The sequence below is a fragment of the Pristiophorus japonicus genome, chromosome 2 (genome assembly GCF_044704955.1).
Source record: "Pristiophorus japonicus isolate sPriJap1 chromosome 2, sPriJap1.hap1, whole genome shotgun sequence".
In the NCBI taxonomy this organism is placed as follows: Eukaryota; Metazoa; Chordata; class Chondrichthyes; family Pristiophoridae; genus Pristiophorus; species Pristiophorus japonicus.
Genome location: NC_091978.1, coordinates 107,223,339 through 107,295,427, shown reverse-complemented (window position 1 = coordinate 107,295,427; position 72,089 = coordinate 107,223,339).

Sequence of the window (72,089 nt, the reverse complement as noted above, 5' to 3'; positions counted from 1 at the left end):
GGCCTTGCACAAGCGTTCAAGTGCTAGGGGTACAGGACAACCCGAGAGGTCTGTACCTGTCACAGTGTGCTCCCACATTGTGACATAAGGTGGGACCTCTTGGAATCGAACATGCACCCCTCCACGAATGACTTCCACATTCTCCACTTGGTACAGGGGTGCTGGTCGTGGGGACGCCCCATCATGGGCATCCTGACCACCACCTATAGAAAGCAATGGAGACCCCTCTGAACACACGCGAGTGGATCCCCACATACACAAATAAATTCCTTGGTCGTACGCCCACCATTTCTCCCAGCACACCGTTACCCCGCCAGATGACCCCATGATGGTTCGGTAGGTATCATTATCCAGACGTTCCCAATCCGAGTGTCGGTCTCTCACGTCCCTCTTGAGCTTTCTGAGCCACCACCACCGTCCCAGAGGTATGTCCCCTTGGCAAGTTAGGCATACCTTCCTGCCTTCTGTCACTCTCACTCTGGAAGTGGCCACAGTGATCTCCGGGCAGGGGATGGAGGCCTCTCCGTAGGTAAAGTCCTTATGGTTGGAGTACTTGGTGGAGTTCGATCCCAACCACCCAGGCCATCTCCCCTCGTGGGAGTAGGTGACCCGGCCATCCGCCGCCGGAGTCCCTTCTCCTGTGGTCACTGTCGGCGCTCTGCCCCCGGAGCATCCGAAAACCAGGAAGTCCTCGGTGTCCCCTCGGTGCCCGGTGCAGATCTTAGCGATAACAGCATCACTAACGCCCAGTAGGGAGGTGTTGACATCTGAAAGGCAAGAACATGGCCTTGCCTTGAGAGACCTCTCCAGGCTCGGCCCACTTAACATGTTCCAAACATAAAGTGCTGTACCCAACCGTCACTGCCTTACCTAAACACATGTACTCACAACACAAAGTAACAAAACAGGAAGGGAAAATATATACACCGCCACCCGTCCCCGGGTGGCCAGGCTATATCCTGTCACTGTACAGGCGTCGTCGACCACTTGGCTGACCGTACCCTGGGGACCAGTATGTCCTCCGCTGAGGGGCTCGTATAGTCCCCTTTAATGAGTCTTGTGCTGCCCTCCAAGGCCGACCCGAGCCCCGGATAATCGGTGGGAGACCCTTGCTAGCGCAACAGAACACCCTCCCTGTTGTCTTTCGCCTTCTCGGTCTGGGGCGGGAAGCTAAGTAAACAGGGGACCACGGCGCCCTGGTCTGTGGCACTCTGTTACTCCTCCTTACTGTCGGTGCAGAGTCCCACATTATGGGCTGCAATGCTATCTCCTCCACCTCTTGGGCTAGCCCCAGCTGATCCACCATGGGAGGTTCAGCTTCCCCTTGGACCTAGTTAATGGTAGAGCCTTTCTCCCTACTTCTGTTAGTGGGCTGGGAACCTCTACCCAGTGGTGGGATAGCCTTACAGGAGCAGTGAACCATCCCCGGCTGTAGAGCTTCGGGGTCCGCTGCCTCCTCCGGAGCCTCCAAATCCACCGGGGCCTGTTCTTCCCCCAGTGCCTGATTCCCTTCCCTTGCTCGTCCCCTCTGTTTTTTTACCTCTTTTGGGGTCAAACAATTTACACTGATTAATGTGACACCACTTCACCCGGCGAGGCAATCGAACCGCATAGACCATAGGGCTAGCCTTGTCGACTATGCTGTATGGTCCCATATACAGTGGTTCAAATACCCCGACCCGGGCGAAGCTTCTCACCATCACCTGGTCGCCCACCTCCCAATTATGGTGTCTGCGGGGTTCCAGCAGCAGCTGATTGGCACGGTGCTGTTTACCCATGTTGTTGGCCGCCTGCCAGTGAATCTGTTGAAGCTGTTCAAACAGATTCCTGACGAAGCGGTCCCGGTTCACCTCTCGAAGCTGCCCTTCGGTGAGAACCGGCGGCAACACATGCACTGGGGTTCTCATGATCCGGCCAGTCATCAGCTCATGGGGTGAGTACCCTGTGCTCTTTGACTGACTGGCCCGGATTCCTATGAGGACCAACGGTAAGACCTCCACCCACTTGTTCGGTGAGTCTCCCGTCTCCTTGCGCAGCCTTTCCTTTAGGGTCCGGTTCAGGCGTTCTACGGGGCCTGAGGACTGAGGGTTGTAGGCGACATGCCATTTGGCTCTTATCCCCAGCACCTTTAGGGTGGCCTGCATCACCTGGCCGGTGAAGTGGCTTCCCCGGTCGGACTCCACGATTTGAGGTAGACCCCACCGAGAAAACACCTCCCTCTCCAGGATTTTTGCAGTCCCCACCGCGGTAGCTGTTTGGCAAGGGAAGGCTTCCACCCACTTGGTAAACACATCCACCAGGACGAGGCAGTATTTATAACCTCACTGGGCGGCTGGTAGGGGTCCGATGTAGTCGATCTGGATTGACTGCCATGGTCCCTCTACCCGCCTGACGTGTCCCACAGACACCTTCCTTTTCTGAGGGTCTGGGTTGTTTGCAGCGCAAACCAGGCAGCCTGCACAGAAGTCGCGGACGTCTTCCCGGAGGCCTGGCCACCACCCTGCCTTTACTACCCGTTGCCAGGTAGATTCCGGCCCAGGGTGTCCCGCACCTGGACCCTCATGGACCAGCTGAAGGAATTCCCTCCGGTGGTGTGGCGGCACTACCCATTTGTCCCCTTTAAACAACATGCCTTTCCGCACAGCAATATCTACAGCACTGTATGGGCCCTCCGCCTTTTCCCCCTTTTTGATAGCAGCCAAGGCAGCCTTCAGGATCGGATCCTGCATTTGGACTACTTTAAGGTCTGGAGCCGCAGCCGCCCCTATGCTCCCTTGTGTCCCTGGCTTGCTTCCTGCTGCTGCTATCCTGCCTGCCTCGTATGGGTCCCATGGACGACCTGCACGAGCGCCTTCCCTTGCCAGCAGGTCTGCCTGCTGGTTACCTTCCCCCCGTGGCTCAGTTTTGGAATGGGTCTTTACCTTATGGATATATACATCCCCGGTTTCTCCCACTGCAGCCACGATCTTTTCTAGCAGGGGTTTGGTCACAAGGGGCTTCCCACCAGCAGAGGTGTACCCCCGGCGTGACCAAATCGCCAGATACTCTGTACACGAATTGCAAGTGAACATGCTGTCCGAGCAAATCGTGTATGGGATAGGGAATTCCTTGGGGTGTGTGACCACATACATCACCGCCGGGAGTTCCGGCTGCTGGGCGCTCAGGATGCATGGGAGTTTAAGAGCCAAGGCAATCCCTGCCTTGGGATCCCAAACTCCGCAGCCCGTGAGTCTTGTACCCGCGAACACTGAACTGGAGCCATCAACGTAGATCTCGCGGCCTGTGGGATGTATCCCTGCCCGAAATCCAAAGTTGATGTCCCATACTCCCTCCACAGAGCATCGATGCGGCTGCCCTGGATAGATTAAATTTGCTGCAAGCCTGGACTCGCAGAGACCCTTGACCTTTAAAGTCATTTGGGAGAGGAGGAGGGTCCAGCGAGTGATTCTAGCACTGCTCACTGTCCCGTCCTTAATCCTCCCGTCCAACAGCATCTGTGTCGGGGTATGATGGGTGAGGAGTGTAATGGGGGATATTCCGTTAAAGATCTGAGCTCTCTTTACTGCCCAGTGGGTGGCAAGCAAGTGCCTCTCACAATTGGAGTATCCCTTTTCTACCTCCGTGAGGACCCTGGAGGAGTACACCACTGGTCTCAGCTGACCGTTTCACCCCTGGAGCAACACTGCACTTAAGCTGTCGCCACTGGCTGCCACCTCCAGGAAGAATTCCTCCCCCACCCCCATCAATTGCCCCTCGGGCTGGTGCTACCTGCAGGTCTCTCTTAGGACGGACAAATGCTGCCTCACAGCCCTCGTCCCATTCCCACTCGACCCCCTTATGTAGGAGTCTGAGCAGAGGGGCGGCAGTGGCTGCATAGTCCTCGATGAAGTCCCTACAGTAGCCAGTGATTCCCAGGAAAGACCTTACCCCCGACACATCCCTAGGGACAGGGAGTTCCTGCACTTCTTCTAGCCTCATCAATAGCTCTTTCTCCTGCCCTTATCGTCAGGCCCAGGAATTTCACCTCTCCTAGATCTATCTGGGCTTTCTTGGGGTTAACTTTAAAACCCCCTTCCTTCAGTAAGACCAGCAGTTCGGCCAGCAGTGGACCGTGTTCCTCACTGCTGTCTGTGAACAACAGCAGGTCGTCCACATACTGGACCAGCTGGTGTGGTTGGCTGAAGCCTTTTAAGCAGTTCGCCATGCATTGGTGAAAGATGCTGGGACTATTATGAAAGCCCTGTGGGAGGCAGCTCCATGTATACTGCTGTTCCCGGAAGGTGAAGGCAAACTTGTACTGCTCTTCCCTCCGTACAGGGATAGACCAGAAACCGTTGGATATGTCCAACACTGTGAACGTGGTTGCGGATGCAGGGATTTCCCCTATCAGATCCGCAACCGCCGTTACTGTGGGAGCACGAGCTGGGATGTTTTTATTGAGCACCCTATAATCCACCGTAGCCCTCCAAGAATTGTCCGGTTTCCTAACCGGCCAAAGCGGGGAGTTAACATGGGTGGCTATGAGTCTCAAAACACCCTGCTCGACAAGCGAGCTTATAGCTGTCTCCAAGTCTGCTTCTGCCTCTCGGGGAAAGCCATACTGCTTTTGCGGGCGGGACATGGGATCCCCATCTATTCTAACTTCCACTCCTGTGACTCTCCCACAATCGTGTTTATGGGTGGCAAATGCTGCAAGATTTGCTTGCACATCGGCCCGGTACTCGGCCGGGGTGTTACAGACCAGAACCTCCAGGTCGTAACCCACTTTTGGCTTCATTATACACAGAGTCCCTTTTCCCTGTTTCTTATCAATAACCATGACTTCTCCCTCTGCTCCTGTGCCCACTGTGCCCCATAGACAGTGATTCCTCAAGTCTACTAGGATCTGGCGAGCGATGATGAAATCAGCCCCCAAGATCCCTTTTCCCACCTGCTCCCAGTTCATCAGGACGCACTTCCATTGTGTTTGGAGTGCTCCTAAACTGCGAGTGGGACTGAGAAAAACCCAGCCTTCTCATTTCCTGTGAACCCAACTAGTTGATACGGCACCCCGTTTGATAGAGGTGAGGTTGCGGGGTCCTCCGAATGGACTATCGTGCTGGAAGCACCAGTGTCCAAAAGGTAAGTACCCAATACACCCTCAACCTCCATCTTGACCCAGGGTCATCCCCAGGGGTCGTATTCAAGTGGGCACAGGTATGCAGGCTGGGTCTGGGCTAGTCACGGCCTCTGTACTGGCAGGGTTGCTGATGCTTCCCTGCTAGTTGCCATAGCTACCTTCCCAGTCCCCTCCAGCGCTGTCCTCACTGCAACTACTATCTCATCAAGGGATGGTGAGGAGCTCCCTCCACTTCCCCCACTCTGGGCGGCTCCTAAAGAACTTCTCCCCCCATATCTCTTTGCTGGGCTCCTGCAATCCCTTTTAAAATGCCCAGCTTTCCCGCACCCGTAGCACACTCCCTCCTTATCAGACGAGCGGCCACCCTCCTGGTGCCATTCCCTTTTGCGAATCGAGTTGGGTTTTACTTCATTTACCCGACCTTTGGACGTTTTCTCCTCCTCCCCTCCTCCATTCCGTTGGACCAGTGCCAGTTGCCTGACCACTGTTTCCTCGGTGAGGTTGGGGTCCCGGGAATCGAACCACAGTTCTGCCCTGGCCTTGAGCCAGGGCAAGCAGTTTGCCACCAGCATCCTCAGCCAGCGGCCAGTCTGTACCGCGGAAAGATTCGCCCGGTCGAGGAGCTCCCCACAGGCTGCGTGGTATACCACCCACAGCCTGTCCGCAAACGCCTGCGGGGTTTCCCCTGTGAGCTGCCTAGTCCTTTCGACCCTTTCAAAAGGACTGCCGTCATCGAAGCCCATAGCCTCAAGGACGGCCCTCTGGACCTCAGTAAATGTGCGCTGCCCCCTCTGGCATTCTGCCGGTAGGGCCTGGTACAATTTGCTGTCCAGAGAGAAGAGCAGCAGCTTGGCTGTCTCTTCCTCGTCGCATCCATTAATTTCCCCTGCCTGCATCACCTCCATGAAGTGGATAGATGGGTCCCCACTGCGAGTGAGTTTGGCCAAATGGGCCACCATGGCCCTGAGTGATTGAACTCCATGGGGAATAATAAAGTCGCTCTCCAGCGCTCCCCGACCTTGGCCACCTGCCTGTGGAGGACCGTACTTGCGCTGCCTGACCGGGCACATCCGCCCTTGTTCAGGATCTTTCTGCACTGGTCCCTCTACCTCCGGCTGTCCAACCAAACCCGGTGCAGCAGACAGTGCCTGGTCGCCTGATCCAGCCTTTAACTGACCATCGGCTGGAGCCTCACATCCCTGCTGCCGAGCGGGACACATTGGTCCTGCTCCCAGCCCTGGGTATGCTACTACCTGCGCGTCCCGGTCATCCTGGTACCCCACTGGACAAACCACCGGTGCCTCAGGAGGTGGTCGGGCGTCTCTTGCCTTTGGATTCTCCTCTACCCCCCAATACTCTCCTTTGTCCCCTGTGGACCCTCCGGGTCCTATCAGGGCGACCATCCCCTTTGCCTGGGATAGAGCGTGGGTGAGAGTTTTAATCCTCTCCTGGCAGGGACCGTGATCTGCAAACTCACTGCTACTGGCCACTTTATAGGCTGCCTCACGTCTTTTAATTTATTCTCCAGTTCCCAAATTTTCTGGGTGTGCCGAGAATTCTGTTCCCGGAGGGACCCCTCACTACCCTTGGCCTCAGTGACCTGACACTGAAGATAGTCCCGGCTATTTCGGAAGGTCTCCTCCAACTGCCGGTTCCTTTGCTGCTCCTCAGCTAATTCGGCCAGCAGGTTGTCCCCAACCGCAGACCGGATAGCAGAGAGCTCCTCTGATTTCTGAAGACTCTGTTCCAAATCCTTCACCCGCTGGTTGAGCTTTCGGACTTGGCGGGTGAGGCAGATAAGCCAGATGGCCTTTTCCACCCTGTGGTTGTGGTCCTTCCCTGCTGTCCACTGAGCAGCAGCATCCACTGGGCGCTCTGCCCGTGTGAGGGCTTGCACCCAAGGTTTGGTGAGGTTCACCTTGCCAAAAATGTATGAGGAAATTCTCTCCTCCATTTTAGTTTCCTCTCTTATCACCTCATCTGTTACATTAACATCTCCTGTTTGCTTATGTCCTGCCACAGTCACCATGTTCTGTAAGGGGTTCTCAGGGAGTGTTGTTGTGCCTTGGGTGTCTCTCTCTGGGCTTCTGCCCTCACAGCTTATGCCTGGCCTGTGAGGTACTCTGAGTGCTGCAAGGGCACCCCTGGAGAGACTGTGTCCACAGCTTATGGCGGGGGTTTTGAGACTCGTGCGTCCCCATAGCTTATGCCTAGCCTGTGAGGCACCTGTGAGTGTCAAACACTCCTAACCCCTTCTTCCCTAGCCTGTGACACACAGTTGAGCGTTTTCGAGGCGCTCCTAGCTTCCCTTACACTGTTCTGACAGAAGACTCACGATCAGGAGATGTAATACAATAGAACTGAGACAAGGTGATTCCAAGAGGAACTTTAGGCTTCCAATTTATTTGATTAGGTTTATCTCAACAAACAGCAATACACCAACAAAACAATCCCCCTAAATCCCACTAAACGGACACAACGAAAATCTTTGCACAAGTTTAGCAGTACAATGCCCAACCTCCCACCTTTCCTGGCCTAACTGAGTTGGGAGTTCTGGGGACCAGAGGTTATACTCACTACTGTGCCTTCTGCAGTCTAGTGGTTTGTTTCTTCTATCTTCGGTGTCTTCGGACATTGGTTTTCCTTCAGTGTTGAGAGTCTTGCTGGTTGTGGTTGTTGGATGACGAGGGCAGGGAACCACCCACACTACGTCAGAAACCCCTTTTTATAGCCAGACTATCCAGTCCGCCTCTCCTGCTATAATCGATTCTTCCCATTGGTGGGCTTTGTGATTTTGAAAAATGCAGCAGTTTTAGATTATTGCGGGATTTTTCCACTGATGTTAACCTACTCAAGGTTTGAATGGGTGTTGATTGTGTTGGCCTCCTGCAGCCATTGTGTAGGCCCTTGGGTTGTTTTGGGTTCCCTGGTTTATAAAGGTCTGCATAATTTTCCTTCAATTCAGTTTTTCTAACCTACTCAAGGTTTGAGTGGGTGTTAATTGGGTTGGCCTCCTGTAGCCATTGTGTCGGTCCTTGGTTTGTTTTGGGTTCCCTAGTTTTCTGAAGATCTGCATAATTTCCTTCCATAGTGTAAACATGGAAAAGACAATAGTCCGATAATGGCTGTGAGTCAGTCCCACAGTTTTCGAGCAAGTGCTCTCCCATTGGCCCTCCGGTGTCCTCCCCCGTCCAATCACTGCTCTGCCAAGGTCAAACTGTTATCGGTTTCAATTCACAGCACAGACTGATCCCACAGCCCTTTTCCTTCTGGGTAAAATGAGGGTTTTTTCGTCCTCCCCTACAAAACGAACAGAACTTCGTGTGTGTTGATGCATGTCAATTTTTTCGAAGATTCTGCCAGCTCCTGTGTCATTTAAGCAGAGGTTAGATCTAGCTTGGTGAATGACTTCCCCCTTGATAACGTTGCGAACAGGTCCTCTACTTTGGGTAGTGTGTACTGGTCCTGTAACGAGACTCGGTTGATACACCGCTTTGGGTACTGTTGAGGGGGATGACTCATCAGGGGAGGGCAGCAGCAACCAAGTTCATGGCACCGTGGCTGGCTCTGCTGCACAGGAGGGCAGGAAAAAGAGTGGGGGAGCGATAGTAATAGGGGATTCAATCGTAAGGGGAATCGATAGGCGTTTCTGCGGCCGCAACCGAGACTCCAGGATGGTATGTTGCCTCCCTGCTGCAAGGGTCAAGGATGTCTCGGAGCGGGTGCAGGACATTCTGAAAAGGGAGGGTGAACAGCCAGTTGTCGTGGTGCACATTGGTGCCAACGATATAGGTAAAAAAAGGGATGAGGCCCTACGAGACGAATTTAAGGAGCAAGGAGCTAAATTAAAACGTCGGACCTCAAAAGTAGTAATCTCAGGATTGCTACCAGTGCCACGAGTTTGTCAGAATCGGAATCACAGGATAGCTCAGATGAATACGTGGCTTGAGCAGTGGTGCAGCAGGGAGGGATTAAAATTCCTGGGGCATTGGAACCGGTTCTGGGGAGGTGGGACCAGAACAAACCGGATGGTCTGCACTTGGACAGGACCGGAACCAATGTCCAAGGTGGAGTGCTTGCTAGTGCTGTTAGGGAGGAGTTAAACTAATATGGCAGGGGGATGGGAACCAATGCAGGGAGACAGAGGGAAATAAAATGGAGACAAAAGCAAAAGACAGAAAGGAGATGAGTAAAAGTGGAGGGCAGAGAAACCCAAGGCAAAAAACAAAAAGGGCTATTGTACAGCAAAATTCTAAAGGGTCAAAGTGTAATAAAAAGGGAAGCATGAAAGCTCGGTGCCTCAATGCAAGGAGTATTCGGAACCCAGGAGAGGGCTCTGAGTTAGTTAGAGTGGGTGAGAACTCAGATGAACAGGATCCCAAGAAAGAATGCAAAAGGCAGGAGGCAACAGAGCAGATTGGTCTGGGGTAAGTGTAAACCACAAAGTGACAGGAAGGGACAATATGTATGATTCTAAAGAGGCTGCAGGAGGGGTCAAAACTAAAAATCATGGTTTAAAAACGAATATTAAAACACTACGTAAACGCACGCAGCATTCGAAATAAAATAAATGAGTTGACGGCACAAATCATTACAAATGGGTATGATTTGGTGGCCATTACAGAAATGTGGTTGCAGGGGGGCCAAGACTGGGAATTAAACAGACAGGGGTATCTGACAATTCGGAAAGATAGACAAGAAGGGAAAGGAGGTGGTGCAGGTCTGTTAATAAAGGATGATATCAGGGCAGTTGTGAGAGACGATATTGGCTCTAATGAACAAAATGTTGAATCATTGTGGGTGGAGATTAGAGATAGTAAGGGGAAAAAGTCACAGGTGGGCGTAGTTTATAGGCTCCCAAATAATAACTTCATGGTGGGGTGGGCAATAATCAAGGGAATAATGGAGGCATGTGAAAAAGGAACGGCAGTAATCATGGGGGATTTTAATCTACATATCGATTGGTCAAATCAAATCGCACGGGGTAGCCTTGAGGAGGAATTCATAGAATGCATACGGGATTATTTCTCAGAACAGTATGGTACAGAACCTACAAGGGAGCAAGCTATCTTAAATCTGGTCCTGTGCAATGAGACAGGAATAATAAACGATCTCCAAGTAAAAGATCCTCTCCGAATGAGTGATCAAAGTATGGTTGAATTTGTAATACAGATTGAGGGTGAGGAAGTAGTGTCTCAAACGAGCATACTATGCTTAAACAAAGGGGACTACAGTGGGATGAGGACAGAGTTGGCTAAAGTAGACTGGAAACACAGACTAAACAGTGGCACAATTGAGGAACAGTGGAGGACTTTTAAAGAGCTCTTTCATAGTGCTCAACAAAAATATATTCCAGTGAAAAAGAAGGGCGGTAAGAGAAGGGATAACCAGCCGTGGATAACCAAGGAAATAAGAGAGAGTATCAAATTAAAAACCAATGCGTATAAGGTGGCCAAGGTTAGTGGGAAACTAGAAGATTGGGAAAATTTTAAACGACAGCAAAGAATGACTAAGAAAGCAATAAAGAAAGGAAAGATAGATTATGAAAGTAAACTTGCGCAAAACATAAAAACAGATAGTAAATGCTTTTACCGATGTATAAAACGGAAAAGAGTGACTAAAGTAAATGTTGGTCCCTTAGAAGATGAGAAGGGGGATTTAATAATGGGAAATGTGGAAATGGCTGAGACCTTAAACAATTATTTTGCTTCGGTCTTCACAGTGGAAGACACAAAAACCATGCCAAAAATTGCTGGTCACGGGAATGTGGGAAGGGAGGACCTTGAGGTAATCACTATCACTAGGGGGGTGGTGCTGGACAGGCTAATGGGACTCAAGGTAGACAAGAACCTGGTCCGGATGAAATGCATCCCAGGGCATTAAAAGAGATGGCGGAAGTTATAGCAGATGCATTCGTTATAATCTCCCAAAATTCTCTGGACTCTGGGAGGAACCAACGGATTGGAAAGCAACTAATGTAACGCCTCTGTTTACAAAAGGGGGCAGACAAAAGGCAGGTAACTAGAGGCCGGTTAGTTTAACATCTGTAGTGGGGAAAATGCTTGAAGCTATCATTAAGGAAGAAATAGCGGGACATCTAGATAGGAATAGTGCAATCAAGCAGACGCAACATGGATTCATGAAGGGGAAATCATGTTTAACTAATTTACTGGAATTCTTTGAGGATATAACGAGCATGGTGGATCGAGGTGTCCCACACAAGAGATTAATGTGCAAAGTTAAAGCACATGGGATTGGGGGTAGTGTGCTGACATGGATTGAGAACTGGTTGTCAGACAGGAAGCAAAGAGTAGGAATAAATGGGTACTTTTCAGAATGGCAGGCAGTGACTAGTGGTGTACCACAAGGTTCTGTGCTGGGTCCCCAGCTGTTTACATTGTACATTAATGATTTGGACGAGGGGATTAAATGTAGTATCTCCAAATTTGCGGATGACACCAAGTTGGGTGGCAGTGTGAGCTGCAAGGAGGATGCTATGAGGCTGCAGAGTGACTTGGATAGATTAGGTGAGTGGGCAAATGCATGGCAGATGAAGTATAATGTGGATAAATGTGAGGTTATCCACTTTGGTGGTAAAAACAGAGAGACAGACTATTATCTGAATGGTGACAGATTAGGAAAAGGGGAGGTGCAACGAGACCTGGGTGTCATGGTACATCAGTTATTGAAGGTTGGCATGCAGGTACAGCAGGCGGTTAAGAAAGCAAATGGCATGTTGGCCTTCATAGCGAGGGGATTTGAGTACAGAGGCAGGGAGGTATTGCTACAGTTGTACAGGGCCTTGGTGAGGCCACACCTGGAGTATTGTGTACAGTTTTGGTCTCCTAACTTGAGGAAGGACATTCTTGCTATTGAGGGAGTGCAGCGAAGGTTCACCAGACTGATTCCGGGGATGGCGGGACTGACCTATCAAGAAAGACTGCAGCAACTGGGCTTGTATTCACTGGAGTTCAGAAGAATGAGAGGGGATCTCATAGAAACGTTTAAAATTCTGACGGGTTTAGACAGGTTAGATGCAGGAAGAATGTTCCCAATGTTGGGGAAGTCCAGAACCAGGGGTCACAGTCTAAGGAAAAGGGGTAAGCCATTTAGGACTGAGATGAGGAGAAACTTCTTCACCCAGAGAGTGGTGAACCTGTGGAATTCTCTACCACAGAAAGTTGTTGAGGCCAATTCACTAAATATATTCAAAAAGGAGTTAGATATAGTCCTTACTACTGGGGGGATCAAGGGGTATGGCGAGAAAGCAGGAAGTGGGTACTGAGGTTGCATGTTCAGCCATGAACTCATTGAATGGCGGTGCAGGCTCGAAGGGCTGAATGGCCTACTCCTGCACCTATTTTCTATGTTTCTATGATGGATGTGGTGTATTTAGATTTCCAAAAGGCGTTCGATAAGGTGCCACACAAAAGGTTATTGCAGAAGATAAAGGTACGCGGAGTCAGAGGAAATGTATTAACATGGATCGAAAATTGGCTGGCTAACAGAAAGCAGAGAGTTGGGATAAATCGGTCCTTTTCGGGTTGGAAATCGGTGGTTCGTGGTGTGCCACAGGGATCAGTGCTGGGACCACAACTGTTTATAATATACATAGATGACCTGGAAGAGGGGACAGAGAGTAGTGTAACAAAATATGCAGATGACAGAAAGATTAGTGGGAAAGCGGGTTGTATAGAGGACACAGAGAGGCTGCAAAGAGATTTAGATAGGTTAAGCGAATGGGCTAAGGTTTGGCAGATGGAATAAATTTTGTCGGAAAATGTGAGGTCATCCACCTTGGAAAAAAAAACAGTAAAAGGGAATATTATTTGAATAGGGAGAAATTACAACATGCTGCGGTGCAGAGGGACCTGGGGGTCCTTGTGCATGAATCCCAAAAATTAGTTTGCAGGTGCAGCAGGTAATCAGGAAGGCGAATGGAATGTTGGCCTTCATTGCGAGAGGGATGGAGTACAAAAGCAGGGAGGTCCTGCTGCAACTGTATAGGGTATTAGTGAGGCTGCACCTGGAGTACTGCGTGCAGTTTTGGTCACCTTACTTCAGGTAGGATATACTAGCTTTGGAGTGGGTACAGAGACGATTCACTAGGCTAATTCCGGAGATGAGAGCTTTACCTTATGATGATAGATTGAGCAGACTGCGTCTTTACTCGTTGGAGTTCAGAAGGATAAGGGGTGATCTTATAGAAACATTTAAAATAATGAAAGGGATAGACAAGATAGAGGCAGAGAGGTTGTTTCCACTGGTCGGGGAGACTAGAACTAGGGGGCACAGCCTCAAAATACGGGGAGCCAATTTAAAACCGAGTTGAGAAGGAATTTCTTCTCCCAGAGGGTTGTGAATCTGTGGAATTCTCTGCCCAAGGAAGCAGTTGAGTCTAGCTCATTGAATGTATTCAAATCACAGATAGATAGATTTTTAACCAATAAGGGAATTAAGGGTTACGGGGTGTGGGCAGGTAAGTGGAGCTGAGTCCACGGCCAGATCAGCCATGGTCTTTTTGAATGGCGGAGCAGGCTCGAGGGGCTAGATGGCCTGCTCCTGTTCCTAATTCTTATGCTCTTATCTTCTTATATCTCCTTTCTTTTTAGTTGCCGCAGATTCTGACCGAACCATCGCTTTTCAACATTGGGACAATTGGACTGGCCCACTCGTTGCACTCGACTGGCGATATAATTCCCTCTCTTTGAAATCTGTCCAGTTCGATCTCGACTTTCTGCTGCATCATATATGGAACCGCTTGGGCCTTGTGATGAATGGTCCGTGCATCAGGGATTAGATGGATCTGCACTTTGGCGTCTGTGAAGTTGCCGATGCCTGCCTAAAATAGCGACGGAAATTTGTTTAGCACTTGAGCGCATGAGGCATCATCCACCGAAGACAGCGCATTGATGTCATCCCAGTTCCATCAGATCTTTCCTAGCCAGCTTCTGCCAAACAGCGTTGGACCATCGCCTGGTACAATCCATAGTGATAAATCATGCACAGTTCCATCATATGATACCTTCACTGCCGCACTGCCAATGACTGGTATGAGCTCTTTGGTGTAAGTGCGCAGCTTTGTCGGAATCGGGCTTAGATTTGGCCTTTGTGCCTTGTTGCCCCACAGTTTCTCCAAAGTCTTCTGGCTGATAATTGACTGACTCGCCCCCATGTCCAACTCCATGAAAACTGGAATGCCGTTTAAGTTGACTTTCAACATTATCAGAGGGCTTTTGGTGGTGAAGGTGTGTACCCCATACACTTCCTCTTCAGCCTCGGGTTGAGTTGTCTCTCTTCCTCGTTCAGCGTGATCCGCGCCGGATCGGTCATCTTGTGCCGACTCTGCCACGTGGTGAGTCACAGCATGTCTGCACATTCGCTGGAGGTGCCCCATTATTCCACAGCCTTTGCACACATAGTACTTGAATCAACATTGATGGGCCCGATGATTACCTCCGCAGCGCCAACATGGTGTTAATGGATTCGCATTCTCGCCCCACAATGGACTCTGAGTCATCCAAGGTCTGGCCTCTGCTGGCTTGTAGGCCCTGCCATGTACAATTCTGCCTTCTGAAGGCATTATTTTATGCACAGTACTTGCCGGTGAGCTTCGATGCTGAGAAGATATCTGCTTAATGTTATTGTTCGTGGACATGAAATTCTGGGCAATTGTGATGGCCTTGCTCAGATCTAGGGATTCGGCAGACAGCAGTTTGCGAAGAATGACCTCATGGCCGATTCCAAGCACGACAAAGTCCCGCAATATTTCCCCCAAAAATCCAGCAAATTCGCACAGTCCCGCAAGGTGTCTTAGGTCGGCGGCATAGCCCCCCACGTTCTGCCCTCGGAGCGATGGTGCGTATAAAAGAGACACCTGGCCATTAAGATGCTCTCCTTCGGCTTGACGTGTTCCTGAACCAGTGTACACAACTCTGCATATGTCTTGTCTGTTGGTTTTGTCGGTGCAAGCAGATTTTTGATGAGGCGGTATATCATGGACCCACAAACAGTGAGGAGAATCACCCTGCGCTTGACCATGTTACTGTCCGTATCCAGCTTGTTGGCCACGAAGTACTGGTCAAGACACTCAACGAAGGCATCACAATCATCACCCTCAACAAATCTCTCAAGAATACCAACGGCAACCATAACCTCATGAAAGTTCGTGATCTGTTACTCGTTGCCAATTGTTATGTTCAGAATAACTCCACAAGACTGTATGCTGTAAGCTCAAACTGATGTGACCGTAGTCTCTTTAATCAAACTCCAAAGTGGAGAAGCAGCATGGCAGACAACCTTTTATACCTGTTTGCACGACCCCTTGGGTCTCCAATAGGTGCGCCCCCTCGTGGCAAGTCTTACACTATTATAACGTTTCCATACATAAAATGAGGTAAGGAGTTTGGAAGGATGGCTGATGTAAGAGGTGCAAGGAGAGCCAACAGGTACACTGATATGGAGCTAGAGACACTAATGGATGGTGTGGAGGACAGAAGAAGAATACTGTTTCCTGACATGGGGAGACCTGGCAGACCACCATACATAATGCATGGAGGGAGATTGCAGGGGAGGTGTCAGGCACCTCCATATATGTGAGCATGCACCCTCCCAGACAATAGCCACAACATCCTTCCCGGACCCATGATGCAGCCACAGGGATGACATGTAGGCACAGTGTTAAGGTCGTTGTATTCATACTCTATATATTTGTTACAGCTCACTGGACGAGCATTAGGACCCCGCGGGAGCTATTCACGGTTGCTGTACTCGTGCTGTACCTGCGAGAGACCATCAGCAGCAGGTCAGGGCCATAAAAGGTGTGGCGCGCGGCGGCCCCTGGACACTGGCCGCCCCAACCTGCGAGAGACCATCAGGGGCAGGTCGGGGCCATAAAAGGTATGGCGGCCCGTAGACAGCGTGGCAGCGTACCACTTCAAGGTACAGCGCGAGCTGGTGCAGGAGGGTGATGGCAGTGAAGAGGGATGCCATTAAGGTCCAGTTCGGTGATTGGAGCGTGGGCAGATACAGCAGGAGCGGCGAGAGAATGTAGAGAGATATGATCGGGAGAGGTGTGACTTTGGGGCCAGAAGAGGCGAGGGCCCAGGGACAGCATGTGCCAGCCCACCATGCGATATGTGTGTGCACTAGGCCTGTGCAGCAGAGCTGTTCTGCAGTTTTCTTGGGTAATGCTTGCCATTGGACCAAGACCTAGCTCTGCCAAGTCCGTGTGGTGGCTGGTATGCGACGGCCACCACACGTTAAAAAAATCCAAGCACAGGCATCTTCCATCCTTCATGTAGTGTCCCTGCACCTCTACAAACTCACACGAGGTGTCAAAAGCCTCAATGGTCATGACCATCTCGACGCTCTGTTCTGATGCCCCCTCGGTGGTGGCTAGTGGGAGCCTGCTGAGCGCGTTAGCGCAATTTTCGGTGCCTGGCCGGTGCCGTATGGTGTAGTCATATGCAGGCAGCGTGAGGGCCCAGTGCTGTATGCGAGCTGACGCATTGGCGTTGACAGCCTTGCTGTCGGACAACAGGGATATTAACGGATTGTGGTCCGTCTCTAGCTCGAACCGTCTACCAAAAAGGTACTAGTGCATCTTTTTCACACCGTAAACACACGCGAGTGCTTCCTTCTCGACCATGCCATATCCACGCTCTGCCTGGGAGAGTGACCTGGAGGCGTAAGCCACTGGTTGGAGTCGGCCGTCATCGTTACCCTGCTGCAACACACACCCAACCCCGTAGGATGACGCATTGCTTGTTAAGACCAGTTTTTTACAGGGGTCATACAAGGTCAACAGTTTGTTGGAACACAGCAGGTTCCTCGCCTTATTGAAAGCCCGATCTTGACAGTCCCCGAAAAAACCATTCACAACCTTTATGCAGGAGCATGTGTAACGGCTCCAACAATGTGCTTAAGTTCGGCAGAAAGTTCCCAAAATAGTTCAAAAGTCCCAGGAATGATCGCAACTCCAACGTGTTGCCGGGCCTGGGCACCCGGTGGATCGCATCCGTTTTTGATTCAGTGGGCCGGATCCCGTCTGCGGCAACCCTCCTGCGCAAAAGCTCGACTTCTGGGGCCAAAAACACACACTTGGCCTTTTTCAGCCTTAAGCCTACGCAAGATCCAATCGGCGTAGCACCCCCTCCAGGTTGTGGATGTGTTCTTCAGTATCTCGACCCGTTATGAGAATGTCGTCTTGGAATACGATCGTTCCAGGAATGGATTTGAGCAAGCTTTCCATGTTTCTCTGAAAGATGGCTGCTGCCGAACGAATGCCAAACGGACACCTGTTGTAGACAAATAATCCCTTGTGCGTCGTGATGGTGGTCAGAAGCTTGGATTCTTCAGCCAGTTCCTGAGTCATGTAGGCCAAAGTGAGGTCCAACTTCGTGAACAGCTTGCCACCTGCCAGCGTGGCAAAAAGGTCCTCTGCTCTCAGAAGCGGGTATTGGTCTTTGTTAGCGTGAATGTTTTCTCGGAAGAATCACTCAACACTCAGAGTCGGTTCCAATGCCAAAACGGCTTTTATTACGCCGGCGGGGAGAGAGCCTCTGATCCAACTCCAGGCACTCCACTCTCCACCGAACAAAGAAATTCCTCGATATTTATACGTTCATTACAGTTACTCAGCCCACTTCGGCTGATCACAATCCAATCATAACGATTATAGATTACATATAGGTTTCTTTAACCCAATAGAATTCCCCTGATACCTCAGGGGCTATATGTTCGGTTTTTGTCAGCTCGGGCTGATTAATGACCTCGTTATGTGAGGTAGACCTCCCCTTATCTCTGTTCCTCGGGGCTTTGCTGTGCGAAGTCCTTGATTAAGGACATTCCACATCAGGTACTATAATGATTTGTTATAGTTATCTTGTCTCAAGTGGATGATCCAAGGCATTCCCAGTAGTGGGCCTCACTAGGTCATTGCTCGGTCAGCCTCAGTCAATAGTTCATTGCTTGACTAACTGAGTTCCCATCATGCTTGGGCAGCCATTTTATATGTGGCCACTTTAAACCTATATGAGTTTAGATATATTCAGCAGGTGCCTAATGCCTAGTGTTTTGATATATTCAGCAAGTGCCTAATGCCTACAACAATTCCCCCTTTCGGTAAAGGGACTAGTCCTAGTCCCCCTTTAACAGACCGCCCTACCATTATTAGATTTTGTGCACGGCCCGGTACTCCCTGCCTCAACATGCTGGCCAGTCACGCGGTTTCAGGAGTCCCGGTTGCTTAAATCAAATTGATAAAGGTCAAATCCTCCTGTCCCTTTATTAGACAGGCTTGTTTAGTATCCGGGGACCGGTCATGGGTCCCTTTTCATCGTGCTTGGTGCCTGCATGCCTGGCAGGCCATTATGCCCCATGTTATTGCTAAGATCAATTGTATCCCGACCAGTATGTGTGAAATTATTCGAATCCAAGGATGGATGTTCACATTTATTCCCCAGTCCCAGACCTTTCTCCACCAACTCTGACTTTGTAAGTCTACATCGATATCTTCTTCCAGTACTTTGATTTTAGTTTGCAGTTGGTGGTAGAGCTTTACGGATTGACCCACCCTGAGCCTCAATTCTCGTAATACTTCGGTTAGATGTGGGATAGGGACCTGATCTGGTTCGTCATAATCCTGCAAATGATCGTGGTGGAGCTGATCGGTTACCTCAATAACTTCGGGCTTCCGGTGCCTAACCTGGGTGATATGCGCTTGCCCGATCGTGACAGGTCGTAGCGGCGCAAAGCAAAAGTTCGGCTGTGGTATTGGGCACTGCAGGTCATTATACCGGTATGAACGCTCTGTGGTAGAGACGCAGTATCTTCCCTTCCCTCCGTAGCCTGCCCTCGCAAAGTGCCTGTGTGCGGGCACTATTTCTAGTACACATCCGTCGGTTTGGTTAAACCTGCACTCGTCTAGTTCACCTCGGCCTACCGGGTGAGGGCATACTGTGATCTCCCCCCTTTGCTTGCATTCTGTTCGGGAAATCCCAGTAAGTATGTCATTTCGGCGAACGGCGGAGGTGGTGGTCAGATAATAACGTATGGAGACATTTTCCCGTATTACTCCGATATTCTCTAGGTGGTACAGGGGGAACGGCCCTGAGTCCGGCGTGGCTATAGGGATCATCAGGACTATCCCTATCCCAGTATTCCTACCCATCTGGCAATCTGGAATCGCTGGGTATACTCGGGTCAGTCCCTTCAGAGTACAATTATCCAGTATCCCCCTTTGTTTAGCCAACTGAGCTAAATGTGAACTGTCTATCCAATCGGGTACCTCCCCGCGTTGGATCTGATCGAGATTGTGGCGGATCTGTCCCACCATCCACAGACCATAAGCGTGACAGAGTTGCCCCTGTCTTTGCTTTCCGGTATCTTCTCTTTCTCTATCAATGAGGTGATTTATGGTTTTGGCGTGAGCTTCCAGGACTGAGATGCCATCCAACTGGATTTCGGCACCCTCCTTTCCTAGGTTGGCTTGGTCTTTCTGGTTTTGCTCCACCCTTTCTAATAACCCCTTCATCACTCCTCTAAGCTGCTCCACCCTCTCGTTTAACCCTTGTATATCTATCGAGTTTACCACGGAGGTTCCGGTATTAAAGCCAGTAGCAACATCATTAACTATTCCCCTCTTAGTTCTATGAACTGGCTCTTGTCCTCAGAATCTACTGGCACCCATGGCATCGGCAGCCTGCTGCATTACTACTTTACTCAACACTTTATACATATTTCTTGCCTGCTCTGTACAATATTCTGGCATTCGTATGCCTGAGACATTGATCAGGACAGGCACAATTTCATGTTTGACATTATCATATAATAGTTCACCCTCGTTGAACAGTACAATCCCATTTTCTGGTCCCTTAGTAGTTATGGGGCATGGCAATTCCTCAGGCTGTGTGGTTGTGGTTGGGCAGGGGGCGCACAAATTATCCCAAATACATTTATCGAGCCCCCTGGCCTCCCTTTGCCCAATGCAACTGCTCCTTGTACCCGTGGAGCATTGCACGCATACTTTGTCCTTATTCAGGTTCACTTGCAGCCATGCATTAAAATAAGTCCTGTCCTTGCTCCAGTCCTTGGCTGCTGGGATGCACATTCCATCCGTTAAATTAAACAAGACTCCATAGTTCATGTAGTTGTTTATTTCCTGAGTGCGCTGCAATCCATTAGTATCATCCAGTGTTTGCGTGGGTCTTAAGGTTCCCAATATTATGAGTTGAATCAGTCGTCGCGGTCCCATCTCGGTGAGTTTTATCTGCAATTTTAAACAGACAGCCTGGTCGTCACCAGGTGTTAGGTTCTGGTCTACTTGTGTCGCGGTCACTCTGTGGAATCGGAGGTAAGGATTAGGTTATCCATGTTCTTTATAGTCATACCATCTCTCTCACTTCATGTCCCTGTCTGGGCTGCCATCGGTTTTGCATTTGAGCCTGCTGTGCTTGAGCCTGCACGATGACCCATTTAAATATTATCCAAACTCCAATCAACACCAATGCCACCACTATTCCTCCAAACATCGCTGTCTGCTTTACCGTTAGGTTGGGTTTGTGGACTACACTTACCCACCGTGGGGTACATTGGCTCGATTGCCATAGGTGATGGTGCTATGGCTGCGCACTGCACTATCTGTCTAGTCCCGTTTTTTTTAAACATCTCTTCCAGCCTGTTTATCTTAGCTTTTAACTCTTGACCAGCTAGTATTTTTATTCTGAATATCCCACCATTTCCTCTGTCTGTCAGGTGAGTCTTCTTTATTTTATTAAGAAATTTAAATTAGTAAGGTCCAGTGTAAAACAGCTGTCAATGGAAAGGGTTAACTCCTTTACAGATTTGTAAGAAGGCCTGATGTCATTACGTGACTTTGCGTAATCATCCGAATTTCGTTTTTTTTTAAGTCTTTGTGCCTCCAAAACTTGCTTCGAAATTCGGAATCCGTTAAAACAGCAGAAATCATTAGTAAAGTGGTCATAATAAAACTCTTCTCATCAGGAAAGACAGCATTTTAGATTAAACTCCAAATTTTCTAAACTTCGAATTCAAGTACTTGCCAAAGATTTTTTTTTAAATGAGAGACTGAAATCCAATTTTCACACAAGCTGTATACATTCCAACATTTCGGTTTTTTTTAATGGGTCCGTTCACTGGGCAAATCTTGTGTTTTATTTCTCTCTCTGCTGAGTTCGCATAGCTTAGATCTTTTCTCCTCGGTTATTTTCAAAACGCTCCTGCTTGTTTAGACTGTTACGGACTTTTCTTGATAAACAAGTCCACTTTGGAAATCTTTCTCGTAATTTAAAATCATTTTCAATGTAGAGTGTCTTTTAACTCCTCCAATTTTTTTTTCAATTAAACCAATATCTTTTTCACAGTCAATATCAACTAGTATTTAGTAAGTTATGTCTTATTCCATCGCAAACACCCCCTTTTTTTTTTCAACACCTAATAAGTGCGTTACGTTTTTTTTTTCAGATCACCTTTCTTCAAATAGTATTTTACATGGAGGGCTCGTGACTCCGTAAATTTGTTAATTTAAAATCATCAGACAATCGAAGACACTTTTTCTTTCAAATTCGTTCAATTTGTTTAATTTCAAAGTTGCATCTTTATCTTTTTCTTTTCTCCATAACTAGAATGGAGTCTAGCACGTAGGCTTTGAGGGCTGCTTTTCGTTATCTCAAATTCCAGTTTCGAAGTCATTACAATGTTTTTTTTCTAAACTGCTAAAGCTTGCTGTTCCAACATTTTTCAAAAGTCCCTTTTACACCTTCGCAGATAGCTCGCCACTCACCCAGGAGTTTGATCTGAATCGTGAAGGTATTTCTAGATTGTTTCCAAACCTTTTAGTTTTATTTCTCCTTTTTTCTTCAAGAGATTTAATTTAATAATTAAATACTTTTTTTTTAGTTGAATCAATCTTAGTATTTTGCTGTGCCTTCTCTTAATATCTCAAAATCCCAATTCAAATTTTGTAATTTCAATCTTTATTTAAAACTCTTTTTTTTTAGCTAGAAACTTTTTTTTTAAAAGGCATTCTTTATCTCATTCCTAGACTAAATTTAAGTTTTTCAACCCAATGTAATCAATCTGTTGTGCATTTCCTTGCTCCGTAACTTATCATCGAATAAATCCACACCTGCGTTTCTAACTTAAAATGTCTTAAAACTTCCCACATACAGGACAACACTACAAAGGGTTAAAAAAACTTTCACTCTGTTTGGAAAAGTGGGTGGAGCTAAAATAAACAGACAGCTGCACTCCTCTTCCAAACAGGCTTTCGGAAACATGAAAACACACAAAAAAATTCATTCCGCAGTCAAAAGATCACACAAGGACTCTCAACGACAGACATTCACAAAAATCTCTCTTCATTCAACAAAGCTTATTAATTTTTTGGCCGGCTCTATTCTTGGATCCATACTTCACTTAAGATAATCACTATCAGGTTTTTTTTTATTTCTTACATATTGATTTACTTCCTCTGTTAGTTTTACGTGGGCTCGCAGTATCAAGACCACAGCCTTTTCATTTTTATCTGTCTTTTCCTTCTTCCACCATTCCCGCTGATTTGCTGGCAGGTCCTGGGGGTCCCATCCTGACTTAATCATCTTCTCAATTAGTTTCTTTTGTTTTTCCGCCAGTTGGCATGTAAGGGACCCTTCTGGTCCCCACTCGAGGTTATTTGTTTTATTGGCCATTCCTGGGTTGGACTAGAACCGTTCGGAATCTACTCTGTTGCACAGGAGGGCAGAGAAAAGAGTGGGAGAGCGATAGTGATAGGGGATTCAATTGTAAGGGGAATAGATAGGCATTTCTGCGGCCGCAACCGAGACTCCAGGATGGTAAGTTGCCTCCCTGGTGCAAGGGTCAAGGATGTCTCGGAGCGGGTGCAGGACATTCTAAAAAGGGAGGGACAACAGCCAGTTGTCGTGGTGCATATTGGTACCAATGACATAGGTAAAAAAAAGAGATGAGGTCCTACGAAAAGAATTTAAGGAGCTAGGAGCTAAATTAAAAAGTAGGACCTCAAAAGTAGTAATCTCGGGATTGCTACCAGTGCCACATTCTAGTCAGAGTAGGAATCGCAGGATAGTGCAGATGAATACGTGGCTTGAGCAGTGGTGCAGCAGGGAGGGATTCAAGTTCCTGGGGCATTGGAACCGGTTCTGGGGGAGGTGGGACCAGTACAAACCGGACGGTCTGCACCTGGGCAGGACTGGAACAAATGTCCTAGGGGGAGTGTTTGCTAGTGCTGTTGGGGAGGAGTTAAACTAATATGGCAGGGAGATGGGAACCAATGCAGGGAGACAGAGGGAAACAAAAAGGAGACAAAAGCAAAAGACAGAAAGGAGATAGGAAAAGTGGAGGGCAGAGAAACACAAGGCAAAGAACAAAAAGGACCAGTACAGCAAAATTCTAAAAGGACAAAGGGTGTTAAAAAAAAAAGCCTGAAGGCTTTGTGTCTTAATGCAAAGAGTATCCGTAAGAAGGTGGATGAATTAACTGTGCAAATAGATGTTAACAAATATGATGTGATTGGGATTACAGAGACGTGGCTCCAGGATGATCAGGGCTGGGAACTCAACATCCAGGGATATTCAACATTCAGGAAGGATAGAATAAAAGGAAAAGGAGATGGGGTAGCATTGCTGGTTAAGGAGGAGATTAATGCAATAGTTTGGAAGGACATTAGCTTGGATGATGTGGAATCTATATGGGTAGAGCTGCAGAACACCAAAGGGCAAAAAACGTTAGTGGGAGTTGTGTACAGACCTCCAAACAGTAGTAGTGATGTTGGGGAGGGTATCATACAGGGAATTAGGGGTGCATGCAATAAAGGTGCAGCAATTATAATGGGTGACTTTAATATGCACATAGATTGGGCTAATCAAACTGGAAGCAATACGGTGGAGGAGGATTTCCTGGAGTGCATAAGGGATGGTTTTCTAGACCAATATGTCGAGGAACCAACTAGAGGGGAGGCTATCTTAGACTGGGTGTTGTGTAATGAGAGAGGATTAATTAGCAATCTCGTTGTGCGAGGCCCCTTGGGGAAGAATGACCATAATATGGTGGAATTCTGCATTAGGATGGAGAATGAAACAGTTAATTCAGAGACCATGGTCCAGAACTTAAAGAAGGGTAACTTTGAAGGTATGAGGCGTGAATTGGCTAGGATAGATTGGCGAATGATACTTAAGGGGTTGACTGTGGATGGGCAATGGCAGACATTTAGAGACTGCATAGATGAACTACAATAATTGTACATTCCTGTCTGGCATAAAAATAAAAAAGGGAAGGTGGCTCAACCGTGGCTATCAAGGGAAATCAGGGATAGTATGAAAGCCAAGGAAGTGGCATACAAATTGTCTAGAAATAGCAGCGAACCCGGGGACTGGGAGAAATTTAGAACTCAGCAGAGGAGGACAAAGGGTTTGATTAGGGCAGGGAAAATGAAGTACGAGAAGAAGCTTGCAGGGAACATTAAGACGGATTGCAAAAGTTTCTATAGATATGTAAAGAGAAAAAGGTTAGTAAAGACAAACGTAGGTCCCCTGCAGTCAGAATCAGGGGAAGTCATAATGGGGAACAAAGAAATGGTAGACCAATTGAACAAGTACTTTGGTTCGGTATTCACTAAGGAGGACACAAACAACCTTCTGGATATAAAAGGGGTCAGAGGGTCTAGTAAGGAGGAGGAACTGAGGGAAATCCTTATTAGTCGGGAAATTGTGTTGGGGAAATTGATGGGATTAAAGGCCGATAAATCCCCAGGGCCTGATGGACTGCATCCCAGAGTACTTAAGGAGGTGGCCTTGGAAATAGCGGATGCATTGACAGTCATTTTCCAACATTCCATTGAGTCTGGATCAGGTTCTATCGAGTGGAGGGTAGCCAATGTAACCCCATGTTTTAAAAAAGGAGGGAGAGAGAAAACAGGGAATTATAGACTGGTCAGCCTGACCTCAGTAGTGGGTAAAATGATAGAATCAATTATTAAGGATGTCATAGCAGTGCATTTGGAAAGAGGTGACATGATAGGTCCAAGTCAGCATGGATTTTTGAAAGGGAAATTATGCTTGACAAATCTTCTGGAATATTTTGAGGATGTTTCCAGTAGAGTGGACAAGGGAGAACCAGTTGATGTGGTATATTTGGACTTTCAGAAGGCTTTCGACAAGGTCCCACACAAGAGATTAATGTGCAAAGTTAAAGCACATGGGATTGGGGGTAGTGTGCTGACATGGATTGAGAACTGGTTGTCAGACAAGAAGCAAAGAGTAGGATTCAATGGATACTTTTCAGAATGGCAGGCAGTGACTAGTGGGGTACCGCAAGGTTCTGTGCTGGGGCCCCAGCTGTTTACACTGTACATTAATGAGTTCGATGAGGGGATTAAATGTAGTATCTCCATATTTGCGGATGACACTAAGTTGGGTGGCAGTGTGAGCTGCGAGGAGGATGCTATGAGGCTGCAGAGTGACTTGGATAGGTTAGGTGAGTGGGCAAATGCATGGCAGAAGAAGTATAATGTGGATAAATGTGAGGTTATCCACTTTGGTGGTAAAAATAGAGAGACAGACTATTATCTGAATGGTGACAGATTAGGAAAAGGGGTGGTGCAACGAGACCTGGGTGTCATGGTACATCAGTCATTGAAGGTTAGCATGCAGGTACAGCTGGCGGTTAAGTAAGCAAATGGCATGTTGGCCTTCATAGCGAGGGGATTTGAGTACAGGGGCAGGGAGGTGTTGCTGCAGCTGTACAGGGCCTTGGTAAGGCCACACCTGGAGTATTGTGTACAGTTTTGGTCTCCTAACTTGAGGAAGGACATTCTTGCTATTGAGGGAGTGCAGCGAAGGTTCACCAGACTGATTCCCGGGATGGCGGGGCTGACATATCAAGAAAGACTGCAGCAACTGGGCTTGTATTCACTGGAGTTCAGAAGAATGAGAGGGGACCTCATAGAAACGTTTAAAATTCTGACGGGTTTAGACAGGTTAGATGCAGGAAGAATGTTCCCAATGTTGGGGAAGTCCAGAACCAGGGGTCACAGTCTAAGGATAAGGGGTAAGCCATTTAGGACCGAGATGAGGAGAAATTTCTTCACCCAGAGAGTGGTGAACCTGTGGAATTCTCTACCACAGAAAGTTGTTGAGGCCAATTCACTAAATATATTCAAAAAGGAGTTAGATGAATTCCTTACTACTAGGGGCTTCAAGGGGTATGGCGAGAAAGCAGGAAGTGGGTACTGAAGTGCATGTTCAGCCATGAACTCATTGAATGGCGGTGCAGGCTAGAAGGGCCGAATGGCCTACTCCTGCACCTATTTTCTATGTTTCTATGTTTCTACTCTCAGAGGTCCGCTTTCTACCTCGCGTAACTTGTAGTAGACTGTCTCCTGGCTACTGTCAGGTCACAAGTTCTGCTGTTACTCAAACTTATACAATTCTTAAAACGCGTTTAAGCAATTCCCACAGTGCCCCACGTCTCCTTAACGACTACCTACCACCGTTTTGTCTGTTGGTCCAACCCTGTTCACAGGTTTGGTTTCTGTTGGTCACTGTGTACCGCGTGGTCTCCGGGGTATACTTTCAAATCACACCACTGGATCTGGGAAGTGTCGCTCGGTATCACGATCCCACGGTCTAAGTGTGTTCCATACGCCTACTTAGTTCCTGGCCGTCACGTGGGACTAAAGTCCTCTTAATTCAGGCTCAGGCTAGGCGTTTGAGATATTAGACCGTCTCCTCGTGTCAATCAACCGGCTTCCACCTCCCACACCCTTTATAATTAAACATTTTTTATACTCACCCGGGTTTTTCCAAGGGGTCCAGCGACTCCGGGAAATCCTGTTCGTGACGCCACTGTTAGCGTGAATGTTTTCTCGGAAGAATCACTCAACACTCAGAGTCGGTTCCAACGCCAAAACGGCTTTTATTACGCCGGCGGAGAGAGAGCCTCTGGTCCAAATCCAGGCACTCCACTCTCCACCGAACAAAGAAATTCATCGATATTTATATATTTTACAATAGTTCATTTACAGTTACTCAGCCCACTTCGGCTGGACACAATCCAATCATAACGATTATAGAGTACATATAGGTTTCTTTAACCCAATAGAATTCCCCTGATACCTCAGGGGCTGTATGTTCAGTTTTTGTCAGCTCGGGCTGATTAATGACCTCGTTATGTGAGGTAGGCCTCCCCTTATCTCTGTTCCTCGGGGCTTTGTTGTTCGAAGGCCTTGATTAAGGACATTCCACACCAGGTACTAGAATGGTTCGTTATAAGTCTCAAGTGGATGATCCAAGGCATTCCCGGTAGTGGGCCTCACTCGGTCATTGCTCGGTCAGCCTCAGTCAATAGTTCATTGCTTGACTAACTGAGTTCCCATCATGCTTGGGCAGCCATTTTATATGTGGCCACTTTAAACCTATATGAGTTTAGATATATTTAGCAGGTGCCTAATGCCTAGTGTTTTGATATATTCAGCAGGTGCCTAATGCCTACAACAGTCTTGCAGCGATACTCGATTGATGGTGGCTTTGTAGTTACCACAAATCCTAACCAAGCCATCTGCTTTGAGGATGGGAACGATGGGACTTGCCCAGTCGCTGAATTCAATGGCCGAAATTATGCCCTCTCTGAGCAGCCTGTCCAGTTCACATTTAATTTTCTCACGCATCACGTACGGCACCGCTCTGGCTTTGTGGTGCACTGGTCTGGCGTCTGGAGTGATGCGTATCACTACTTTAGTGCCCTTGAACGTTCCGACACCAGGTTGAAACAGTGTCCTGAATTTTTGCAGGACCTGTGAGCATGAACTTCGCTCCACGGATGAAATGGCATGCACATCCCCCCATTTCCAATTCATCTCAGCTAGCCAACTCCTCCCCAAAAGTGCGGGGCCATTTCCCAGAACGATCCAGAGTGGCAGCCGGTTCTGTAATCCATTATGTGTTACCAAGTTTGCACTGCCCAGCACTGGGATGATCTCTTTTGTGTACGTCCGTAGCTGCATCTCATTGCGTTACAGTTTGGGCCTACTAGCTCTGTGTGGCCATAGTCCATCAAATCGTTGGGCGCTCATGAGTTACTGGCTCGCTCCCATGTCCAGCTCCATGTGCACTGGGATACCATTCAGTAAGACTTTCATCATCATGGGTGGCGTTTTAGTGGTATGAGCTGTGGACGTCAGCCACATGAACCCGCTGAATGTCAGCATCTATGGCTTTACCCCAGGTCTCATCCTGTATTGCAGACCTCTCGTCTGTTTCCTCTGTCTCACAGATTAGCCTCACTACTGCCTTTTTGCACATCCTGGCCAAGTATCCACTGACATTACAAATCCTACAGGTATATTGATGGAACCTGCAGCTTTTCACAGTGTGTCTACCCCCGCATCTCCAGCATGAGCTGAGATTGAGATTGCTGTTAACAAAAGGACTATTACCAGGCATTCCTCTCTGATTGCCCATTTGGCTGTTTCTAAGCACTCTGACGGTGGGTGTTTATGGTCCCATCGCGGGATGCATTGTTCCTCGAGATGGCGTGAATTGCCGATCCCCTTTCCATTGTCCTTGTTGCGGGCCCACCCTAGAGCCTGTTGCTGCCTGGGCGGTTTTGAAATGCCCTTGCCTGCCTGCAGGGTCCCGAGCCGCATTCACTATGTTAACTCCCTGGTCCATCGCCACGTTTGGACAAGGGCTGCGCGTGTAAATTAGCTTGGTCTCCTCTTCCCCTGCCATAAAGGTCTGAGCTATCAACGCCGCCCCTTCTAAAGTCAAGTCCTTAGTCTTTATGAGCTTTCTGAAAATGCCGGTATGATTAATGCCCTCGATGAAAAAGTCCCTTAACATCTCCCCCCTGCAGGCATCGGAGAACTTATAAAGACTGGCCAAGCACTAAAGTTCCACCACGAAGTCCGAGACGTTTTGTCCCTCCCGACGTCGGCTTGAGATGCTCACTGATCAGCTGGCTGAGCTCTTCAAAGGACTTGTCTGTTGGCTTTTGGGGTGCGAGCAGGTCTTTCATCAGCGCATACGTCTGTGGACCACAGCTGGTCAGTAGATGCGCCCTCCGCTTGTCAGTCGCTGTCTCTTCCAGCCAGTTCTTTGTGACAAAGCTCTGCTGGAGTCTTTCCATGAAATTGTCCCAGTCCTCACCCACACAGTAATGTTCCTCTGTGTCACCGGTGGCCATCCTTGTGGTTTGGTGATTCCCGTTTCTCATCGCCAAATGTAGTGTCCCTGCACCTCTACAAACTCACACGAGACATAGATATATCAGACACGGTCACTCTGTGACCTTCACCTTTATTGCCAGGACCAAGGAGTGCTGACCCTGGGTGGAACCTCCGCTTTTATACCTGGAAACCCAGGTGAGGAGTGTCTCCCACAAGTTCACCTCCTGTGGTCAGCGTATGCATTTCTAGGGTACAGGTACAGTGTACATGAGTTTCAGTTACATGACTATGTCATTGCAAGATGGTGAAATATATGACATCTCAAGATGCAGTTCGGGATCTGGAATATTAGGTCCTTCATTGAAACACCTGTGAACTCATCCCGTTTTAGCGTGGAAGCAAGTCATCCTCATTTTGAGGGATTTCCTATGATGATGATGACTCATGCTGTTTCATGCCGGTTTGGAGACACCATTTTGTGAGTTGTTATAAAGCACACGGTTTAAGTTACTTTTCTCCTGGCTCAGTTTGTCAGTTATTTACACGTACACAACATCATTTGGCGACAAGGATGTCTCAAATTAACCTCCCAACCCCACCCCCCCACCTTTCCTTTCCACACCCGGGGATGCTCCAATTCCGTGGCTGAAATGGATAAAAAGTTTTTCTACATACATCGCGACGAGTGGGTTAGACGGTGACAACGTAACACTAGCTCGCCGCCGTGCAATACTTATCCACCACGGCACCGAAGGCCAACACATCTTTGGCCAAATCGAGGACATTGAGTCCTATGACAAAATGGTAAGCATCCGAGAAAACTATTTTGGGCAAAGAGAAGTATCATAATGAAGAGATACCAATTCCGTCAAAGGGGGCAAGGGAACGGTGAACCAATCAAACAGTATATCATTTCATTAACTGAGCTGGCCACTACGTGTAACTTTGGATCACTTACAGAGGAAATGATCAGGGATCAAATTATTGAGTAAACAACAATCCCCGCATTCGAGAACGCTTGCTAATGGAGGATGACAAATTAACATCGGATAAAGCAACTAATTTGGCCATCCAAATCGAATCAGCGCTTTCTGATTCAAAAGCGATCAGATCTCCTGCTCCTCCTGTGCAGCAGACTTCAGCTACAGCCCATGTGCAAGGTGTTCGTCCAAAGTGGAAATCACAGCAGAGACCCAAGGTTAGTAATAAGCCACCCACTACGGATCGCAGGCCTAACTGCCACTGCTTTAACTGTGGGGACAAATCACACTCAGCAAAAAGTCCTAACTGCCCTGCACATGGGAAGAAATGCTCTGCATGTGGTAAATTGAACCATTTTGCTCGTGTTTTGTCACTTATCGCAGCATATTCGACAAGTGGACAACCCCGATAGTGATGAACCCAGTATGGTTTACACCATTAGTAACATTTCACACATCGGTTCGAACAAATTCAAGGACTGTGAGGTAAACATTGATTACACGCCCATCTGCCTCCTCATTGACCTTGGAGCCAATGTCTACTAATTGAGCGAGGCTGTGTACAAAACCCACTTCATGCACTGTCAACTGCAGCCCGCAACCTCCACTCTACATGCGTAATCCGACTCCATAATTGAGGTACTTGGGGTCATATCTGTCCCGATATACTACAAGGATATAACATTGGAGAACTTTGCCTTTCACGTCACGAAGGGACGAAGCCTCATGAGTGTTGACCTTTTTGACAAGCTTGGGTTCAAAGTTTCAACATCATCATCATCATAGGCAGTCCCTCGGAATCGAGGAAGACTTGCTTCCACTCCTGAAGTGAGTTCTTTTGGTGGCTGAACAGTCCAATACGAGAGCCACTGACTCTGTCACAGGTGGGACAGATAGTCATTGAGGGAAGGGGTGGTTGGGACTGGTTCGCCGCATGTTCTTTCCGCTGTCTGCGCTTGATTTCTGCATGCTCTCGGCGTTGAGACTCGAGATGCTCAGCGCCCTTTCGGATGCACTTCCTCCACTTAGGGCGGTCTTGGGCCAAGGATTCCCAGGTGTCAGTGGGGATGTTGCACTTTATCAGGGAGGCTTTGAGGGTATCCTTGTAGCGTTTCCGCTGCCCACCTTTGGCTCATTTGCCATGAAGGAGTTCCGAGTAGAGCACTTGCTTTGGGAGTCTCGTGTCTGGCATGTGGACTATGTGGCCTGCCCAGCAGAGCTGATCGAGTGTGGTCAGTGCCTCAAAGCTGAGGATGTTAGCCTAAGTGAGGACGCTGATGTTGGTGCACCTGTCCTCCCAGGGGATTTGAAGGATCTTGCGGAGACATCTTTGGTGATATTTCTCCAGCAACTTGAGGTGTCTACTGTACATGGTCCATGTCTCTGAGCCATACAGGAGGGCAGGTATTACTACAGCCCTGTAGACCATGAGCTTAGTGGCGGTTTGGAGGGCCTGGTCTTCAAACACTCTTTTCCTCAGGCAACCGCAGGCTGCACTGGCGCACTGGAGGCGGTGTTGGATCTCATCGTTAATGCCTGCTCTTGTTCATAGGAGGCTCCCGAGATAGGGGAAGTGGTCCACGGTGTCCTGGGCCGTGCCATGGATCTTGATAACTGGGGAGGGCAGTGCTGTGTGGTGAGGACAGGCTGGTGGAGGACCTTTGTCTTATGGATGTTTAGCGTAAGGCCCATGCTTTCGTATGCCTCAGTAAATACATCGACTATGTCCTGGAGTGCGGCCGCTGTGTGTGCGCAGACGCAGGCATCGTCCGTGTACTGTAGCTCAACGACAGATGTTGGGGTGGTCTTGGACCTGGCCTGGAGATGGCGAAGGTTGAACAGGTTCCCACTGGTTCTGTAGTTTAGTTCCACTCCAGTGGGGAGTTTGTTGACTGTGAGGTGGAGCATGGCGGCGAGAAAGATTGAGAAGAGGGTTGGGGCGATAACGCAGCCCTGTTTGACCCCGGTCTGGACTTGAATTGGGTCTGTGATGGATCCGTTGGTCAGGATCACAGACTGCATGTTGTCATGAAGCAGGCGGAGAATGGTGACGAACTATTGGGGGCATCTGAACGGAGGAGGACATTCCATAGACCCTTGCGGTTGACAGTGTCAAAGGCCTTTGTAAGGTCGAAGAAGGCCATGTATAAGGGCTGGTGCTGTTCTCTGAATTTTTCCTGTAGCTGTCGCGCTGCAAAAATTATGTCTGTTGTGCCCCGGAGGGGATGAAATCCGCACTGTGATTCCCGGAGGAGCTCCTCGGCCACGGGGAGAAGACGGTTGAGGAGGACTCTAGCGACGACTTTCCCAGTGGCTGATAGCAGGGAGATTCCTCTGTAGTTGCCGCAGTCGGACTTGTCCCCTTTTTTAAAGATGGTCACGATTACTGCATCTCTGAGATCCCCTGGCATGCTCTCCTCCCTCCAGATGATAGAGATGAGGTCGTGTATTCGTGTCAGCAGTGCCTCTCCGCCATACTTCAACGCCTCAGCAGGGATTCCGTCCGCACCCGCAGCCTAGATGTTTTTGAGCTGCCTTACGGCTTTTTCTACCTCGTGCAGTGTTGGCGTCTCACTGAGGTGGTGGCGGGTTGCATGCTGTGGGTTCACAACCCAACCGGGACGCTTGTGTACATGGTAGACTTTGACAAGCAGTATCCCTCAATTTTCACAGGATTTGGAGTGGCAACAAAATTCTGCCATCGTTCCCATGTTGACCCTTCTGTCAAACAGGTTATACAGCGACTTCACCATCTCCCATTCTCGGTTCGGACCAAGTATCCACTGAATTAACGTGATTCAAATCTCAGGGAATCATTGAGAGCATCAATTCCTCACACTGGATCTCGAACTTAGTCATTACTTGGCGTAAAGATGGGGAGATCCGCCTGTGCATCGACGTGAAAGAGATCAAGAAGGCCATCATCCTCTTCCTACCATCGACGAACTGTCTTCAGAATTCTGCGGCTGAATAGTCTTTACGAAACTCTACATAGAAACATAGAAACATAGAAACATAGAAAATAGGTGCAGGAGTAGGCCATTCGGCCCTTCTAGCCTGCACCGCCATTCAATGAGTTCATGGCTGAACATTCAACTTCAGTACCCCATTCCTGCTTTCTCGCCATATCCCTTGATCCCCCTAGTAGTAAGGACCTCATCTAAGTCCTTTTTGAATATATTTAGTGAATTGGCCTCAACAACTTTCTGTGGTAGAGAATTCCACAGGTTCACCACTCTCTGGGTGAAGAAGTTCCTCCGCATCTCGGCCCTAAATGGCTTACCCCTTATCCTTAGACTGTGACCTCTGGTTCTGGACTTCCCCAACATTGGGAACATTCTTCCTGCATCTAACCTGTCTAACCCCGTCAGAATTTTAAATGTTTCTATGAGGTCCCCTCTCATTCTTCTGAACTCCAGTGAATACAAGCCCAGTTGATCCAGTCTTTCTTCATAGGTCAGTCCCGCCATCCCGGGAATCAGTCTGGTGAACCTTCGCTGCACTCCCTCAATAGCAAGAATGTCCTTCCTCAGGTTAGGAGACCAAAACTGTACACAATACTCCAGGTGTGGCCTCACCAATGCCCTGTACAACTGTAGCAACACCTCCTTGCCCCTGTACTCAAATCCCCTTGCTATGAAGGCCAACATGCCATTTGCTTTTTTAACCGCCTGCTGCACCTGCATGCCAACCTTCAATGATTGATGTACCACGACACCCAGGTCTCTTTGCACCTCCCCTTTTCCTAATCTGTCACCATTCAGATAATAGTCTGTCTCTCTTTTTTTCCCACCAAAGTGGATAACCTCACATTTATCCACATTATACTTCATCTGCCATGCATTTGCCCACTCACCTAACCTATCCAAGTCGCTCTGCAGCCTCACAGCATCCTCCTCGCAGCTCACACTGCCACCCAACTTAGTGTCATCCGCAAATTTGGAGATACTACATTTAATCCCCTCGTCTAAATCATTAATGTACAATGTAAACAGCTGGGGCCCCAGCACAGAACCTTGCGGTACCCCACTAGTCACTGCCTGCCATTCTGAAAAGTACCCATTTACTCCTACTCTTTGCTTCCTGTCTGACAACCAGTTCTCAATCCATGTCAGCACACTACCCCCAATCCCATGTGCTCTAACTTTGCACATCAATCTCTTGTGTGGGACCTTGTCGAACGCCTTCTGAAAGTCCAAATATACCACATCAACTGGTTCTCCCTTATCCACTCTACTGGAAACATCCTCAAAAAATTCCAGAAGATTTGTCAAGCATGATTTCCCTTTCACAAATCCATGCTGACTTGGACCTATCATGTCACCTCTTTCCAAATGCACTGCTATGACATCCTTAATAATTGATTCCATCATTTTACCCACTACCGATGTCAGGCTGACCGGTCTATAATTCCCTGTTTTCTCTCTCCCTCCTTTTTTAAAAAGTGGGGTTACATTGGCTACCCTCCACTCCATAGGAACTGATCCAGAGTCAATGGAATGTTGGAAAATGACTTTCAATGCATCCACTATTTCCAAGGCCACCTTCTTAAGTACTCTGGGATGCACCGCAGTTATCTGAAAAACCGCTCACGGCATTCACGACGCATGATGGTCTGTATCAGTATCGACTCATGTCCTACGGACCATCTTTTGCACCAAGTGCATTTCAGAAGATTGTCACTACTATGCTAGCAGGCATAGAGGGAGCCCTCAATCTGCTTGACGATATCGTCGTCCATGGACGGACAATGGAAGAATATGACCAGCGACTTTACGTAGTCTTGGCTAGACTTGCTATACATAACATTACACTTGATGTCGATAAGTGTACATTCGCTGCTGGAGAAATAAACTTTCTGGGTTACAGAGTCACAGCACAAGGTGTCAAGGCGACACATAGAGACGGTCCAATGAATGCAGGAGACTACCAACGTCAAAGAACTGTCACCAATCCTTGGCATTTGCAACTTCGAGCTGAAGTTCGTCCCGCACTACGCGCACATTGCCGAACCACTTCGCAGGTTGCTGTGCAAGGCCGTCCCTTGGGAATGGACAGATTCCCAGGCTCAGGAATTCACCATGCTTAAGGAGAAAATCACATCCCCTCCTATCCTCGCGCAGTTTGATCCGAATGCCACTACGTACATCACCACGGATACATCAGGCACCACCATGAGTGCTGTGCTCTCGCAATGGATTGACGGCCTGGAATGCTCAGTCACCTTCACCGCTCACATTCTCTCGTCTGCAGAATGTAAATACTCTACAGGGGAACGCGAAGCACTCGCTTGTATCTATGCATGTGAACGCTGGCACATCTACCTCTATAGCAGGAAATTTACCCTCCGTACGGATCACCAAGTGCTAACTACGCTACTCGCTACAACTGGATCTGGGTACAGACCACTACGAATCAACCGATGGGCAGATCGCCTTCATCAGTATAACTTTGATGTACAGCAAACACGTAGCTGACATGCTCAGCCACTCTACATCTGTTTCGGATTCTGGCGCTGACTTATTCACAGATGATGACACATATGTCATGTTGATCATCTCTCAGTCCATTAGAAACCTTGTATCCTGCGACGAACTCAAAACCGAATCACAGAGTGATGCTACACTCCAGCACATGTGCCACTTCCTCCAGACTGAGTGGCCTAAGCAAATTCCGGAAGAGCTGAAAACCTTCCACAAACTTTGTGATGAATTTTCCATTTGGAACGATGGCTGCCTAGCTCGTGGTGATAGAGTAGTAATTCCCAAGTTGCTTCAACAGTGCGGTTTCTCATTGGCACACGTTGGACACCGTGACATTGTCCGCATGAAGCAGAGATGTTGCGATTCAGTATGGTGGCTTGGGATAGACACTCGCATCGAGGAGTTTGTCTCACACTGTGAAGCATGCAGTCTGAGTGAAAAGGCCACAAACATCCGACCAGCGTCAATGAAGCCCATTCCATGGCCACAAAATCCATGGCAACAACTTCAGTTGGATATCTTCAGTCCAGTTGAAGCAGCTCCACAGCACCAGCGGTTCCTTGTTGTAGTACATGACCTGCATTCCAAATGGCCAGAAATCGCTACAAGAAGTTCAGTGACCTCATCAACGATCGTCACTATTTTGCAGCATATATTCACGAACTGGAGCATCCCAGAGGTCATAATCACTGACAATGGACCACAGTTTGTGTCCGACCAGTCTGCATATTTCCTCACTCGTCATGCTTGTTATGTATTGTCCATGTTCATTAAATGTATAGTTACAATGATGCGCCACAAGAGGCACTGTGGTGGGAGACCCGAAAGTACCTGCGAGACAGAGTATAAAAGGCTGCCCACCATACCTAAGGCGCACTCTGGAGTTACACAATAAAGGACCAAGGTCGCAGCAGTTACTACAACACCAGTCTGTGTGGAGTCAGTGATTTGTGTTGCACATACATCACAATGCTATCGAGTATCGCCTTACTGCTCGGTACAATCCTCAATGCAACGGACGTGTTGAGCGTTTTAACCGCATCATTTGAAAGCCAATCTCGCAGCAGGTCAAACATTAATGAATAGGATGAGGGAATTGAGTGTAATATCTCCAAATTTGCAGATGACACTAAGCTGGGTGGCAGTGTGAGGAGGACGCTAAAAGGCTGCAGGGTGACTTGAACAGGTTAGGTGAGTGGGCAAACGCGTGGCAGATGCAGTATAATGTGAATAAATGTGAGGTTATCCATTTTGGTGGCAAAAACACGAAGGCAGAATATTGTCTGAATGGTGGCAGATTAGGAAAAGGGGAGGTGCAACGAGACCTGGGTGTCATGGTACATTAGTCATTGAAAGTCGTCATGCAGGTACAGCAGGCGGTGAGGAAGGCAGATGGTATGTTGGCCTTCATAGCTAGGGGATTTGAGTATAGGAGCAGGGAGGTCTTACTGCAGTTGTACAGGGCCTTGGTGAGGCCTCACCTGGAATATTGTGTTCAGTTTTGGTCTCCTAATCTGAGGAAGGATGTTCTTGCTATTGAGGGAGTGCAGCGAAGGTTCACCAGACTGATTCCCGGGATGGCAGGACTGACATATGAGGAGAGACTGGATCGACTGTGCCTGTATTCACTGGAGTTTGGAAGGATGAGAGGGGATTTCATAGAAACATATAAAATTCTGACGGGACTGGACAGGTTAGATGCAGGAAGAATGTTCCCGATGTTGGGGAAGTCCAGAACCAGGGGTCACCGTCTAAGGGTAAGGGGTAAGCTATTTAGGACTGAGATGAGGTAAAACATCTTCATTCAGAGAGTTGTTAACCTGTGGAATTCTCGACCGCAGAGAGTTGTTGAGGCCAGTTCATTGGATATATTCAAGAGGGAGTTAGATATGGCCCTTATGGCTAAAGGGATCAAGAGGTATGGAGAGAAAGCAGAAAAGGGATACTGAGGTGAATGATCAGCCATGATCTTATTGAATGGTGGTGCAGGCTTGAAGGGCCGAATGTCCTACACCTGCACCTATTTTCTATGTTTCTATGTTTCTATTCGTCAAAGCAGTTCAAACCATTCTCCGCACAGATCGTTCGACAAAGCACTCGCTCATGGGGAAGACACCCGCTGAGCTCATGATTGGGAGGAATCTTCGCTGGCTACTGGACATTCACAAACTCCCAGCCAAACCTCGCGCGAAGATAACCCCACTCACATCCCAGATTTCGGAACGTTAACGAAAAGTGAAGTGGTACACTGACACAAAACGACGCACTCAAAAGCCCCAACTGAAGAACGGAGATTGGGTCAGAGATTGGCCCAAACCAGACTCATAAGCTCACATCTTTATTTTTGCCTCCAAAACAGTTCAGCCCTCACACCTATGAGCTCAATGATGGAACTCGATGAAACGCTTGTAGACTGATCCGAACTCACAGGCCAACAGACCAGCAGGATGGGACAGAGGCACCGTTCTGCTTCCTAACTGAAAACCTTGATCATACACCGCAAGCTCCATGCCAGTCTCAGTGTATTAGAACATGGCTTGGCTATCTCAAGGACTTTGTTTGTACATAGACTGCGGTTTTAACAAGGGGGGAAATATGTTGTGTTCATACTCTATTTGTTTGTTACAGCTCACAGGATGGGCATTAGGACCCTGCGGGAGATATTCACAGTTGCTGTATTCATGCTGGTTCATGCCAGTTTGGGGACACCATTTTGGGAGTTGTTATAAAAGCACATGGTTTAAGTTACTTTTCTCCTGGCTCAGTTTGTCAGTTATTTACGCGTACACAACAGTAGTCACGCATAACAGTTGTTATAGTGAGATGCACAGGGGTAAAAATTGATTACAGTATTATTATATTGTTCTTTATGTTCTGTTTTTGCAGTGATTTGATAATTGGATAAATCTTCATTTTTGGCACATATACCTGGTCAGGTGTTTCATTTGGGAGGGGTATGTAATATATATAGCTCCACCTGTGGACTACTGTGGCACTGCAGCCAGTGCTGTGCACAAATAAAGAAGGAACAGGTCCAGAGTTCCGGAGTATTCTGCCATCTTAAGGCTGTGAGTGTGTTTGTGAGTTGTACTGAAGATATAACAATGGCGATGAGGATGGGATAATCGGAAAAAAAAGCTGCAATTTTTGTTGGTGGAGGATTCAGCCAACCGACAGAGAAACTTTGAGAGCTTCTCTGTTTTGATTAACAGCTACAAATCCAAGGTAAATTACAAGCACACTTGTTTGAATTGCCAGAGTCCAGATGGCCGCGCCTATGGGAATAATAGGGCGTTTGGGGGAGTTTCAACATGACTGTGAAAGTTTCGGAGCATTTGTGGAGCGGCTAGACATGGTTTTCACCGCAAATATCATCGAAGTCTCCAATGTTGAAAACCATAACCGGGTGGTGTTGGAGCGACAAAGGGATATTTTCTTTACTGAAGCAGGGCCGGAGGTGTATGAAACCCTGAAAAATTTGCTTGTGCCTGTCAAGCCAAAGGACACAACTTTTAAAGCACTACAGTCTTGAGCCCCTGGAAATTGCTGCAAGTTATCGTTTTGGAATACGAGATCAGTTAACTGAAGAAAATATCAATGAGTACATTGTAGCATTAAAAAAGCTATTTATTCACTGTAATTTCGGAAACTTTCAGTACCAAACATTGCGTAACCGCTTTGTCTGTGGGATGAAAAATGATGCGATCAGAAGAAAGTTATTGACAACTCCTAACTTGACTTTTGATTTAACTTGTCAGACAGCTATATCATGAACATGGCCGACCAGTATTCCTGAGAATTTCATACTATTTCCAGTCGTCAGACAACCGAGGTGAATCACCTGCAGGTTAAAATTAAAAGGCAGTTGGGTCCCAAGGTCTCAGAAACTGGCAATGGTAACAGAGCATTGAAGTCCTGCTATCAGTGCCTGGGACAACACATTGCTCAAAGTTGTCCATATGTGAAGACAGAGTGTTTTATCTGCAGGAAAACTGGGCATTTTGAGAAGGCATGCCGACTGAAGGGTAAACCAGCTTTCAAAGCTATAAGTAGAAATCCCAGAGACTACATAGCATGGAAGAAAAACAACAGGATGAGGAGGTTTTAAAGCTACACATCATCAGGAGCACGAGGTTAACTAACAGCAATTCGAAATGTATCATAATGCACATAGATGTTGCAGAACCAAGATACCCCTGGAAATCGACACTGGTGCATCCGTGAATGTAGTACTGGAGCCACTATACCTCAACAAATTGCGTGATTTCCCACTGGAGAAATCCAAGATAGAGCTGCGAGGCTATTCAGGAGAGAACATTCCTGTGGTCAGTCATATCACTGTACCGGTGAAATACAAGCATCAATTTCAGAGCTTGCCTCTATTAGTAGTGGCAGGTGCCTTACTAGGAAGAAATTGATTGGGATCACTGAAGATGGATTGGAGTGAGATTTTTCGTGTTAAAACGAGATTTGCATCAAAGGATGATATCATCAAGAAGTATCCGAAGGTGTTCTGCGACACAGGCAGTCCAATCCAAGGTTTCAAGGTGAGTGGCAGGGTATAGAAGGACGCTAGATCGGTTTACTACAAGCCACATTCCGTACCATATGCACTCAAGGAGAAAATTGAGCAAGAACTCAAAAGAATAGGGACTGAGAACATTATTTCTAAGATAGTTCTATGTAATTGGGCTACACCCATTGTTGTTGTACCTAAGTCCGATGGTAAGGTAAGATTGTGTGGTGATTATAAAGTAACTGTAAACCAGGTTCCAGAGGGTAATCTCCCCAATACATTGCCAAATGTAGAAGATTTGTTCACAACACTGACAGGTGGTCAGATCTTCTCAAAGTTGGATCTTACAAATGCCTACTTACAACTTGAACCAGATGAGTCCAAGTCACGCTTGATTTTAAATACTCATCTAGGCCTATATCAACTTAATAGGCTACCATTTGGAGTATCTTCCACCCCTACCATATTCCAAGGGGTGATGAACCAGATTTTGCAAAGTATTGAAGTGGTAGTATGTTACTTAGATGACATACTAATTTCAGCATCAAATAGGCAAATTCATAACAACATATTGAATGAAGTCCTCAAATGGCTAGAGAAACACAGAGTACCAGTGTCTGCTCGCAAGTGTGAGTTATTTCAAAACTCCATGGAGTACTTAGGGCACAGAGTAGACAAAGATGGTTTACATCCAAGAAAAAACTGGATGCAATCAGAAATGCACCCACTCCCAAGAATGTCACTGAACTTCGATCATTTTGGGGTCTTTTGAACTATTATGGGAAGTTCCTACTAAATTTGGCTACAGTATTACATCCACTGAATTAACCATTGAAAAAACAGGTCCATTGGAAGTGGTCAGAAGAATGCGATATAGCATTCAAGGAGTGTAAAAGCAAATTGGTAGAGAGCACCATATTAGTTCACTATGATGTATCTAAGGAGATCAAGCTAGCATGTGATGCCTCTTCGTATGGAGTTGGGGCAGTAATCTCTCATGTATTACGTATTGGGGAGGAGAGACCAATTGCTTTTGCTTCACGCACTCTCAGTGCTAGTGATCGTAATTATGCTCAAATCGAAAGGAAAGCTTTGGCATTAATTTTTGGGGTCAAGAAGTTCCACAAATACTTGTATGGTCATAAGTTTACCATCATTACGGACCATAAGCCCCTGACAGCAATCCTCCATCCAAAGTCCCCAGTTCCAACATTAGCTGCAGTCCGAATGCAGAGATGGGCTTTGATATTGTCAGCATATACATATATTGAATACAGACGATCAGCTGAGCACAGTAATGCTGATAGTATGTCTAGATTGCCTTTCCCATCACAAGTTACACCCGCTAGGGAAGAAGTGTTCTATTTTTCATACATTGATGAACTGCCAGTCACAGCTGAAGAAATTGGTAGAGCAACCAAACGTGACCCAGTTATGTCAAAGGTGTATGATTACTTCACAAATGGCTGACCAAACCAGGTAACAGACAAAGATATTCATCCATTCTTCATTCATAGGAATGAATTATCAGTTGATAATGATTGTATCAGGTGGGGTGCAAGAGTGGTTATACCAAATAAATTCAGGTCCAAATTATTAGGAGACCTTCATGACCAGCAGCTGGGAATGTGCTTGACCAAGAGCTTTGCATGCAGTTACTTTGATAGAGGTAGAGTAAAAGAGAGAGAGTCCAAATGGAAATCAAGGGCATCCCTTGGAGGAAAACTTTCCTCAGGATCAGCCTCGAATGAGTTTAAATTTGACACCATGTTTGGAAGGTTCTGTTCGAGAGCGAAGGTATCCACTTTGAAACAGAAAATAAGTGGTTCAGCTTGATTTGTAAATATGGCAAAATAAGTCCATATCTTTTGTTATGTATAACCATGCAAGTTATGTATGATGATTATTTGGTTATAATTACTTCTTCATCAAGGAGGGAGAAGTGTAATATATATATATATATATATATAGCTCCACATGTGCACTACTGTGGCACTGCAGCCAGTGCTGTGTACAAATAAAGAGGGAACAGATCACCTGACTAGAGTTCCGGTGTGTTCTGCCATCTTAAGGCTGTGTGTATTTGTGAGTTGTGCTGAAGATATAACAGGGTAATTCTGCGTTAAGGCACTCATTGTGGTGGCCATTGAAAGTGGGACCTGAGGGTCATGTGTGGATGGGATTATCTGAAGCGAGCAGCTATGAGATATAGCTGCACCTCCCTTCCAGGGTTGCAATAGGTCGACCTGCTCCTGGGCATGGCCAAGGTGGCCATTAACCAGTCCAGGTAGCGGGCGGTCGAGGGGGTCATTCATCCCAACTGCCTGCTTCTCTTCTGCGGATACATCCAAGCCAGGGTGTCCCTGGAGATAGAGCATACAATGGCCACTGGTACGCTCGTGGCCTTCTGTGATAGGTGGGCACCGGAGGGATTGGATTGCATCATCACCCCCGGCAACCAAATTTTAATTTACTTTATTTTAACGTCCAAAGTTTAATTTGTTTAATGTGTTGGTTTTAGTGCCCCTTTAATAAGGGGGCACTTGTATTAGTGTTTCAACTTAAAATAGTTGCAATGGGTTGACGTCTCCTAGCTCTGGAGTGATGGGGACGTTCCTCCTCCCCCTCCTCCTCCTCCTCCTCAGGTGGTACTGCTGGCTCGACCTCCAGCAGCCGTCCCCTCATGATGGTCAGATTGTACAGCACGCAGCAGACCATGATGATTGTGGAGACCCATTGAGGAGAGTACTGCAAGGTGCTAGCAGAGTGGTCCAGGTACCAGAATCTCTGTTTAAGGATGCCTATGCACTGCTCGATGATGCACCTGGTGGCACAATGAACATCATTGTGGGCATGCTCTGGCACTGTCCTGGGGTTCCGCAGTGGAGTGAGCAACCAAGTGGACAGAGGATATCCCTTGTCCCCAGTTGCCAACCTCAATCCTGATACGGGCCAGTGAAGACGGCGGGCACACTGGTCTGGCGCAGAATGAACGAATCATGGCTGCTGCCTCCCTTGCCCACTGCCTCTCTGCACAATGCTGATAGTGATACCTTTTCCTGCGTGCCGCCCTGCTTCTGACCAGATGTCGCCCTCCCAACACTCCTCCCATCCTCAGGGTGAGCCCTGTCAAGTAGGTCTCTGCAGCCCACAGGTCTCCACTAAAGAGTCAGCCCTGAAAGTTGTACAAAAGTCTTTGAAAATCTCTGAGCAGCACGCAACAGGTTTAATGGAGCCAAAACAATTAATAAAACTATTTCAAAAGCAAAATACTGTGGCTGCTGGAATCTGAAATAAAAACACTAATAATTAATTCATTATTATTAAAATTACTTCCCTGCCAAATGGACCCAATCGCGGCAAAACTCCAGCAGTGTCGCGTTCGTACACCAACTGGAAAACCTCGCTGGGGCACTGCCAGGAAAAATCCTACCTTTTCATCGCTGAATTTCGCTGTCGTGGCCGCTTTCTAGCGGCCCGCACGCTGCTGAGGTCACCGCTGCAAACCTTCCTTTACTGCGGCTTCACCCCGCCATTTTCGGCGGAAGTGCACACCGCTCAAATCCCCCACCGAGCTGAGTCTGGCTCGGGGAGGGAATATCACCTGACCGCAGGGGCCGATCATTTTTTTCGATCGGCCGCTCAAACCCCGCGGTAGCCGTCCCTTCAGGGACAGTGAATTTCGGCCCCATGGTCTGCAAGACTCAGCTCCTAGCTGTCTTACTCAGCTGAGCACTCCACCTGCAGTTGGCTGTCTGCTAACATTAAAGAGTTTGAAATTATATCTTAAAAGCTCCAGCTGGTCCAATGGATCTGTTTAAACTTTGCTGTGACTTGGTTGCAATGGAAGAGTTCTGTGTCATGTTATTGGTCTAAATTGGTTCCTGTGGAGGAGCATACACACCGCCATGGACCAGTTGGGTCAAATGGCCTATTTCTGGGCTATACATCCTTATGTAATTCTTCGTAAATTTGTTTTGTGTTATTCACATACAAATTAAACTATGTGATTTGTGTCGACGCAAACTATGTGGTATAACTCTTTATCCAGTGCGTTTTTCACATCGATTGTACACAGCTTCCAAGCATTAAAACACCTAACAAATAAAGGAACCGAAAAATGATAATTGATTTTTTTTTTCCATCTAGAAAAGCAAATGGATCAACTGTTCTCCTCAAATATGGGAAAGTGGCTTCAATTAAAGAGGTAATATGATAAAGGTATCAATGGTTATTAATTATGACACTGCTTTGGATTTAAGCTCTCTCAACTATATTCCTGGTGAACTGAAATGTACTGAACAAAGCAGCAGTTAGTACTCATTAGAGTTAACAAACTTCAATTGTTTCATCTCAGTGATCTCATTATCTGGTGAACTCTTCTGATTGCAGTCACTGCCTGGGTATGAACCCATCTAAATGCCAATGAAGCCATGTAAGCACAAAGGAATTTATTTAGCAAAATTGATTTGTTTAGAATACATCTGGTGTTTCACTCTGAGGATATGAGCTGTCAAATTAAATCACCACGCTAAAAATACTGCGAGCCATACCCCCTCAGTGATGCATCATCACACTAATAGTCACCATGGAGAATATCAGCACAGATTCAATCTGCAGTAATTATTCCAGGAGACAGATAAATAGTTTCCCCAAGTTAAATCAACTGAAACAGAAGCACTGCCTTTATTTGTGACGAATTCAAATAATGCTTAGGTTTATTGGTTTGATACCAGTAACCCTGCGTAATTCTTCATTCCAGGCACCTTTGGGCCAGATAAATTGTTAGAATCCTGGAATCATAAAATCTTACAGCACAGAAGAAGTTCACTCAGCCCATCATGTCTGTGCTGGCTCTTTGAAATTTAAAGAAAAAAAGAAAGACTTGCATTTATATAGCACCTTTCATAATCACCGGACATCCAAAGCACTTTACAGCCAATGAAGTACTTTTGAAGTGTAGTCACTGTTGTAATGTAGGAAACGTGGCAGCCAATTTGCATACAGCAAGCTCCCACAAACCGCAATGTGATAATGACAAGATAATTTGTTTCATTGATCTTGATTGAAGGATGAATATTTGCTAGGACACCAGGGATAACTCCCCTGCTCTTGTTTGAAATAGTGCCATGGGATCATTTACATTCACCTAAGAAAGTAGATAGAGCCTTGGTTTAACATCTCATCCAAAAGATGGCACCTCCAACATTGCAGCACTGCACTGGAGTGTCAGCCTCGATTTTTGTGTTCAAGTCTCTGGAGTGGAACTTGAACCCACAACCTTCTGACCCAGAGGGGAGAGTGCCACCCACTGAGCCACAGCTGACATTTAATCCCACACCCCAGCTTTTTCCCCATAATCCTGCAAATTAGTTATCTTCAAGTGCATGTCCAATTGCCTTTGGAAAATTCCTATGAAACATGCTTCCACCACCCATTCAGGTCGTGTGTTCCAGACCTAAACCACTCTTTGTGTGAAAAAATGTCCCCTCATTTCCCCTCTAGTTTTTTGTCAATTATTTTAAGTCTATGTCCTCTGATTACTGACCCACTTGCCAGAAGAAACAGTTCCTCCGTATTTGCTCATCAAAACCCCTCATTATTTTAAATACTTCTGTTCGGTCGCCCCTTAACCTTCTCTGTTCTAAGCACAACAATCCCAGCTTCTCCAATCTCCCCACGTAACTGAAGTCCCTCATCCTTGGTATCTTCCTGGTAAACCTGCTCTGTACCCTCTCCAAAGCATTAAAACCCTTCCTAAAGTATGGTGCCCAGAATTGTACACAATACTCTAGCTGAGGCTTAGCCAGTGATTTGTAAAGGTTTAGCATGACTTCCTAGTTTTTGTATTCAATGCCCCTATTTACAAAGCCTATCACATTGATATTTGTGGCTGGCCCTTATTAACTCATACTTCTTCAAGTGAGAATTAATTTTGTCTTTGACAATAGTCTCCAGTAGTTTTCCCACCACTGACACTAGACTGACTGGCCTGTAGTTGCCAGGTTTATCCCTCTCCCCTTTTTTGAATAGGGGTGTAATTAATTTTCTCTAATGCTTATCTGCCTTTGAAACACAAATGTCTAGTAGAATGCATTAGGATTAGTAGAAGTTAAAATAAAACAGGAAAATGAGGTTTATGACTAATATCAGGTACAGAATCCAATAGAAAACCAGATAGTATACAGAGAGTGCAGGAGGAAATTGACACCCACACCGAGGCCGAGAGGCGATACAACAAGAGCCACAGAGCAACTCGCAATATCGTGAAGAAAACCATTGGAGTGCTGAAGCAGCACTTCAGATGCCTGGACCGCTCAGGAGGTGAGCTCCTATATCACCCTGAGCAGGTAGTTCAATTCGTGGTGGTGTGCTCCATGCTACACAACTTGGTTATCAGGAGGGGACAAGAATTGCCTAATGAGTCTGACAGTCCACCTCACCAGAGAGAGGAAGAGGAGGACGAGGAGGCGGACGCTGACATCGGTCCAGACAATTAGGCTGAACGCTGAAGCCATGCCCCCACCATAGACCGCATGAAAGGGCCCATGGTGGCATGATAGCTGCAAGAGCCTTACGTCAGGAGCTCATCAATGATCGCTTTGCCTGAAAGAACGTTGGTGTCATTTCCAAGGCTGACACACTGCTGGGTGTGCAGGTCATACATCAGTGGTGGGCATCACCTTGGTGACAGTGAAAGTTTACGTTGATTGAAGTTAAGTGTGATTATACCCTTTGATGTCAAGGAATCACCAGCGTGTAATGGTGCAGCTATCTGAGCCAATGTACTACAAGGTTTTGTAAAATAAAAAACATTTAAACCGAACATTAGTCTGAAATCATCAGTATTTCTGTACAAACCAGCCCTTCTCCCCACCCCTTCTCTTCCCCACCTTTACCCGTTCCCCTTGCCCTCCTGACTCCAAGCCACCTAGCCAAGGTACTCCTCAGGCGATGCTTCATTGGGGTGGGGGTGACGGCCGAAGTGCTGCTTGGATGGATACGGGAGAGGACTGTCCTGAGGTGGGAGCGTGCTCTGAGCCACAAGCAAGATGTTGCTGCTGGCTCTCATATCTGGTTGGCAATGGGGGTGCGTCACCTTGGGGTGCATTGCGGCAATCCGGAACCACAAGGAGCCCCCTGCCACCAGTGTTCCTGGCTACCAGCTCCAGGGTCTTCTCCATCCCTTCCATTTTATATGTTATTTGTTGGACAAAAACTTGGTGCCATCTATGTTCTTGGTGCTTAGTGGGCTTTTTGCTGCTGGTGAATCTCCGTCGTGCCTCCCACAACAACCAAACAAGCACGCATGCTTTCAGTGCCTCTGAGCTCCCTCTCTCTCTGTCTCCTCTTCTGCAGAAGTCATGATGACCCTTGACCTCCTGAATCGTGGGAATTGGGCATTGCCATGCCGTTGCTAAGGACGGTGACACTTTACGGCAGAAGGTCAGCAAAGTTTAACGTTACCGCCCATTTGATATCGCTCGCGGTAACGCCCATTTTCAAAAATGTAAACTGGGTGTTTTGAGAATGGGCACAAAGCTGGCGATCTGAAAATCCATTTTTACCGCCCACGCCGGAAATAACGCCTATTTTTGGGTGATAAGCACAAAAGTGGGCTTTGTAGCCTGTGGATTTATATAGCTCCTTTCACTACCACCAGACATCCCAAAGTATTTTACAGCCATTGAAATACTTTTTGATGTGTAGTCGCTGTTGTAATGTGAGAAAATCAGCAACGACTTTGCGCACAGCAAGCTCCCACAAACAGCAATGTGATAATGACCAGATAATCTGTTTTATTTGTTTGTGGGATAAATATTGGGCAGGACACCGGAAATAATTCCCCTGCTCTTCTTCGAAATAGTGCCATGGGATCTGAAGTCGTTGAAAAGCTGATGCAATTGAAGAAATAGAAAGGTCGATGTATTAAAATATGTTTTTGGATCTCATATATATGCATCAGAACTTAGGATAATTGAATTAGAATCTCACGGCACAAAAAGAGGCCATATAGCCCATTGTGCCTGTGCTTGTTCTCTAAAAGAGTCAGTCACTTAGTTACATTCAGAAATCATGGAATGACAAAATGCCTGCTTCTCCCACTGACCACATACAGTCTGTTCTACTAGGGTGGTTTACTTGCTCAGTTCGACATTTGAAAGAATACCATGAATAATATCTTCCTGACCCCAATGGAAAATAATGAATTTGAAGAACATTGATCAATCTGCACATCCCTATCTTCAATTCCAGCTCGCTGCTTTTTGTAAGTGACACTTCTCTCATTCTAAGAGCTGAAGTTGTCGTCAGTGTTAAAATAACGCTGGTCGGAAATCTTAGGCGAGTGTGTTCTGTGGAGTATTTGGTCACCCCTCCTCACTTAGCCTTGAAATATTTAGCCCCATTCCTAACCTAGCTTTCAGTCATTTTGGTTCTACACTTTGAAACTCTGGCCGTGAAATGGCCCAGGGTTTCTCCCACTCTGTGGGAGACTAGTGGAACCCGCAGAGAAACAATGAAAATGGCTGGAAACAGATGTTTAAACTTTCAGTTGGAGGCAGTTCTTTCCTGTTCAGGGGTTTTTCAGGGGGGTCAGCAGCTACAGATACAGAGGATAGCCCTGGTCTCCAAAACATCATCCACACAGTTTTTGCTCTACTTCAAATAATGTGAGCACTGTGGACTGCTGGGGGTTAATTTTGACTGTGTGAATCGGCAGTCTGTTTTACATCCCTTCCAATTTTTAATAGCCATCACCAACAAAACACGATTGATTTAATTTATTGTTTATGGGACCTGTGTGAAAATTGGCTGTCGCTTTTGCCTACATTAGAACAGTTATTGTATTTTTAAACGGGTTGTAAAGTGCTTTGAGATGTCCAGAGGATGTGATCAGATGCTACCTAACTGCAAGTTCTTTCTACATAAACACCTTTCTATGAATCCAATTAGTAATAATTTGAACTCCAGGAGAGAGAACAAGGTGCCAGCTCTGGATGCAAAGGATGGATCAAATGTATTGTTACTTTTATAAATGCTTAATGATCCAAAATTAGTTCTAATTGGAATCTCTGATCTCAATTTTAATAATTAAGCAATGCCTTTTCAAACAATTTGCACACAGGAACAGGTGCAAATCAGAAGGGTTTTTACAAGTTCGATACTAATATTTTAGTTGCAGTTGTTTTATTGTAAATACACAGTACCTGAATGTTGATCAGAATCAATGAAACACTCACTTAATAAGAGCAATGATTATATTGATCTCAATAGCGAGGCTTATTGAATAAAAGGAGACCTGACTAAACCCATGCGGTTTGGGAATGAAAAATCCTCATCCGTACTCCACCAGCAGCAATTGTGAATTGGAGCTACAAACATTACAAGTTTACAGACATTACACTTCTCCCTCCTTAATGAAGAAGTAATTATAACAAACATCATACATAACTTGCATGTTTATACATAACACAGGATATAGACTTATTTTTTCCATATTTACAAATTTAACTTAACCACTTGTTTTCTGTTTCGAAGATGATAACTTCGCTCTCGAACAGAACCTTCCAAACATGGTGTTGAATCTAAACTCCTTCGAGGCTCATCCTGAGGAACGTTTTCCTCCACGGAATTTCCTTGATTTTTGTTTAAACTCACTCTAATTTCAGACTATTTGTTTTCCTGACTCGGATTCAGATTTATTCTGATTTTCTCTTGGATTTGTTTCCAGGACATTAGATGTAGGATTTGCTACTAACATATCAAAACTATCTGATGAGACAGAAATAATTGAATCATTCCACCTTCAACTCCTTCCATGTCTGTAGGTAAAATATGATCAATATGAACAAACCTAACCTGTCCATAATCAAACATCTTTACCAAATATGTGCGAGGACCACATATCTTTACCACTCTTCCTAGTAACCACTTTACCCATTTATGGTGATGGTTCTTCACTCTCACCTTCTGGTTTAATTTCGCACTTCTCTCTTTTACTCTACCTCTAACATGATTCTCGTTCTGTCTTACTTGTGTCTCTTCTACGGACTGTGCCAAATTTGGTTTTAACAACGAGAATCTGGTTCATGGCTGTTGTTTGAGAAACAACTCTGCTCGTGTTTTACCAGTAGTTGTGTGAGGAATATTATGATACGTAATCAAAAAATTAGCCAATTTGTGATCCAATGACAACCGTCGTTTCTTTGGATTTGGATCTAACATTTGTTTTATGAGAGCACGTTTTACAATTTGTACAGTGCATTCTGCTGCACCATTCGAGGCAGGGTGGTATGGTGGAACCTTGGTATGTTTCACACCATTTGTGCTTATGAATTGTGCAAACTCTTCTGAACGAAATTGTGGTCCATTATTCGAAACAATTTCTTCAGGGAGGCCAAATGAAGAAAATAATCTTCGTAAAATGTCCAATGTTTTAATTGTTGTTATTTTCCAGATTGGAAACACCTCAACCCACTTCGAATGGCCATCAATCACAATGAATAATTGTTGTCCTTCTAACTCAGCAAAATTAATATGTAGCCTTTGCCACACTCTGGGAGGCCCATTTCCATGGCTGTAATGGTACTGATGGCGGTTGCTTGCTTACCGATTGACATGTCGTACACTGACTAATGATGTACTCAATATCTTTATCAAGACCTGGCCACCATAAATAACTGCGTGCCAAACTCTTGGTCAAGCACATTCCCAGATGCTGATCATGGAGGTCTGCTAATAATTTGGACCTGAATTTATTTGGTATAACCACTCTTGCACCCCACATGATACAATCTTTATCGACTGATAATTCATTCCTACGAATGAAGAATGGATGAATATCTTTGTCTGTTACCTGGTTTGGCCATCCATTTACAATATAATCATACACCTTTGACATCACTGGGTCACGTTTGGTTGTTCTACCAATCTCTTCAGCTGTGACTGGCAGTTCATCAATGTATGAAAATAAAACACTTCTTCCCTATCCGGTGTAAATTGTGATGGGGTAGGCAATCTAGACATAGCATCTGCATTACTGTGATCAGCTAATCGTCTGTACTCAATGTCATATGTATATGCTGACAAAATCAAAGCCCATCTCTGCATTTGGGCTGCAGCTAATGTTGGAACTGGGGACTTTGGATGGAGGATTGCTGTTAGGGGCTTATGGTCCATAACGATGGTAAACTTACGACCGTACAAGTATTTGTGAAACTTTTGTGAGACTTCTTGTGAAACTGGACTGACATATGAGGAGAGACTGGATTGACTGGGCCTTTATTCGCTGGAGTTTAGAAGGATGAGCGGGGATTTCATAGAAACAGATAAACTTCTGACGGGACTGGACAGGTTAGATGCAGGAAGAATATTCCCGATGTTGGGGAAGTCCAGAACCGGGGACACAGTCTAAGGATAAGGGGTAAGCCATTTAGGACTGAGATGAGGAGAAATTTCTTCACTCAGAGAGTTATTAACCTGTGGAATTCCCTACCACAGAGAATTGTTGATGCCAGTTCGTTGGATATATTCAGGAAGGAGTTAGATATAGCCCTTTCGGCTAAAGGGATCAAGAGGTATGGAGAGAAAGCAGGAAAGGGGTACTGAGGTGAATGATCAGCCATGATCTTATTGAATGGTGGTGCAGGCTAGAAGGGCCGAATGGCCTACTCCTGCAACCATTTTCTATGTTTCTATGTTTCTTGACTCCAAAAATTAATGCCAAAGCTTCCCTTTCAATTTGCGCATTATTATTCTCACTGGCACTGAGAGTGCATGAAGCAAAAGCAATTAGTCTCTCCTCCCCACTACTTAATACATGAGAGATCACTGCCCCAACTCCATATGGAGAGGCATCACATGCTAGCTTAATCGCCTTAGATATGTCATAGTGAACTAACATGTTGCTCTCTACCAATTTACTTTTACACTCCTTGAATGCTCTATCACATTCTTTTGACCACTTCCAATGGACCTGTTTATTCAATAGTTAATTCAATACTGTAGCCAAATTTGGTAGGAACTTCCCATAATGGTTCAAAAGACCCAAGAATGAACGAAGTTCAGTGACATTCCTGGGAGTGGGTACATTTCTAATTGCATCCAATTTTTTCATAGTTGGATGTAAACCATCTTTGTCTACTCTGTACCCTAAGTACTCCACTGAGTTTTTAAATAACTCACACTTGCAAGCTGACACTCGTACTCTGTGCTTCTCTAGCCGTTTGAGGACTTCTTTCAATATGTTATTATGAAATTGCCTATTTGGTGCTGAAATTAGCATGTCATCCAAATAACATCCTACCCCTTCAATAACTTGCAAAATCTGGTTCATCACCCCTTGGAATATGGCAGGGGCGGAAGACACTCCAAACGGTAGCCTATTAAATTGATATCGGCTTTGATGAGTATTTATAGTCAAGCATGACTTGGACTCCTCATCTAGTTCAAGCTGTAAGTAGGTATTCGTAAGATCCAGTTTTGTGAAGATCTGACCACCTGTCAGTGTTGTGAACAAATCTTCTATATTCGCAATGTATTGGGGAGATTACCCACTAGAACCTGGTTTACGGTTACTTTATAATCACCACACAATCTTACCTTGCCATCGGACTTAGGTACAACAACAATGGGTGTAGCGCAATTATATAGATCTATCTTAGAAATAATGTTCTCAGTCTCTAGTCGTTTGAGTTCTTGCTCAACTTTCTCCTTGAGTGCATATGGTACGGAACATGGCTTGTAGTAAACCGATCTAGCGTCCTTCTGTACCCTGACACTTGCCTTGAAGCCTTGGATTGGACTGCCTGTGTCGCAGAGCACCTTCGGATACTTCTTGATAACCATATTCGTTGATGAAAATCTCGCTTCCACACGGAAAATCTCACTCCAATCCAGCTTCAGTGATCTCAACCAATTTCTTCCTAATAAGGCAGGCTTGTCTCCTTTCACTACTATTAGAGGCAAGTTCTGAAATTGATCCTTATATTTCACCGGTACGGTGATACGACCTACCACAGGAATTTTCTTTCCCGAGTAGCCTCACAGCTCCATCTTGGATTTCTCCAGTTGCAAATCACGCAATTTGTTGCGGTACAGTGACTCCGGTACTACACTCACAGATGCACCCGTGTCAAATTCCATTGGTATCTTGAATCTCGCAACATCTATATGGATTTTGATACCTTCCGACTCGCTGTCCGTTAACCTCATGCTCCTGATGACGTGTAACTCTAACATCTCCACATCCTGTTGTTATTCTTCCATGCTATGTAGTCTCTTGGGATTTATACTCATAGCTTTGAACACTGGATTTGTAGCTTTAAAGGCTGGTTTACCCTTCAGTTGGCATGCCTTCGCAAGATGCCTAGTCTTTCTGCAGTAGAAACACTCTGCCTTCACATATGGACAACTTTGAGTAATGTGTTGTCCCCGGCACCTATAGCACGACTTCGACGCTCTGTTAGAATTTCCAGTTCCTGAGACTTTGGACCCCCACCGCCTTTTACTTTGAACCTGCAGGCGATTTACCTCGGTTGACTGATGACCGTAATTATTTTGAAATTCTCGGGAATATTGTTCGGCCATGCCCATCGACCTTGCTGTCTGACAAGCAATCTCAAAAGTCAAGTCATCCGTCGTCAATAACTTTCTTCTGATCGCATCATTTTTCACCCCATAAACAAAATGGTCCCGCAATGCTCGGTTTTGAAAATTTCCGAAATTACAGTGAATAGATTGCTTTTTTAATGCTACAATGTAATCACTGATACATGCATCAGCCTTTTGATTTTGTATCCCGAAACGATAGCTTTTAACAATTTTTAACGTTTGGGGTTATAGTGCTGCTCCCGCTTCATTAAAATCTCTTTAAGCGTTGTGTCCTTTGGCTCAGCAGGCACAAGCAGATTTATCAGTGTTTCGTACAATGCCGGACCAACTTCCGATAAGAAGATAGTGCGCTTCCGTTCCAATGTCACCTGATTCTGGACTGCATTCTCTGGAACTTCGATTATGTTATTTGCAGTGAAATACATTTCTAGCCGATCCACATACGCTTTAAAACGTTCCCGGTCATGTCTACATTCACCCAAATGTCCCATTACTGCTGCGGGTGCTGCCATTTTAATTTCTAGCTGTTCACAGAGTGTGCTGTATTTTACCTCGGATTTTGTAGCTTTTTCCAAAGGCAGAGAAGCTCCCAAAGTCTCGCTGTAGGCTGGCTGAATCCTTCACCAACAAAATTTCATCTTTAAATCATCCGAAAAATCCTATCTTCATCGCCAAATGTGATATATTTACGGAGCACAGCACACACAGCTTCTAACATGGCAGGCAGCTCTGTCGGAAGCCTCCAGAACATGCCTGGTTCTGTTTATTATTAACTCTGTAGTTGCAGTACACAATACGTCCACATCCACAATGTGGAGCTACAAACATGATAAGCTTACAGACATTACAGTAACTTTCCTCAACGTTTGTACACCGGCGGCGACTGTCAGTGCTGGATTTTTTGTACGCCAGATTTTTGGGCGCAGGTTTGTGAGAAAACTGATTCCCGCGCCATTTTTTGGCCGTTTTTGGCTATTTAAGCAATTGCTGCCAACACTGATTTTTTAACGGACGGTGAAGAGTGGCCTTAAGTACTGATCAGAAAAACCCTATATTAACTTAAGGAAATTGGCGCTGAGTATATTTCTGAGTGTTTGGAGCGAGGGAAGAAGACAATTTAAAACGCAAATTCACGATGATTTGTGCAGTAAATTTTTCCCACAGAATGTTAGAAATTTTATTTTTCCCACAGGATGTTCGAAATTTAATGTTTAAATGTGAGAATGAGTATTGTTACGTGAGAAGGCAAATTGCGACTCCACCCCACCACAGTGGCTGCAGAGATAGTGGATGCATTGGTTGTAATCTACCAAAATTCCCTGAATTCAGGAGAGGTCCCAGCGGATTGGAAAACTGCAAATGTAATGCCCCTATTTAAACAGGAAACTATAGACCAGTTAATCTAACATCTGACAATGGGAAAATGCTGGAGTCCATTATTAAGGAAGTAGTAGCAGGACAATGAGAAAATCATAATACATTCAAACAAAGTCAGCATGGTTTTATAAAAGGGAAATTATATTTGACAAATTGCTGAAGTTCTTCAAGGATGCCACGAGTAGGGTGGATAAAGGGAGAACCAGTAGATGTTGTGTACTTGGATTTCCAGAAGTCATTCAATAAGGTGCCAGATAAAAGGTTACTGCACAAGATAAGGTGACTGAAATTCAGGGTCTCGGTAAGACCCGTTACCGCCCGTTTGCAGCGGCCATGTGGTGAAATTCCATGGCCGATGCTTTGCGGTCAACTGGATGTCCCAACCCAAATTCAGGTTTGGGATTTTTGGGCCTGTCTCACTTCCGCCCTGCTGCTGCCAACCGCCACAAGCATGTCATAAAAGTGTGCACCGCCGCTATCCATCCGATTGAAATTCAGCTAAAAAAATCCACCAGCTCCATTATGGTGTCCCCAACAGCTTTTTCTGTTGGTGAACATAAGAACATAAGAACATAAGAATTAGGAACAGGAGTAGGCCATCTAGCCCCTCGAGCCTGCTCCACCATTCAACAAGATCATGGCTGATCTGGCCGTGGACTCAGCTCCACTTACCCACCCGCTCCCTGTAACCCTTAATTCCCTTATTGGTTAAAAATCTATCTGTCTGTGATTTGAATACATTCAATGAGCTAGCCTCAACTGCTTCCTTGGGCAGAGAATTCCACAGATTCACAACCCTCTGGGAGAAGAAATTCCTTCTCAACTCGGTTTTAAATTGGCTCCCCCGTATTTGGAGGCTGTGCCCCCTAGTTCTAGTCTCCCCGACCAGTGGAAACAACCTCTCTGCCTCTATCTTGTCTATCCCTTTCATTATTTTAAATGTTTCTATAAGATCATTCTTCTGAACTCCAACGAGTAAAGACCCAGTCTACTCAATCTATCATCATAAGGTAACCCCCTCATCTCCGGAATCAGCCGAGTGAATCTTCTTCTCTCTCTTGGCCCTGGCGTTGCAGCGGACATTAAAGGGGAAGGCCGAATGCTGCAGCTGCCACCGGCCGGACTATTATGCCTGCAGGTTCGGCCGAAACCATTCCTGGTTGCTCAGTGGCTGAAGTTAAAAAATGCCCAATTTTCTCCCCTTTAACGGAGGGGAGAGAGTGTGGTGACGAACACGCGCTGTGATGTCACCACTGTCCGCCACTGATTGACAGCGGCGGAGACTCGATCTCGCCCCAACTTCCGCCCCTCAGCCAAAATAACCACCGCACTTCTGCCGCCTTTATGACCGACTTCCTGTCCAACGTAAAAACATCTTCAAATATCTGAAGATGAATCGGACAGCCGCCTCCATGCTCCCGGTGGTAAAACCAGATAAGAAATCATTCTGGCGCTCCTGAATTTCACCCCCAAGGGCTCACGGTGTTGGGGGTAATATATTAGCATGGATAGAGGATTGGCTAAGTAACAGAAAACAGAGAGTCGGCATGAATGGGTCGTTTTCCGGTTGGCAAACTGTAACTAGTGGGGTGCCACAGGGATCGGTGCTGGGGCCTCAACTATTTACAATCTATATTAATGACTTGGATGAAGGGACCGAGTGTAATGTAGCCAAATTTGCTGATGATACAAAGATAGGGGGAAAACAAATTGTGTGGAGGATGCAAATAATCTGCAAAGGGATATAGATAGGCTAAGTGAGTGGTCAAAAATTTGGCAGATGGAGTTTAATGTTGAAAAATGTGTGGTTATCCACTTTGGTAGGAAATATAAAACAACAAATAATTATTTAAATGGGGAGAGATTAAAAAGTGATGTGGTACAGATGGATCTGGGGATCCTTGTTCATGAGACACAATAAGTTAGCATGCAGGTACAGCAAGTAATTAGGAAGGCAAATGAAATATTGTCCTTTATTGCAAGGGATATGGAATATATAAGTAGGGAAGTCCTGCTACAACTGTACAGGGTGTTGGTGAGACCATACCTGGATTACAATGTATAGTTTTTGTCTCCTTATTTAAGAAGGGATATATTTGCATTGGAGGCTGTTCAGAGAAGGTTCACGAGGTTGATTCCTGAGGTGAAGGGGTTGTCTTGTGACGAAAGGTTGAGCAGGTTGGGTCTATACTCATTAGAGTTTAGAAGAATGAGATGGAATCTTATTGAAACATATAAGACTCTGCAGGGGCTTGACATGGTAGATCTCGAGAGGATGTTTCCCCTCATGGGGGAATCTAGAACTAGGAGGCATAATTTCAGAATAAGAGGTCGCCCATTTTAAAACGGAAATGAGGAGGATTTCTTCTCTCAGAGGGTCGTGAATCTTTGGAATTCTCTTGCTCAGAGAGCTGTGGTGGCTGGGTCATTGAATATATTTAAGGTGGAGATAGACAGATTTTTGAGTGCTTAGGTAGTCAAGGTTATGGGGAGTGGGCAGGAAAGTGGAATTAAGGCCAAGATCAGATCAGCCATGATCTTACTAAATAGCGGCGCAGGCTCAAGGGGCGAAATGGCTTACTTTTTCTCCTATTTCTTCGGTTCTTCTTTAAGAGGGAAGGCTGTGATAGTCAGTAACAGAGGCAAGGTAAGATGTAGGACAAATGTTGAAAGGGTAATTGGGGCTGTGGTCACTGGTACCACAGCTGGATGATTCCATTCCAGATATCTTGGCTAGAACGGGGCTGTCTGGACTCCATCCTTCCTTCTGCTTTCTCCTCTTCTGCATCTTCCTCTTCTGCACCTTCCTCTTCTGCATCTTCCCCTGCCTCTGCCAGAGGATGCTGTAAATCTGAAATAAAACCATGAAATGGTAGCGATACTCTGCAGATTAGGCAGCATCTCAACCTGAGATGTGAACTCTGTTTCTCTCTTGATAGATGCTGCCTGACATGCTAAGTATTTCCAGCATTTCCTGTCTTCTCAGTGGGCTTACTTTACCATCCGAAGCTTTGCAAACATCCAACAGCACTCCTTGCCCACTTAAAACTACCTTTAACATGTATTGCACCAAGCCACTTCTTCAATAAAATCAAAACATCCAGCCCAAAAGCTTGAATGCAAACTTACCTGAAAGATATATGTGTCCTTTTAATAGGTGCTGACAGCATCTCTGTCAGTCTGCTAAACACTGGGTTTTCATGGCGAGCTTACGACCCAGCGCTGAACTCACCAAAATGGCGGCCACTGAGTTCTGTGCCAGAGAAAGGCGCTCGGGTGGTGGCTGCTATTTTCTGACCTCGTGACGGTGTCGCCCAATTTCTAGGCTAAGGTTTTTTAGTTAAAGAAGTGGATTTACTATCAGCAGTGGCAGATAGCTCCTGAAGAGGCTAATTTCTCCTAATACTATTGCTTTGTGTGCTCTCAGCAGCTGTGGAGACTCCAATTCAGTTTGTTCTATAGATCTTTAATACTATTGGTGGAATTGGATCATGCACAGTAGAGGGACCACTATGTGTCAGATTTTCATGCACATTTATCCACTTACAAAAATAACAAACATTAAAGCAGTAAAGAGTCAGTCTGACATATGTAAATGAACCTCATTACAAGATCTGTTAGTAGAAATTTCATAGAAAGATAAAATGCTAGTTCTGCTCGTCGAGAAAGAATAAAAAAAATTGCAAATGGTGAAAATCTGAAATAAAAATAGAAAATGCTGGAAAGCTGCAGCATGGTTTTTCTGCATCTATTAAGAGAAAAGTTACAGGAATATCATTCTTCAGAACTGGAATTTAGAAGGAGCTCACTGTAGTTAGAAAATCTGGGGATTTTCAGTGGAACTAAATAATCCAATTATCATGCATCACAAAACAAATTGCAAATTTGGCTTTTTAATCTCACTTCATCATTATTTTAATATCCATGTGGACTCACAAGGTGAAGATATAGATACAGGAACTGAAAATTGAAGCAGCATTGCCTGTAAACCTCCACAAATAGTTTATGTGACTTACTGAGGGGTTGGTATGCAGTCCTTTCGAGTAATTTGATTACTGGTGGGGTTGTGAAAGTCATTAAAATGTAAATAAATACCACCTGCTATAGTTGAGCCATTCTGTTGCATGAGCTTCTTATGAAACTTTGATGTAATACTTTTGTCACGGCAACTATCCAGGAACAATAGGATGTAAACACTCTCTTGGCGACATCCCAGCCTCCATTTTTAATTCACCCTGTTAAACTGTAGTGTTCTAAGAGGCACCAAAGCTTTCCAAGACAACGTGTTGGGTTCTATATATGAATACTGTGAATAGTACATGGTAAATGTTGCAGTTTTTCTTTATTTGCTTCAGTTTACTGTGTGAAGTGACTGCTTTAAAGACAGGAATAGAAAAAGAATCAGATGTTGTTATCGGGAGATTTGCTTCAAAGCCTGCTTCTACAAAATATAATATATTCAAAGAGATTTTTAGAAAACCTATCAGCTATCACTCATTGACTTTGAGATAACCCTTTTATAGAACTGTGAAACCAATCATTTCCAAAATAACTTGCAGCACTGTTTTTTTTCTGCTACATATGCTTTGAGAGGCCTTTGTCAGCACTTTGGGCTAGCTTGGAGTGCACTTGACAATCAAACACTGATGTCAGAAAGGGCCCAATATTCCTCATTTCACTAAATCAAGAACATGTGATTTTTAAGATTGTGGTTTAGTTAGTGAGAATGAAATGTAGCAGCGATCAGTTTTATCATCTTACTAATGGCAGTTATACATTGTCATCTTCCACACAAGTGATGTCATGAAGGACTGATTGTTGGCATCGCTGTCTGTTATTGAGCAGGTGGTAAAAGCAGTCACATCTATGATGGAGAGCTTACTTACATGGGAGGCTATGGAGGCTCTGAGTTACAAACTCCAACGTGCAGTTGCAGGTCTCCAACTCACATGGACTACAGTTAGAGGCACTCATAATGGAGGGATTTTGAAATTCCATAGGGCACATCTACAATCAACATGGAGAAGTTCAAACACAAGGGAAAATGCAGCAGTGTAAGTATGTACACTACTAGCGCTAAACGTAATAAAATGAACTCACTGTTGCACCATCTTCTAGTCTATCTTTGAGCTGAAAATAAAGTTTATACAAACATAGAAACATAGAAAATAGGTGCAGGAGTAGGCCATTCGGCCCTTCGAGCCTGCACCGCCATTCAATGAGTTCATGGCTGAACATGCAACTTCAGTACCCCATTCCTGATCCCCCTAGTAGTAAGGACTACATCTAACTCCTTTTTGAATATATTTAGTGAATTGGCCTCAACAACTTTCTGTGGTAGAGAATTCCACAGGTTCACCACTCTCTGGGTGAAGAAGTTTCTCCTCATTTCGGTCCTAAATAGTTTACCCCTTATCCTTAGACTGTGACCCCTGGTTCTGGACTTCCCCAACATTGGGAACATTCTTCCTGCATCTAAACTGTCTAAACCCGTCAGAATTTTAAACGTTTCTATGAGATCCCCTCCCATTCTTCTGAATTCCAGTGAATACAAGCCCAGTTGTTCCAATCTTTCTTGATATGTCAGTCCCGCCATCCCGGGAATCAGTCTGGTGAACCTTCGCTGCACTCCCTCAATAGCAAGAATGTCCTTCGTCAAGTTAGGAGACCAAAACTGTACACAATACTCCAGGTGTGGCCTCACCAAGGCCCTGTACAACTGTAGCAACACCTCCCTGCCCCTGTACTCAAATCCCCTCGCTATGAAGGCCAACATGCCATTTGCTTTCTTAACCGCCTGCTGTACCTGCATGCCAACCTTCAATGACTGATGTACCATGACACCCAGGTCTCGTTGCACCTCCCCTTCACCTAATCTGTCTCTCTGTTTTTACCACCAAAGTGGATAACCTCACATTTATCCACATTATACTTCATCTGCCATGCATTTGCCCACTCACCTAACCTGCGTCATAGCATCCTCCTCGCAGCTCACACTGCCACCCAACTTAGTGTCGTCCGCAAATTTGGAGATACTATATTTAATCCCCTCGTCTAAATATATTTTCAGTTGTCCAAAAGCCAAACTGAAATAAGCACTATCCATCAAAAACTAAACGGGAGCGGATAATAGCAGTTCTATGATTGTAAATATGCGCAAAAGGAAGAGGGAATGACAAATTGCCAAGCTCATTGGAAGATCAGAGCAATGAGGCCCTCTGCCTGCCTCCAATGCCTGTTGCTGGATCATGCTGAGGCAAATGGAGCAGCAGTCATGGCGATGCTGTGGTGACCTTCACAGTCACTAATAATACGTTGTGGATGGTTAACCATCCTTGCAGCTATATGTGGATCAAGTGGCACATCCCACGTGAGTCTGAGCCCCAGCATGCCCAGGTTGCCCACTCTGTTGCAGTACACTGATTTCTAGAGGTAATATTTTCTGTGGGTCTTTTGCCTCTTTGTACTTCACTGCTATTTCAAAATGTTCCCATTCATTAAGCTCAGTAATATCAGCTATGACTCGAAGAAAAGTACTTACTTTTTGATTTGAATGTCAATGTGGAATGCTACATTAATGCATCATTAATGATCTTTAACAAGGCATCTAACAAGTTAAATGAACCTTTTTCTTATTTTGTGCTGGCCTTTTTTGCATTTTTTGGAGAAGTGGAAATATTCAGAGCTGTGCTAAACACAGATGAATCATCAGTTTGCACTTTCTCCCAACATTCTTTGCTCAGGTCTTGTGTTCGCTAAGATTACCAAGCACAGTGATGTTAAGCGCAAGATGAGTAACCATGTTGATAATTCTGAGAACAGATGTAGTAGTCAGTGTATGTGGACACTAATGTCTTAGTCCTCATTCTTATCCTCTTCGTCCAGCAACAACAGCACTTTTAATATAGAAAACATCGTAAGGCACTTCATTAAAATTAATTAACCCAATAGTTGTGCAGAGGGAGTAAAAAGTTAACAGAAATATGTGAACGTTTTCTAGAAAATGACTCATCGACTCTGAACCTCAGAATTCAAAGCCCTAAGCATTTTATAGCTCACGAGTTGCATTTTATATGACCTATTTCTCAGGCTCATTACCAGTAAGTGCAAAGCCTAAATTAGCTAACTGGATACTCATTTTAACAAAAACTATTAGGAAGGGAAAATGCATTTATGACAGTGATATTGAAGCAATGCAGTAGAACTGTCCAATTTAGTCCTATTAAATAACGTCAGCACTGTGCAAAGGGGACTAAAAGATTTAGAGAGAAAAATGTATATACTTGCATTGGCTATGCCACTGGGTTGATTATAATATATAAATAATAAGAACATTAGAAAACAAATTGAATGCATTCTAATTAAGGTAGAGAACACACAACAATAACTTGAATTTATATAGCGTCTTTTAATGTAGTAAAATGTCCCAAGGCGCATCAATCTAACCTAAATTTGACATGAGCCACATAAGGATGGGTGACCAACTTGGTCAAAGAGGTTGGTTTTAAGGAGCGTTTTAAAGGAGAAGAGAGAAGTAGAGCGGCAAAGAGGATTCAAGGGGGCCTTCCGGAGCTTACGGCCTTGGCAGCTAAAGGCACGGCAGCCAATGATGGAAAGATTAAAATTGGGAATGCGCAAGAGACCAGAATTGGAAGAGTCTTGATTATAATATATGAATAATAAGAACATTAGAAAACCAATTGAATGCATTCTAATTAAGGTAGAGAACACACAACACCAATTTGAATTTATATAGCGTCTTTTAATGTAGTAAAATGTTCCAAGGCGCATCAATCTAACCTAAATTTGACACGAGCATTGTAGGGCTGGAGGAGATTACAGAGATAGGGAGGGGCGAGGGCATGGAGGAATTTTCAAACAAGGATGAGAATATTAAAATCGAGGCGTTGCTAAACCGGAAGTCAATGTGGGTCAGCGAGCACAGGGGTGATGGGTGAACGGGACTTGGTGCGAGTTAGGATTCGGGCAGCAGAGATTTGGATGACATCAAGTTTACGGAGGGTAAAAAATAGAATGCTGGCCAGGAGTGCGTTGGAATAATCAAGGCTGGAGGTAACAAAGGCATGGATGAGGCTTTCAGCAGCAGCTGAACTGAGGTAGAGGCGGAGTCGGGTGATGTTATAGGGGTAGAAACATAATGGGCTGAAAATTGTGGCCACGCTGGGTGCATACGAAGTGCGCGAGGACCCGGCGAGGCCTCGGAAAAGTCGGTTCTCGGGGCGCAATGCGCTTGCGCTGAAATCCGGCTTTTCCAATCTCTCAAAATGTCTTCAGACAGATCGGAACGCATCCCTGCAGGAAGGACCTCTGGCGCGGGAGAGACTGGACTATTAGCCCACCTCATGCCCTTCAAATTTTTACGCCTGGTAAAAGCAGGCATATAGCTTACTTTTACCAGCATAACACTTTTAAAACATAGAAAAATTAAATGTAATCATTCATTTTCATGTTAAAAACCCTGTCCATTAAGATAACTTTATTTTTAACCCTATTAAAACACATTAAAACAAATTTCCCCCAAATATTTTTTTTTCTAAAACATTTATTTACATTTAATTTCAATTTATTTTAGATATGCGAGGTGTTTTTTTTATTTATTGTGCTGTGTTTCTTGTTTTAGTGGGTTATTCGCATCGACAGGAATGGGAACTCGTACAAACAGAGTTCCCATTATTATCAATGAGAATACTACATGTGATTGCAATATAGACATCAGTACATGGAAGACAGGTCCCTATACGCTGCGCAGCGAATGAAGGCCTCTTCTATAAAATACAGGAATCCTTTGTTTCTTTGGGACCACCAGGAAGTTTCGAAAAACATTTTCGGGTCGGATGCGTTCGTACGAAGGAAGTCTCCAACCGCAATTTTCCCCCCAATATATCAAATTTCACTTTTCAAATTCTGTTCTGTGCAAGACAGGCGCTTTTATTTAAAAATAAATCTTTGATATATTACCTTTTCAATAGACATGTATATTGGCTGCAAAAATGTATTGATGTTTAATTAGCACAGCCCTATTCCTTTACAAGGGACTGTGTGCTATCTTAACTGTGACATCCGCTATCTTACAAAGAGCTCAGGTTTGCTTCCCAGTTTAGAACTGTTGCAATGTTTTAATCATATACAAATCAAACACCAGGGTACACATATTCTCTCTCTTTCTTTCGAATTGGATATCTCTTTCAAACAGCCAACATAGGCACAATGGGCCTCCTCTGTATTGTATCATTCTATGATTCTATGCTTCACTCTCTCTATCAATCTCTTGCTGCTTTATTTTTTGTGTTCCCCTATGGACTTGCCTTCTTTGCCCTTCTACATCCTGTGTGTGCAGATAGAATCTTCTATAAAATGCAGGAATGCCTGTAGATGTTAAAACTCTGAACTGTGCATCACTGTGGCTGTACTAAGTTTACTAAAATAAAACACCTAACTTGAAAATAGCGAATTTCGGTAACAGAATGTAAGCCTGAGGTTCATTTGTCAAATATTGGTCTTTTGTGGCATATTTCAAATAAATAGTGTGAATTCTGTGTGAAACTGAGCTTCATTTGCATGATGGCAGCAGCAGGTTGTTATTTCAATAGCTACAGTAAAACGAACACATGTGACTTGGAAATATATCGCCGTTCCTTCATCGTCGCTGAGTCAAAATCCTGGAAGTTCCTCCCGAACAACACTGTGGGAGTACCTTCACCACATGGACTGCAGCGGTTCAAGAAGGTGGCTCACCACCATGTTCTCAAGGGCAATTAATGATGGCCAATAAAAGCTAGCCTTGCCAGCGATGCCCACACCCCAGGAACGAATTAAAAAAAAATGTTAAATAATAAAACTTTCACTACATGAGGATTCAGAAATGGCTTTGCGATACATGGCTGCTGCCCTCTCGAGAAGAAAGTCTAAGCAATTTATTTTTTGATCACTTGGTATCTTGACATGCACTGAAGCCCATCACTGAGTCTCTAAACCAAGCAACTGAGAAATCCACACAGGTAAATTTCCAGGTTATCTGATATGCATTTATTACTCTCCTCCCATAAGGACACTGTAATGTATGCAAACCTCACCAAAGTGTAAGACTTACCACTTGCGGGGACACCTGTGAGAGACTTAAGGGTCACCTGTGCACCCTGGGGCAAGCAGGTATAAAAGACAATCCACCATGCTGCTGCCTAACTTTAGAGTTATATTAAAGAGACCAAGGTCACAATGGTTTGAGCTTAAAACACAGTCTCATGATGTTATTCTGAACTTAACAACTGGCGACAAATTACAGATCACGAACTTTCACGCGGAAATGGCTGCCGTTGGTATTCTTGAGAGATTTGTTGAGGGTGATGATTGGGAAGCCTTCGTTGAGCGCCTCAACCACGACTTCGTGGCTGACAAGCTGGACATGGCTGAGACGGCGGTCAAGCACAAGGCAATTCTCCTCACCGTATGTGGGTCTTCGATATATCGATATATGGCCTTGTCAAAAATCTGCTGGCACTGGACACACCAACGGACAAGACGTACACAGAGCTGTGTACCCTGGTTCGGGATCACCTCAAGCCGAAGAAGAGCATCTTAATGGCCAGATAGCGCTTTGACACGCACCATCGCTCCGAGGGCCAGAACGTGGCGAGCTTTGTCGCCAACCTAAGACACCTTGCGGGACAGTGCGAATTTCCAGATCTTTGGGGAAAATGTTGCGGGACTTTTTTGTGCTTGAAATCAGCCACGAGATCATTCTTAGCAAACTTCTGTCTACCGAATCCCTAGATCTGAGCAAGGCCATCACGATAGCCCAGGCTTTCATATCCACGAGCGACAACATGAAACAGATATCTTCATAGCATCAAAGCTCACCGACAAGTACTGTGGATAAAATAATGCCTTCAGCAGGCAGAACTGTACATGATAGGGCCTACATGACCACAGAGGCCAGGCTTAGGGTGACTCAGAGGCCGCTGTGGGGTGTGAATGTAAATCCATTAACACCATGCTGGCGCTGCGGGGGCAGTCATAGAGCCCATCAATGTCGATTCAAGCACTATGTGTGCAAGGACTGTGGAACAATGGGGCACCTCCAGCGAATGTGCAAATGACCTCTGACTCACCATTTGGCAGAGTCAGCAGAGGACGACCGATCCAGGGCGGATCATGCTGAATGAGCAGGAGAGGCAACTCAACCTGAGGATAAAGAAGAAGTGTATGGGATACACACCTTCACCACCAAAAGCCCTCGGATAATGTTAAAAGTTAAACTTAACGGCATTCCAGTCTCCATGGAATTGGACATGGGGGCGAGTCAATCAATCATGAGCCAGGAGGCTTTTGAGAAACTGTGGGGTAACAAGGCACAGAGGCTAAAACTGAGCCCGATTCACACAACGCTGCGCACTTACACCAAAGAACTCATACCTGTTATCCGCAGTGCGGCAGTGAAAGTATCATACAACGGAATGGTGCATGATTTACCACTATAGATTGTACCAGGCGATGGCCCAACGCTGTTCGGCAGAAGCTGGCTAGGAAAGATCCGATGGAACTGGGACAGCATCAAAGCACTGTCTTCAGTGGATGATGCCCCGTGCGCTCAGGTGCTAAACAAATTCCTGGCGTTATTCATCTTGTTCCTGGGGAACGACCCATTCATCACAAGGCCCGAGCAGTCCCATATATGATGCGAGAGAAAGTCGAGATCAAGCTGGACAGACTTCAAATTGAGGGAATCATATCGCCAGTCGAGTTCAACGAGCGGGCCAGTCCAATCGTGTCGGTGGTAAAGAGCGATGGGATGGTCAGAATCTACAGGGACTACAAGGTAACGATCAACCGAGTATGGTTACAGGACCAGTACCCACTACCCAAAGCGGAGGACTTATTCGCAACCCTAGCAGGGGGAAAGTCATTCACCAAGCTCGATCTAATCTCTGCTTACATGATACAGGAGCTGACTGAACCATCAAAGAAATTGACGTGCATCAACAGGCACAAAGGACTGTTCGAGTACCACAGATGCCCTTTTGGGATTCGCTCGGCTGCAACCATCTTCCAGAGGAACATGGAGAGTTTGCTGAAATCGGTTCCATGCAATGTGGTGTTCCAAGGTGACATCTTGATCACTGGTCGCAACACCACCGAACACTTGCATAACCTGGAAGAGGTTCTAAAGTGACTGGCACCAGAGGTCGAATTTCTGGGGTGGAAGATTGCGGCAGATGGCATCAGATCCACGGACTCCAAGACGGAGGCCATCAAGAATGCACCCAGACCACAGAATGTGACGGAGCTGCGTTCGTTCCTGGGACTCCTCAATTACTTTGGTAACTTTCTACCTGGGTTGAGCACTTTACTGGAACCCTTGCATTTGTTGCTACGCAAGGGTGACGACTTGGTTTGGGGTAAAACTCAAGAGACAGCCTTTAATAAGGCCAGAAACATGCTATGCTCCAACAAGTTACTTGTATTGTATGACCCATGTAAACGTTTAGTACCAGCTTGTGATGCGTCGTCGTAAGGGGTCGATTGTGTGTTGCAGAAAGCTAATGTGTCAGGCAAACTGCAACCGGTTACATATGCGTCCAGAAGTTTATCCAAGGCTGAAAGAGCCAGCTGTATAGTTGAGAAAGAAGCGTTAGCATGTATATACGGGGTTAAGATAATGCACCAATATCTATTTGGTCTCCGGTTCGAGTTCGAAACCGACCACAAACCGTTTAACTTCACTGCTCTCAGAAAGCAAAGGTATCAACACCAATGCTTTGTCCCAAATCCAAAGATGGGCACTAACATTGTTTGCATATGACTATGTAATCCGCCACAGACCAGGCACTGAGAACTGTGCTGACACCCTCAGTCGGCTGCCATTGCCCACCACAGGGGTGGAAATGGTGCAACCCACAGACTTGCTTCTGGTAGTGGATGCTTTTGAGAGTGATGGGTCACCTGTCACGGCTCGCCAGATCAGGACCTGGACTAGCCAAGACCCTGTGCTATCACTAGTAAACGCTGCATCCTCAATGGGAGCTGGTTGGCGGTTCATGGGGAATTGCAAGATGAAATTAACCTGTTTCACTGATGTAAGGATGAATTGTCCATCCAATTGAATTGTCTCCTATGGGGGAATTGTGTGGTTTTGCCAAAAAAAAGGCAGGGAAACGTTTATATGAAACCTTCACAGTACCCACCCAGGCATAGTCATGATGAAGGCTATTGCCAGGTCGCACGTTTGGTGGCCCGGCATTGACTCCGAATTGGAGTCATGCGTACATCAATGCCACACTTGCTCACAGTTGAGCAATGCACCCAGAGAAGCCCCTCTGAGCCTTTGGTCACGGCTCTCCAAAACGTGGTCCAGGGTCCACATAGATTTTGGTGGCCCTTTTCTAGGAAAGATGTTTCCAGTAGCAGTGGATGCTTACTCTAAATAATGTCATCATGTACGTCCACTGCCACCATTGAAAGCCTCAGGGCCATGTTCGCCACCCATGGTTTGCCCGACGTCCTTGTTAGTGACAATGGACCATGTTTCACCAGCTCGGAATTCAACGAGTTCATGACCCGCAATGGCATTGAGCATGTCAGGTCTGCCCCATTTAAGCTCGCATCCAATGGTCAAGTGGAACGGGCAGTCCAAACCATCAAGCAGAGCTTGAAATGCGTAACGGACAGCTCCTTGCAGACCCGGTTATCTTGGGTCCTGCTCAGCTACCGGACGTGCCCCCGCTCGCTCACCGGGGTTCCTCCTGCAGAATTGTGAATGAAGAGAGCACTGAAAACCAAACTCTGCTTAATCCACCCGGATCTCAATGACCATGTAGAAAACCGGCGGCACCGGCATAACGTGTACTACGATCGTGCGGCTGTATCGCGTGACATTGAGGTCAATGATCCGGTGTTTGTTCTAAATTACTGTCATGGTCCCAAATGGCTTGCTGGCACTGTTTTAGCCAAGGAGGGGAATAGACTGTTTGTTGTTAAATTGTTGAATGGGCAAACGTGCAGAAAGCACTTGGATCAGACCAAACTGCGATTCACGGACAACCAAGAACAGTTTGAAGAAGACTTTACCATCTATGATCCACCAACACACACCCAATCAGCAATTGACCTCGCTGTCAACCATGACGATGAACCCACCATGCCCGACAGTCCAATCAGACCAGCTGCGCTGCCGTGCAGCAATGATTTGACCAACTCACGCATGCCAGGACTTCAACTCAGGCGATCGACCCAGGAACGCATAGCGCCAGATCACCTCAACTGTAAATAACTTCTACATAAGACTTTGGGGGGAAGTGATGTTATATATGCAAACCTCACCAACATGTAAGATTTGCCACTAGGGAGCACACCTCTGAGAGACCTAAGGGTCACCTGTGCACCCTGGGGCAAGCAAGTATAAAAGGCAATCCACCATGCTGCTGCCTCACTTTGGAGTTATATTAAAGAGACCAAGGTCACAATAGTTTGAGCTTACAACACAGTCTCATGGAGTTATTCTGAACTTAACAGACACCACTAATCTGAATCCAGAGAGCCTGGGCAAAAGACACAAGGACTCGGAAGCTCTAAATCTGCAAAAGGGTACATAGGAACATAGCAACAGGAGTAGGCGTTCAGCCTGTTCCGCCATTCAATTAGATCATGACTGATCGGTGTCTTATCTCCATTTACCTGCCTTGCTTCCATAACCATTAATACCCTTGTCTAACAAAAATCTATCAATCTCAGTTATCAAATGTTCAATTGACCTAGCTGCAACAACTCCTCAACAGAGAGATGCGGATTTTCAATACTCTCTGTGTGAAGATCTGCTGGAGTTTAACTAGCTAAAACCCATCATCATCATAGGTAGTCCCTCGGAATCGAGGAAGACTTGTTTCCACTTTTAAAAATGAGTCCTTAGGTGGCTGAACAGTCCAATAGGAGAACCACAGTCCCTGTCACAGGTGGGGGAAAGGATGGGTGGGACAGGTTTGCCGCACGCTCTTTCTGCTGCCTGCACATGATTTCTGCATGCTCTCGGTGATGAGACTCGAGGTGCTCAACGCCCTCCCGGATGCACTTCCTACATTTAGGGCGATCTTTGGCCAGGGACTCCCAGGGGAGTCATGGGAAACTCTACAGCTTATCAGCACAGAAGTACTGGCAGCATCCAGCTGCTTATCTAGCCAAGACCACCTTACCCATTGGAACATTCGCTTTCAGCATTATCCAGAGTCAAGTGGGAAGAATTACATGATGAGTTTGCCCTTCCATGTTGTATTGTTAACCCAGTTAGCTGGTCGACCTTCCCTGGAGTACTGTGACCCTACTTGTTCCATCTTCCAGAGCATTCCCCAAATAGACTGGCCTTATATCAGTGAAGGAAGATTATCACTAGTTGCTCAGTCGACAATTGGCAAGTGAAACTTTGAACATGTGTAGTGATTCACGTAAAGCATGGTGAGCAGCACAATTCACACTAAAAATGTGTGAGTGTGCTGCCACCATCTTCTTGACCATAGCATCGACACACACCCTATCCATCAAAATGGTGATACCACCAGTTGAACATATGGATATTCAGCAGCATCAATGTATCCTTCTAACCCAATCATGCTAGACGCTGACCCCTGTTTACATAGAAACATAGAAACATAGAAAATAGGTGCAGGAGTAGGACATTTGGCCCTTCAAGCCTGCACCACCATTCAATAAGATCATGGCTGATCATGCAACTTCAGTACCCCATTCCTGCTTTCTCTCCATACCCCTTAATCCCTTTAGCTATAAGGGCCACATCTAATTCCCTTTTGAATATATCTAACGAACTAGCCTCAACAACTTTCTGTGGTAGAGAATTCCACAGGTTCACAATTCTCTGAGTGAAGAAGTTTCTCTTCATCTCGGTCCTAAATGGCTTACCCTTATCCTTGGACTGTGACCCCTGGTTCTGGACTTCCCCAACATCAGGAACATTCTTTCTGCATCTAACCTGTCCAAACCTGTCAGAATTGTATATGTTTCTATGAGGTCCCCTCTCATTCTTCTAAATTCCAGTGAATATAAGCCTAGTCGATCCAGTCTCTCCTCATATGTCAGTCCTGTCATCCCGGGAATCAGTCTGGTGAGCCTTCGCTGCACTCCATCAATAGCAAGAACGTCCTTCCTCAGATTCGGAGACCAAAACTGTACACATATATAGCATCCAGGTAATGCCTTCTGGTGGCTGTAGTTCTACGTCTGTCATCAGCATGATGAAAGGACCAATTCAAAGTACTTTGCAACACTCCAAAGCCATTAAAATGTAAACCAACACATCAAATACAATGGGTGGCAGTGAACAATTTTGATCTTGACTGTTCCAAAGAGCCTGTAGTACTCGTTTAAAAACTATCTTTTCCCCTGTAGTTAACTTAACAAAACCCTGCCCAGTGCCTGAGTGGCTTGCAGGCTCTAGGTTCAGTTTACGCTTTAATGGGGGAGGAGGGGGGGAGCTTGGGGGATGGAGGAAGCAGTCCTGCTCCTCCTGGCCCACAAGCAATACTGTAAAGGCACATACCTTCGCCTCAAAGCTGTCCTTGCTTCCCTTCCCTGCCAGTGTTAACCTGGAAAACAGGTTAAATCAGAGGCTGCCCATCCGTTGTCCCCCCTCTGTTAAACCCGGAAGTGGGCAGGTTGGAGGTGGGTCGGGGTCGGGTTTGAGTTTTAAAAAATTTTAATCTCTGACCCAACCCCAACCCACTCATTTTTGGTTGCTAAAATGCAATCCCTTGATCTTTGTTCGCGTCCAATTGAA